This window comes from Coptis chinensis, chromosome 8, assembly GCF_015680905.1.
Source record: "Coptis chinensis isolate HL-2020 chromosome 8, ASM1568090v1, whole genome shotgun sequence".
NCBI lineage: Eukaryota > Viridiplantae > Streptophyta > Magnoliopsida > Ranunculales > Ranunculaceae > Coptis > Coptis chinensis.
The window spans coordinates 43,185,001-43,239,430 of NC_141463.1; the positions used below are offsets into that span (position 1 = coordinate 43,185,001).

At 39.3% G+C, this 54,430-nt stretch overlaps 3 protein-coding genes across 3 annotated transcripts; all 3 read right to left on the reverse strand.

Moving 5' to 3' along the window:
• Positions 1-21,185: 21,185 nt before the first annotated feature.
• On the reverse strand, positions 21,186-23,730 carry LOC147481533 (uncharacterized). Its single transcript, XM_086578967.1, has 4 exons — positions 23,424-23,730; positions 23,033-23,265; positions 22,649-22,903; positions 21,186-22,076 (listed from the first exon to the last, which is right to left on the reverse strand). The coding sequence occupies exons 1-4, from the start codon at positions 23,728-23,730 to the stop codon at positions 21,186-21,188; spliced, it is 1,686 nt and encodes a 561-aa protein (XP_086435093.1).
• Positions 23,731-23,979: 249 nt separating this feature from the next.
• LOC147481534 (uncharacterized) lies at positions 23,980-25,347 on the reverse strand. Its single transcript, XM_086578968.1, has 3 exons — positions 24,801-25,347; positions 24,415-24,713; positions 23,980-24,297 (listed from the first exon to the last, which is right to left on the reverse strand). Exons 1-3 carry the CDS (start codon positions 25,345-25,347, stop codon positions 23,980-23,982), a joined length of 1,164 nt encoding a protein of 387 aa, XP_086435094.1.
• A 27,716-nt stretch (positions 25,348-53,063) lies between these two features.
• On the reverse strand, positions 53,064-54,014 carry LOC147481535 (uncharacterized). The gene has a single exon (XM_086578969.1). The coding sequence runs from the start codon at positions 54,012-54,014 to the stop codon at positions 53,064-53,066; it is 951 nt and encodes a 316-aa protein (XP_086435095.1).
• Positions 54,015-54,430: the final 416 nt, after the last annotated feature.

Below are 54,430 nucleotides of genomic sequence, written 5' to 3' on the forward strand. Positions count from 1 at the left end.
CATAATGGGTGGAACTCTTATAGAGTTGCGTCAGTTTTTTATTTCCTATATTAGTACGTTCTAACCTTGTTTTGCAGATGTTCCTGAATTTCACGCGCTTCAATGGTATTTTTCCTACCCTTTTTATTTAAATGCTTTGAGGACAAAGCATGATTCTTGTTTAGGGGGCATAGAAACACGTGTAATTAAGGCATCTGTTAGGATATAGATATGTATAATATGTACTTGTTTTCTAGTTAAATTTCAAAATTCAAAAATATAAATAAATAAGTTATGCTATATACACTTAGAAATATTGGTATTGTTTTCTTTATCTATGCTCTTAACAATCTAGAAGTCTCACATAGCTTTTGCATCAGAATAATTGTTAGAAACTTAGGTTAATATGTAGGTAATAATCTTTGCATCTATCTATAAATATATTACATGAGTATCTATGATTGTTTGGTAGTAAGTTTATGAAATTTAGGCTAGAGTACTTATTCTACAAATCCTGTGAGAATATAGCCTAAAGCCTTATATGAGTGAAACATTTGAGAAATGACACAAGGGAGAAGTATATTCTGAATAGAGAAATCACACGTCCACTTGCTTGACCACTATACCATGTCCTAAGAGAGAATTTAGGCCCTTTTTGGATCGATATAGCTAGAAATTCCGACCTAAGTATATTTTCCGCTAGTCACCCCACTGGGCTTTTCATTAGCCCTTTCATAAACCACAAATCCTTTACTCTGTTACAAAACAAAACAAAATAAAAAAAAATTCAACCTACCCAATTTAGATAAGTCTGAGAATAGAATAAGGAAGAAAGAAGAAGAGAAAAACCTGTGTAAACAAAAGTTAGTTAATTGCTTAAGAAAATAAAGAAAAGAAGTTTCCATCCAAAGAAAAGAAAAATAAAAATAGAAATAAATAAAAACTCCAAAAAAATAGAATAAAAGGAGTCAAAAGCCAAAGAAAAAAAAAATATGGCTAAGGATGGAAACAAAGTGTAGAAGCAAAAGTAAATAACAAGGTTTTCTCTAGTTACATAATATGAAGACTCTATTATCTCAGACTTGTCCCTTTTGAATATCCATTTCCTTCCTTCTTAAACCATCTCCTAATCCCCGCAACACCTAATAAAGACCTCTAGCTCAATTAGGAATAGGTTAGTGGGATAGTAAGTGGCAGATGTGTTTGATCAACTTCGGCTTCCTTGTGTGTCATTGAGATTGTAAGGTAAAGTATGCCCACGCATTAATCGGAGTAGCAAAACTTGAGTGGAAAAAATCGAGTGATTTTTGTCTTGACTTTTATGTGAGAACCTACTTAAGGACGCTTATTCCAAAGTTTCGAAAACGGACTGTTCGCGCATTTCATAGCATTACTCATTGTATATATGTTTATTCAGTAGATGATTGATTATTATGCATATATTAGCATAGGTTTCGACATGATTATTCTATTATTCATTGCTAGTAAGATGTATAAATAATTGAGACATAAATAAGGAAACAATAGTTTTATTTCTTAGTCGCTCTAGTATAGATGAAGTTTGAGAGTACCTTCACTGAAAACTCTCACGAGGTTATAACTCGGCCCACTAGGGAATTCCTAGTGGTTTAAGGCCTTGTTGCATATGGTCAATGCAATCGCGACTCAAATAAACGGTAGAGTAGATAGAACTCCATTTTGGTCACTTATTCTAATTTCTCATCTTTGCTTGAGGACAAGCAAAATGCTGTTTGGGGTGGTTTGATAAGAGCCCAAAACTGTAGTTTTAACCCCTTAATAATCATACTTTTAGACCAATTATGTGAATAATAAGTAAGAGTTAATACTGATTAACGTGTTTTTATGCATTTCAGGCTTCAAAGTCCATTATATGCAGAAATGTGCCACTTTAGCTAGATAAAGGAGCAATGGTTGGTTGCTAAGGAGTTCTGTGATTAAAGGCCAAGATTCAAGAAGACAAAGCCTTTCTAAAGCCCGGTCAAAGCTGAAAAGTCAAAGTCCACGCAGCGTAAACAAATAAAAAATTCAACAGAACTTCCGAAGACCATATCTTTGGACTCAGACCTCGGAATTGGGCCTACCTTATGTCAAAACGACCGGATCGGAAAGAGCTTTCCAATGGTCCAAGCCTTGACCCAATCAGAGGAGCAGAAGTGGATGAAAAGTCTATTGAAGTGAACTGCAGCTGAAGAGGCCTTTTTGGACTGAAAGAATTGGGTTTTGGGCCTGATTCTCTGGCCCAAAACATGGCTCCAAGCCCATGCACGATTTTTGGATCTGAGAGTATAAAAACCAAAGCTTCACTCTTTGTTAATGGTAGATAGTTAGACCTAGATTAGAAATTAGATTAGTAGCCTCCATTAATTAGTTTTAGATCTTAGTTTTAGAATTTCATTCCCTGTTTTAGATTAAAACTTTAAATCATTGTTCTTTATTGATTAGATAAATAAAATAGTTATTCTTGTCAATTTCGATTTTTGTCATTTACAATTTATTAGATCTAATTTCAATTCTTGTTATCATTCAATTCTTAGTTATTAATTAGATTTCAATTATTGTTTAGTTAAATTTCATAAAGTTAGAATCTTTGTAATATGTTGTATTCAATTTCAATGGGAAATGATGGTTTGATGAATCAAGGCTAAAACCTCCATTAGAGGGGTTGATGAAGCCTTGATGAAAACTTAGTTGTATAGTGTAGAAGCGTTGTAGAGTCTATTCCATTATAGAAGGTCGTGTTTCGTCATGAGAATGGGTGGACGACCTCACATGCTAGTTATAATTGGTAGAAATGCCATGTTAATTAGGGATTAGAACGAGCAATTCTTACCGTAAGAACGTAAGAATTGGATTACAACAGTCTATTCTAGGTGATTAAGTTGGATTCGAGGTAGATTCAATTCCCCTCTAATTCTTTATCTAGATTCAAGAACATTAGTATTTCCATATATTTCGTAGTGACATTCAACATATTGCTTTTCATATTGCATCGTAGTATAATTCCCCCTCGTAAAACTCTCATTAGACTTAAGACCGACTAATTAGATTAGAAAACATTCCATGCTAGAGAACTAAGAGTGGAACGAACTTCTTACTCCACTCTATTTCGATAGAATTGAGAGTAGAATCTTTGATAAATATAGCATCATAAATAGTTTTAGTTTACTTACGTTTTGAGTTCATCGTTCATTTCGTAGGTAGACTATTCAATTTTATTCATTTTTTATGTTTACCAACGGTGGTCTTCAATCCTCGTGTAAGGAGCAGGTCGGAGAAGAGAAGAAATGACGCCTCTGAGCAAGATGCTGCCCGAGTTGCCAAAATTGCGCGGCATGCTCTTGGTGAAAGCTCCAGCGGTTCCGTGGTGGCGGGTTGGTGCTACGATTGCTCGCCGGAGTCGGGTGCGACCGGAGCTGGTCTTGGACTTGGCCCGGGGGGGCGGGTCTAGTCCGTCTCTGCGAATCTGAGAACCTAATCATTTGCGGCGAATGGTCCCCGCAAAGCTAGTGGAAAGTCAGCTATGGTTGCAGATGACTTAGAGTCACAGTTTGTGTATTTATATGACAACGGGGTTCAACGAACTGTGAGGCGAACTGATTGTAGCTTCAGGTCGAGTAAGGTATCGGCTTGTCTGCTAGAATAGATAGCTCTGGACAGAAACCGTAAGGAGCTGGATGACAAAGGGCTGGCTGATAACCTGAAACGGATGGAAATCGCGCAATGTCTGGTATGTGGATTTGTCCCGCTTTGATGTATCTGTTTGCTTATGTACACTACTGTGACTTGGTTATTAACATATGTGTGCCATTGCAGCTTGTGAGTGGGTTTCAGAAGTTGAAGGAGATTGCTCAGTTCGCGGAGGCAGATAGAGAAACTATGGTGAAGCTGTCAGACGAGCTGAAAAACGTTCAAGACGCCGCTAAGATGGAACGTGAGGAGCTTGAGGACCTTAAGAAAGCACACCAAGCTCTGAGACTGGCAAAGATGCTGAAGGATACCGAGGCAGAAGATCTGAGGCTAAAACTATAGGGTGCTGAAGAGAACGTCATCGCAGCGACTGTGGAAATTGGTAGGTTGAACGAGTATGCCTTACATTGCAAGAAGGTTGCTCAAGACGCTACGAAGGCCTATGACGACCTGGATGTTGACTTTGTTGAGCTGGAAGCGGACTATAAAGCTTTGAAAGAAGAGCATGTACATAGGATGTCTCGTACCGCACTGGAATAGGTGTAGGGAGATGTCGGTAGTGTTCTCGCTTCTTCAGTGGTTGTGCCAGAGGCCGTGGTACCGTGAGCTGAAGCTGCTATGTCTAATGTGCATATGAGTTTGGATTTGGATGGAGTGTCCGTTGTGGTTGAAGGGAGGGATGCTGAAATTGACGAGTCACTTGTGGCTGGAGAGCTAGTTGTTGTGCCTGGAGATGGCGAGTTGTAACTTCGTTTTGCTAATCTATATGCTTGTAAGCTGTGATACAATAGAGCTGGTTTCCTAGGGGAACCTGGGTAGTTCGCTTTTCTTGTTTTTATGTGCTACCACTTTGAACGATTTGGTATCCCGTACTGGTTTGGGGTAACCATGTGATGATGAGTATTAGTTAGTCGGGTTGGATTTCTTGAGTAGGCTCTGCAACTCGGCTAAGGAACGAACTGTGGTTGGGGCCTGCCCAAACATGTCGTTTTTTGCTTATATGCTATGCTTGTTGCTTGTTTCCCTGTTATGTGTGTCGTTTGCTTGATTGAATGTATGAACGGTGATACTGCTATAACTATGCATGTCGGATGTATTGCGGTGATAACTGACCTTCAAGTAACCTGTAAGCTTGAATGAGCGTCTTGTCGTTAAATTGTCTTTAGTTTTAGGTGTCGCCCATAATGAGGTTACTAGATCGCTGTGACCGCACATAGAGTAGGGCGATGGTGTTCGTTCATTGTCGAAATGGCAAGATTTCCTCCGTGTGTGACACGTGTAGGAAAATGAGTGGTTCAGTGGAGCCGTAATGATGGCGGGCGGATGGCTTGACGCTTACGCCTCAAGGTAATTATGATGTGCTTAGGAAAAGAGCGTTACATAATAAGTAAAAACCGCTCGTAGAATACCAAAGGTATTTGCTTGTCTTCTTGTCTTAGCTCCTCTTTGCCTTAACGCTGTGCACTATCTTCATCCCTGCTTCTACAGGTACGTTTGTTTCCATTTTTGGATGTATCTTTTTGAGAAGGAGTTGGTGGATAGTTCTTTAACTCATGCGGTATTATCTCTGTTCGTAGGTTTGATTATGGCAAGGTGCCGCAACTATGTGAGAGGAGAAGGGAGTTTGAGAGAGACTTACCTCGGTAATGGAGGAGATGGAGTTCGACCCTCATGCACCGCGGTGATCGGGTAAAGAGGGAAGGCTGTTTTTGTAGGGGCCAAAGGCAACAAGCGACCTAGGGGATCTGGTCGTCCGGCTGGTGGCATTGTATTTAGGTCGCCACAGCGGGTAGGCGACACCGATCGTCATGCTACGGAGCGTAGCGACTTGAGGCAAGGTCACCAAGTCGCTGGTGAGAATTTGTCCCCGCGATTCGGGGATGTGGGGAGCGAATTCTACTACCTGGGGAAGACTGGGAAGAAGCGCACGGTGAAACGCTCTGACTGCAGCTTCCACTCGGCACCTATAGCGACCAGCCTTCTGAAGGGGATCGTGTTGGATTATGACAAGGCGGAGATGAAAGATGAAGCTATGGAGACCCTGTTGGGGACGATGGACATGGCCGCTTGTTTGGTAAGCTCGTTATGCGCTAAGTTGTTGTGTCTGTTTCCAGGGCAATTTTGATCTTTCACTTTGTACTCGCAGTTTCTTGCAAGGTATGATAAACTGAAAGATGCTGTGCAAAACGTTGAGACTGATGTTAACCCGCACGTCGAGCTGGGATGTATGCGAGCTGCGTGGGGAGTTGACAAGAGGAAGCTAGAGGTGATGAAAAATAAGTATCAGAATACTGCTGATGAGAACGCTGCGTTGGTTACGGCTATGACTGATCTAGAGGGGGAGTTAGCTAAGGTGACTACATATGCCAAACAATGTCAAGGGGTAGCGCGCAAAGCGCAGAAGGCGTACACCATGGCCTGTGCCGAATATGCCACACTGGATGAGAAGTATCACCTCCTGAATAAAGCGATTGAGGGCGAGGAGCAGGGGCAAGGTATGCGTGTGATGCTGAGATCTGCTCGGCACACTGCTTCTACTAGTGCAGCCCCGAAAGATAAGCATGTCTTGACTGATGTTTGATGGTGCAATCTATCCTTGTCTATTCCAGCTATGGAAAAAAACGTGAGTGTTTTTTACTTCTCCTCTCTTATATGAGAGTTAACAATAGAGCTGTATCTTCAGGCTTGCCTGAGCAGTTCGTCACTTTGGTACAGAGAATTGGTTTCCACGGAAGTGGCAGTTCGATGTCTTGTTAAATTTATAATAAACACCGATCTGGATTTCTTGGGTAGACCCAGTAGATCGGTGGATCTAGTTGTTCTGGCGTTGGCTGAGTATTGCTACTGATTGGGTTTGGAATGCATGTTTCTACCTAATTGCTTGTAGTTAGCATTCTGCTTATTATTCATGTGGCTTGAAATAACTGAGGAGCTTGAGACTTAGATTAAAGAAACGGTTTGCCTATGATTATCGCTTTCTTTCGTGGTCATTATGTTATAAGAGAAGAAACGTTGGGAGCATTCTAGATGATCTGAGTCTAGAATTAATACTCGAGAGAGTGTTTTGCTCAGGTAGAGCGTGTTGGCTTATAGAAGCGTAATGCTCACGGAGAGCGTTCTCGTATGGTCGACCCTAGAAGTATAGGTTCTCGACGAGCGAGGTTTAGAGAGGCTGTGGAGCTTGTAAGCTCCAGAGAGCTGTCTGCTCATGGAGAGCGTGCTCGTTTGGTCGATCCTAGAAATATAGGACCTCGACTTAACAAGACTTGGAGAGGCTGTGGAGCCTGTAAGCTCCAGAGAGTTATCTGCTCACGGAGAGCGTTCTCGTTTGGTCGATCCTAGAAATATAGGTCCTCGACTTAACAAGACTTGGAGAAGCCGGGAGCCCTGTAAAGCCGCAGAGAGTCGTCTGCTCCACGGAGAGCGTTCTCGTTTGGTCGATCCTAGAAATATAGGTCCTCGACTTAACAAAACTTGGAGAGGCCGTGGAGCCTGTAAAGCTCCGTGAGTCGTCAGCTCCACGGAGAGCGTTCTCGTTTGGTCGATCCTAGAAATATAGGTCCTCGACTTAACAAGACTTGGAGAGGCTGTGGAGCCTGTAAGCTGCAGAAAGCTGTCTACTCATGGAGAGCGTTCTCGTTTGGTCAATCCTAGAAATATAGGTCCTCGACTTAACAAGACTTGGAAAGGCTGTGGAGCATGTAAGCTCCAGAGAGCTGTCTGCTCACGGAGAGCGTGTTAGCTTATGACAGCGTATTGCTCGCTGAGAGCGTTGGACCATGTAAGTGTACTGGTCGTTCTTCTAGTGCGAATTGTATGACTTTTCGATGCAAGTAAATGGAGTAAATTGTAATAGGCAACATAAGAAATTTAACCTTGAGTTTATAATAAATGAAAAGCGGAATATACAACATCAGTGGTTTTACTGATAAATTTTTTTCAGCAGATAAATATTCCAAGGGCGAGGCAACAATTTCCCCTCTTGGGTTTTTATCCAGTATGCTCCATTGCCTACAACGCGTTCCACGATGTATGGGCCTTCCCACGTAGGTGCTAATTTGGAGTCGTCTTGCGTCTTTTTTAGCACTAGATCGCCATGTTGAAAAGATCTAGGATGCACTCGTTTATTGTAGGAGTTCTTCAGAGTTTGTTGATAAGATGCGACTCTGATGGCGGCTAAGTCACGCCGTTCTTCTAACAAATCGACCTCTCGTGCTAGAATGGAGTCATTGTGTCCCGTCTCTACGAGCTCTGATCGAGTCATAGTGACTGTCAGTTCAGTGGGAATTATGGATTCTGTGCCGTAACACAAGGAGAATGGATCGGAGATTCGCCTGTACTGGACCGAGCTGTGGTGCGATGAGCCCACAAAATGTTCTCCAACTGATTTGGCCATTGGCTCTTGTTCTTTTCAATCTTTTTCTTCAAATTTTCTAAGATTGCCTTGTTGCTGGCTTCTGCTTGACCATTACTCTGGGCGTATTGTAGAGTAGAAAACGCATGAACGATCTTCCACTTGGCTAGAAATTCTTTAACTGTTCTGCCTTTGAATTGGGAGCCATTGTCCATCACTAGTGTATGTGGCAAACCAAATCTGGTGATGATGTGAGTCCAGATGAAGTTTCTGACATGTGATTCTTTGACATGCGCTAAAGGAATGGTTTCGACCCACTTAGTGAAATAGTCGGTTCCAGCTAAGACGAAGCGGAAACTGTGCTTTTCTGTGGGATGAATGGTCCCATGATGTCCATGCCCTACATGTGAAATGGCCATGGGCTCTATCTTATCGATCGAAATCAAGCGAAATTTTGGATGATGTTAATGGCCAAATGTTTGGCATTTTATACACTTGAGGACGTATGCTTTGGCGACGATCTGCATACGGGGCCAAAAGTATCCTTGGGAAATAGCTTTGTGGGCTAAAGAGCGACCTCCGGCATGATTTCCACATTCTTCTTCGTGGATTTCTGCAAAAATCAATTGACCCTGTTCTGGAGTAATGCACCGCAAGTGTGGTCTACCAGCAGATTTCCTGAATAACTTGTTATGAAGTAAGCAATAACGACGTGCCTGATATGGGATTTGCCTGGCCTTGGTACGCTCTACAGGGAGCGCGCCATGCTAGATGTAGTCTATGATGGGCTACATCTATGTTTGACTCAACTGATTGCCAGAGAGAGGGAATAGATCGCTTATTGCTAGGGCGTGCTCGACTTGGTACGCAGGTCGGTCGACTACTTCAATGAGTAGTTGTCTTGGGACGCAGTTCGGTTTTTGAGTGGCTAAGTAAGCTAAACTGTCCGCGTGATGGTTCTCGTCACGCAAAAAATGATGTATGGTAGCTTTCTTAAAAGAAGGCAGTAAATGATGAACGACTTGAAGATATTTCAAAAGGTTACCTTCATGGGTAGTGTACTCTTTTGCAACCTGGCGAACGATCAGTTGCGAGTCACTAAAGACTTGGAGTTCCTTTACACCGAGCTGTAGCGCCATACGAAGTCCCATGATCAATGCTTTGTACTCCGCCTCGTTGTTGGAAGTTGCAAAGTCGATTCGAACTGACTTCTCTACCATAGTTCCATCGGGTGACACTAAGACGACCCAGATGCTACTCCCGCCAGGGTTGCTAGAGCCATCTACAAAGAGAGACCAGACTGATTTGATACGTTCCTTTGTGTCTGCGATCTCCATTTCTAGTTCCCAATTTGGGTCATCGACAGGGAAATCTGCTAGAAAATCTGCTACGACTTGACCTTTCTGAGAAGTTCGAGGTACGAACTCCATGTGGTGTTCGCCGAGCTCTTCGACCCATACTGCCATATGAGTTGTCTTGTTTTCTTTGTAAAAGATTTTCTTCAAGGGGAGGTCGGTAAGTACTTTGATCGGATGTGCTTGAAAGTACGGCCTGAATTTTCTTGCCGAATACAACAAAGCAAGTACGGCTCTTTCAATGAAAGAATAATTCTTTTCAGCTGGCGTGAGCGTCTTACTTGTAAAGTAGATCGGTTTTTCTGAGTTGTTCTCCTCTTTGAAGAGAACTGAGCTGATGGCGAAGTCTGATATTGCCAGATAGAGCCCCAGTGTTTCTCCGTCTATTGGTTTGGCTAAGACTGGAGGCGTGGTGAGGTACTCTTTGAGAGTGGCGAATGCTTAGTGACATTAATCGTTCCATGAGAACTGCTCGCCTTTTTTGAGGAGTTGTAGGAACGGTCGGCACTTGTCCGCATACGGATATGAATCGGTTGAGTCACGGTGACCATGCCCCGATACGTATCAGATTCTTTTGTCCGTGGATCGGACATGTCTAAGAACGCTCGGATTTGGTCTGGATTTGCTTCGATCCCTCGCTGTGACACCTGATATCCTAGAAACTTTCCGGAGGACGCTCCAAAGAGGCATTTCTCTGGGTTCAGCTTCATTCGAGTTCGGCGTAACCTGGAGAACGCTTGCTCAAGGTGAGTGAGGTGATCGCCTGCTTTCTTGCTTTTGACGACCATGTCGTCGATGTAAACCACCATGGTATCTCCTAACATGTCCTGGAACATGTCAGTTACCAGACGTTGATACGTCACTCCAGCGTTCTTAGGGCCGAACGGGAGGACGTTGTAGCAATAAATTCCTTGCTCTGTAATGAACGAGGTTTTCTCTTGATCCTCCTCAGCGAGTGGGATTTGGTTGTATCCGCTGTACGCGTCTATGAAGGAGAGAAGTTCATGACCATAGGTTTGGTCGACAAGTCGGTCAATGCGAGGTAGGGGAAAACTATCTTTTGGTGTTTCTTGATTTACATTCGTGAAATCGACGCATAGGTGAACTGTTCCATTCTTTTTGGGGACCGCGATGATGTTGGCGATCCAGTCTGGATAGTCTACCTTTCTAATGAAACCGACTTGCTTGAGTTTGTCGACTTCGTCGTTGATGGCTTTCTGAAATTGCAGGGATAGTCGGCGAGGCCGTTGGCGAACTGGTCTAGCATTGGGATTTACATTTAATCTATGACATGCTACATTAGGATCTATTCCGGGCACATCTACATATGACCAAGAAAAAACATCTTTATTCATGGATAAGAAGTTTACAAGCTGAGTCTTGACTGTGGGGTCAAGATTAGCCCCTACATAGACGAACTTGGGGTCGTCTTCTGTTCCTAAATTCACACGCTCTTTTTCTGCAGCTGGGGGCTGCGTCTGATGGTGATGTGTCTTTTGGCGATTTGATCTCTGGGAATGCTTTATCGCTCTGAGAGACGGTATGATTGACAGCTGAGGTTGGAGCGACCTTTGTGGCGACGACAACAGTGGCTGGGGTGGCCTCTGTGGTCATAACAACAGGGGTAGGCGTGATCTCTGGAACCGGGGCTGGTTGCATGATACTTGATGGTGCGACTTCCGGGGTCGTAAATGGTGGCACGACAACATCTGATGCGACCTCTGGGGCTTTGATCGATGGAACGAAGGATACTGGATTGACGTCTGAGGTCTTGGCTGGTGAAGTAATGACTACTGGAGCGATTCCTGGTGTCTGAACAGGAGAGAAGGTCTTCTTGCTGGAGCCCCCAGCATGCTGCGGTGCAGTTTGAACTTTGACTCCGGCAACTAAGTCGTTCGCCATTGTATAACTGGTAGGCTCGTGCTTTGTGTGGATTAGTACACTGGCGGTCGTGCTTGCTGATAGGATTTGATTACAATGATACGCTTCGAGCTGATTGCTGCGAAGCTCCATCATTCCTCTAGGGCCTGGAAAATGGAGAACTTGATGTAATGTTGACGGTACAGCTTGCATTTGATGGATCCAACGCCATCCTAGTATGGCATTGTAGGACGACTTGATGTTTAAAACGCTGAAGCGTGTATTGAAGCGGACTTTGTCTTCTCTAGACCCTACCGATACTGTGAGTATGATGTCACCAACGGGGTCGGCCCTGGAGCCATTGAACCCGTAAAAGGGGGCAATCGGATCTATGAGGACTGATTTGGGTAAGCTCATCTCTTGAATGGTGTAGTAGAACAAAATGTCGCACGAACTCCCAGGGTCGATCAGGACGCGCTTGACTGTCCAGCCGCTAATCTTGACATGGACGACAAGTGCATCGTTGTGATGGAGGCAGACCTTGTTGAGGTTGGCCTCTATGAAAATGATATCTCTTGTGTTGCGACCTGAGCTTCGCGGGGCATGTGCTGCCTGTGGAGTGAAATGATACACTTCCTGAAGAGCACCGACACGACGTCTTTTCTCTTTGGAGGAGGTTACAGAATCATCTGGGAAAGTAATCATATGAATGGTTCTAGTATTGTCGCTGATCGACGAGTCTTTGTCTTAATTCGCCGTGGCGAAGAACGGTCTTTGGGACGTCCTCTGCTTTGAGGGCGAGCTTGAACCTCTTGGTGGTTATGGCGAAGTGGAGATCGACTGCGTACTCGGCGAGCCATAAGTTTATGGCGCAAGTCTCCGTCATGAATGTTGGTGTACTATTTTATATGACCAGCTTCCACGAGGTCCTGGAGATAGTGCTTAAGCCCCCAGCACGCATTGGTTTCGTGGCATTTTGCTTTGTGGAATGTGCAGTAGGGCTTGTCAGGTCGATCTATTGGTTGCCTCACATCTAGTCGGAAATATGAGGCTCGCTGGACCTTGTCCAGTATGTAACTGGGGGAGCGTGTCAGGACAACGAACTCTTTGCTGTTGTCCTGTCGGTTACCTGCTTTTGGTGCAAGCGACCTGGATCGCTTTTTGGCACGTGGGGTGTGATCAGAGATCGCTGCCACCTCCTGGTCCTCGGCTAAGCCATGGAGCTTCAAACTTTCTTGCAATTTAATATACTTGTCTACCCGAGCCGCATACTGACGATGAGTTTCTGGCGTTCTTTCATCAATGATCCGGAGAGGTCGGTGATACGCACTCGGCGGGGAGTTAGAAAAATGCCGATGTGGAAAAAGACTCTTTCGGGCCGCTTTCCATACATAATAGTTCGCCTTGAACCGTCCCTAAGAATTGGCGAATGGTTTCATCTTCCCGAATGATAGCCGGAACGGTGAGTCAAGATCCGCTTTCTTTAGATGTCATTGTACGTATTGACCGCAAACGGATCGATGTAAAAGGGAAGGTTTTGATAGAATCGGACTCAAGTGAGAAGAACCAATCAAGTCGCTCGCCATCTTTGAGACTGGCTGGAAATAATCAACAGTGAAGGTGATCAAACTCGGGTGAACTGTAGGCGCCAGACTTTGAATGTAGCGAGCCACGTGCTGCCATTGTACATTGGGAAACGTGGCTGGACAAAATCTTGTGGAGAGGGTTTATTGAGGACCTCGGCACTAAACGGAGACGCGCGGTATATCTTGAGCATTTTTTGAACAATCTGGGTCGCATCCTTTCTTACTGCACTCTGGCCGATCCTTTGCGATAATTCATTAATCTGTTGATTAACTTCGTTGATGCCGTTCTCAGCGACATTACCGACTGGTTGTTGTTGGTAAGCATCTACTTGTGCTCGTAAAGCAGCATTTTCTTGCCTGAGCAAGGAGATGCTCTCGTTTGTTAATCCCAGCTGGTTTGCGAGGTTTTGAACTTGAGCTTCGAGGCTTGCCATGCTTCGTGGGCTTGAGAATCGCTGATTTTTGCGTGTTTGAGTTTTTGAGTTGTGTGAAAGTGGTTTCTCAAGTAATCGAGACCACAGACGGCGCCAATGTAAAGGTGGGTTTTGGTTTTCCTTTACATACAATGGAAGAGATGAAGATGGTTTTGGGTTTTGGAGAGACCGAGTTCGCTAATGAGCGAGCTGCCTACGTATCCTCTCTTGATTTTAAGGGGAGAGAGGAATCAGGTCCCACGTAGTTCAAGTAGGTGGTATTTATAGGCCTAAGGGAGTGTTGATCCTTGAGACACGTGTACTCTCTTATACATATGCAGGGTGGAGATTATGAATGTGTGTTAGGTTGGTTTTAGTAGGAATTATGTGCTGATTGGGAGTTGGTGCGGTAGTCCATATTTCCCGGTGATGGGATGTAACGGTAAGATTTTGGTGATGATTACATCTGGTGGTGTTTTTATCTGAGGCGTTCTGTCTCCAGTCATTTATTCGTCTTGAGATATTCTTGAATGAGCTTAAGCATACCACCTACATGAAGGGAGCTACTCACAGATCGGTCTTGGAGGTCGATGTCCTAAGTTCGCTTATGCTTCGTGTGTGTGCAATATTCCTTAATGAGGATATTACTCCCCTACATCCATATATGTTGTTTTTTTTATTAAATTTAGTTTCAAATTCTTAGCATAGTTTGATATGAAAAAGTACATCCCCACCCTCCCTCTATGAAGTACATGAGGAGTATTTATACTCAGTTTACGTAACTGTTACAGAAAATAAAACTACATAATTATTTTTTTTCGATAATAAACTTTTCATTGATCTTTAAACTTTGAAGATGGGTTCTACAGAATCATACTAGCTTGTAGGCCCGTGCATACGCACCGACTCTTTTGACTAACAAATTATTTTAAATAAAGTTTTGATTAAGTTTTAAGAACCCGTTTTTTCAATTGAGAGAGAGATCTTGTTTTAATAGGAGAATAATTCTCGTTTTAATTAGATATGCTAGATTTTCCCTTTTCAATAGGGGAGGAATTCACATTTTAATAGGAGAATGATTCCCACTTTAATTAGAAGTGCTAGAATTTATTTTAATAGGAGAGGAATTCCCGTTATAATAGGATTCCTATTTTTCAAATAGGAGAGAAATTCTCGTTTTAATAGGAGATGATGTGGAATTTTAATAGAGCTCGAAAAATACCCCTTGTGGGAGCTTTAATATTAAGATATAGATATCCAGCTAGCTGGGGGATTAATCCCATCATATCATGTTGAGGTTTAATACCGATATCAATCGATTCCCACTACACATATAACTTGTACTTGAACTAACTACTACTCCAGACAAATTCTAAATATCGACTACAACTAACCTAGCATGCCCAACTCTCTAAACAACTATTAACAACAGATAATAATGCAAAGAAAAGTAAAACATACCACAACATAAGATGTAACGTGGTTCGGCCAATGATGCCTACTTCCACAACCACTAATCCTTTTATAACATGGGAAGGAATATTAACATCACTCCTCTCAAGTCTCTCCACCTTACTAAATCACTCCTCTCCTTACAAGCTTTTCTGGATGCAAGGGTTCTCTGTCAGTCTTGATTGCTCTCAAAATTGGGTTTCAATTTCGTGACTTAGGTTTTCCAAAACCTTGTTTCTGTTTATATAGTAAACCGCAATCTCGCAGTTACTGTAGCAAAATAGAAACTACGAAAATAGACATATATAGCGCCGCCTCGACAAAGGCAATGCAATGCGAACGCCTCTCAAGTGCCTATTTCATTTTCCAAATTACCAAAGGCAGCGGCGCCTTTGGACCCGTGCATCGTGTCGCCCACCTTTTCACGCAAACAAAACTTCTTTCTCCTCTTCTTCCTCATCCTCATGTGAGGGATAACTCCAACAACCTCCCCCTCCCGAACAGCGAGGGTGGATACCTCCATGCAATTTCCAAATCAACAGGAGGAGTGTGCTACCATTCAGGCGATAGCACAACAAACATCAAACTTACTTTTCGGTAAAACTTTGGTCATCATATCCGACCCGTTCTTGTCGGTATGGATCTTCTCAATACACAAATTCTTGTCTTTGAGTACTTCTCTAATCCAATGATAACGCACATGTATGTACTTGGATCTAGAATGAAAACTCGGATTCTTGCTCAAATGGATGGCGCTCTGACTGTCACATAGGACTACAAACTGTTTCTACTTTAGCCTTAGTTTATCGAAGAACCTCTTCATCCATAGCATCTCTTTGCAACACTCAGTGGCTGCAATATACTCGGCTTTTGTAGTGGAGAGGGCAACACACTTTTGCAACTTAGATTGCCAAGAAACTGCTTCCCCTGCAAATAAAGTAAACAGATAACTGGAGGTGGACTTCATCGAGTCAACATCACCTGCCATGTCTGCATCAGTGTAGCCTTCAAGTAAAGGCTTACTTCCACCAAAACACAAACATGATTTTTGAAGTGCCCTTGAGATATCTCAATATCCACTTAACACCTTCCTAATGCTCTTTACCCGAATTTGATAGAAATCGGCTTACAACACCAACGGCAAAAGTAATATCCGGTCTTGTACATACCATTGTATACATCAAGTTGCCCACTGCAGATGCATAAGGAGTATTTTCCATTTGACTCTGCTCAAGCTCACCCTTTGGACACATATCTTTGGTCATGCGGAACTGGCCACCAAGCGGATAACTGACTAGCTTTGTTTGGTCCATGTTGAATCTCTTCAACACCTTCTCAATATAGCTTTCTTGAGAAAGCCATAACTTCCCACTCTTTTTGTCACGAGTGATCTGTATCCCAAGTATCTGCTTTGCTTGACCCAAATCCTTCATCTCAAAGGACTTACTCAACTCTTTCTTCAACTTGGATATCTTGTTGATGTTCGGGCCAACTATCAATATATCATCCACATACAACAAGAGAACTATGAAATCCCCATATGAAAATTTCTAAACAAACACACAATGATCGAAAGCAGACTTCTTGTATCCTTGCTTTGCCATAAAGGAATCAAACTTTATGTACCACTATCTCGGTGCCTGCTTCAACCCATACAAGCTCTTTATCAGCTTGCATACTAGATGCTCCTTGCCTTTGACCTCAAACCCCTCTGGTTGGTCCATGTAGACATCTTTTTCAAGGTCTCCATGAAGAAAAGCTATATTAACATCTAGCTGCTCAACCTCTAGGTTCATACTTGCAGTCAGACCCAATACCACCCTGATAGAAGTCATCTTAACTACAGGAGAGAAAATTTTATCAAAGTCAATACTTTCCTTTGACCGAATCCCTTCACAACAAGGCAAGCTTTATGCCTTGGGTGTGGATTATTCTCCTCATGCTTGACTTTATAGATCCACCTATTCTTGAGAATTTTTCTTCCTTTCGGTTTCTCAACTAACTCATAAGTGTGATTCTTATGCAAAGAATCTATCTCATCATGTATGGCCTTCAACCACTTTCCTTTGTCTATACCTTTAAAAGCCTCTTGATAGTACATATGTTCTTCACCATCAGATAGTAAAATATACGTATATGGTGGATACCTGGTTGAAGCTTGTCTCTCTCTATCTGACCTCCTTACCTCATTTGCTTGTGGCTCAGGAGGATGCATTTCTGCTTGCTCAAGTAGTGGTTTATGCACTTCATCTGCATCTTCTATATCAATAGGTTCTATCCCATCATGAGCAATAGGATCATCATCATGAACTTCAAACCCATGGTTCTCTGTATTCTTAATGCCTTCTACACGTTCCACAGTAGGATCTTCTAGTTATAAATCAACAAGATAATTAGTGAAAGCTTGTAGCTTCTCACCCTCTTCGAAATCTGCTATGGTTTGGTCTTCCAAGAACACAACATCTCAACTTCGGATTACCTTCTTGATAATCGGATTATAGAGTTTGTAGCCAAACTTTTCATCTCTATAACCCAGAAAAATGTACTGCTTGGCTTTGTCATCAAGCTTGGATCTCTCATCTTTGGGAATATGAACAAATGCCCTGCACCCAAATACCTTAAAGTATCCATAATCAACAGCTCTGCATGACCATACTCTCTCTGGATAATCTCTATCTAGAGCCTTTGACGGTGATAGATTGATCATATGCACGGCTGTATGCATTGCTTCTACCTAGTAGCTTCTAGGTAACTTAGAGTGAGACAGCATGCATCTCATCCTCTCTACAATGGTACGATTCATCTTCTTGGCTATACCATTGTGTTGCAGAGTCTTGGGAACGGTTTGCGTATAACGAATCCCCTGACTCTGGCAATACTCTTCAAACGGCCCTATGTACTCACCCCTATTATCTGAGCGAATACACTTTAAAGGCTTCTCTGTCTCTCTTTTCACCATGCTATGGAAAGTCTTGAACACGCTAAGTACTTCATCCTTGGTCTTCATACTATATGCCCATATCTTTCTTGACGCATCATCAATGAGAGTCAAGAAGTACAAAGCTCTCCCGTGGGACTTTACTTTCATAGGACCACATAAGTCAGTGTGAACTAGCTCAAGGACATTGTCCTTTCTGTGAGACAAGAATATTTGGAAAGGCACCCTGTGTTGCTTTCCTACCAAACAATGAGTGCATCTATTTAAATGTGTACCTTTGATGTCTGGCAAGGCCTTTTGCTTGGCAAGAACTTCCATGCCTTTTTCGCTCATATGACACATTCTCTTGTGCAATAATTCGGAGAGAGCTTCTTCTTCTGCCGCATTTACTTTTGCTTTACACAAACTAGCCTATGTCTTATAAAGAGAGCAAGTTTTCTTCCCTTTGGCTGCTACAATAGAACCTCTGCTCAGTTTCCATACCCCGTTACCAAACGAGTTTGGAAAGCCATCATCATCTAACTTCCCAGTGGAAATTAGGCTTAGTCGAATGTCAGGAACATGTCTTACATCCTTGAGTGTCAAGGTGTAGCTGACATTGGTTTCTACATGAACATCACCAATTCCTACAATCTTTGAGATTCCAGTGTTGCCCATTTTCACCTCACCAAAATCACCCGATTTGTAGGTAGTGAAGAAACTCTCGTGGGGTGTGACGTGGTAAGAAGCACCTGTATCTACCACCCACTCTATACCCTGTCTTGAAGTGCTCAAGAATAACTCATCACCATCTGACATAATTCCTACTTCACCTTCTGAAGCTATGACTGTGGAGTCTCTATTGGCGGTGCTTTCTTTCAACTTTAACTTGTCTTCGTGTACAGTACTAGTTTTCTCATCGCTCTTCAATTCTATGCATTCATACTTAAAATGGCCATGGATACCGCAGTGATTACACGACAAGTCTTTCTTAGGAGGTCTGCTCGCGCACCTAAATTTTCTTTTGTCATCACCTCTAGAATGAGATGGTTTTTTGCTTTTGCCTCTCTCTTGCTTTTCTGTAACAAGGATCCTTGAGTGACAGGAGCTATTCTGTTTGTCCTTTCTTGTCTTCTCATAGAGGTCTTCTAAAGTCTTCCACAGGCTGAAAGCTGTGGTCTCTTGGGATACAAGGCGGATTACATTGTTGTCAATCCATTGTCTAATGCACCCAATCACTTTTTCATCAAGCGTCTTCCAATCGGCATCAGATACTGTATCCGGTTTTACTCCTCCATTTTTAATGGGTTGTGCCAGGTCCTTGCAATAGAGTAAGTTTTTCCATCCTGGCTTTCCACATAGTGTAGTTTACTCTATTCAGATTAATCATGCGAGTGTTCATAGAATGGTCCATCTTTACAAGTTATTTTAACTCAAATCTTCTCTTAGGAATTTCGTCAAACACCTTCTGAGCAAAATTTGGATAACACCTAGGTTTAATCTAACCTGGTTTTGATACCACTTGTTGGGGTTTAATATAGATACCAATCAATCCCCACTACATAGATAACTTGTACTTGAACTAACTACTACTCTAGACAAATTTTAAATATCGACTACAACCAACCTAGCATGCCCAACTCTCTAAACAATTATTAACAACAAATAATAATACAAAGAAAAGTAAAACATACCACAACACAAAGATATAACGTGGTTCGGCCAATGATGCCTACTTCCACAAGAGCTAATCCTTTTATAACGTAGGAAGGAAGATTACAATCACTCATCTCAAGTCTCTCCACCTTACTAGATCACTCCTCTCTCCTTACAAGCTTTTCTTGATGCAAGGGTTCTCTCTCAATCTTGATTACTCTCAAAATTGGGTTTCAATTTCGTGACTTAGGTTTTCCAAAATCTTGTTTCCGTTTATATAGAAAATTGCAATCTCGCAGTTACTGTAACAAAATAGAAACTGCGAAAATAGACATGGGCGCGGGTGCGCTCTCGGCAAGCCCAATGTCGAGCGCGCACACCCTCAAGTACCTGTTTCATTTTCTAGTACCAAGGGCGCGGGCGCGCCTTGGTCTTAGACTAATCTGAGCGCGCACGCGCTCAGACCTCTTCACACAAATAGAACTTCTTTCTCTCCTCTTCTTCCTCATCCTCATGTGAAGGATAACGTACTCCAACAATATTGATTAGCCCACTTAGCTATTTGGTGTGACTCGCTATTACATTGTCTTGTAATCCAAAAAAAGCTTTACAAGTACATTGAAATTAGCTATTTCCTCCTGACAAAATGAAATACTTCTTTAGAACTGTTGAAGTAATCTTCAGAGATCCATGCTGGACTGGAGTCTTCTACTAAAGCTTTCATGAGAGCCTGGTTATCTCCCAGCATCACCAAGCTGTTCATCTTTAGTTTCCTCGCAAGAATTGCTGACAAGGTTGCTCCCACACATAGTTTCCTCACAAGAATTGCTGACAAGGTTGCTCCCACACATTCTGCTTGTAGTGCATTATGACACTTGAATTTACTATTTTTTGCACCTTGTATTTGTTATAAAAACATTACTTAGTTTTTATTATGTATGAAACATGTCTTTGGTTGGGTTTGAACCCATGATCTTTTCTCTTTACTACACTTAAGTGTGGGACTTTAGTCCCTGGAGAAAGAACTTGAGGTTAAGTTCTTATGTTTATATGGTTTATATATGTCTTTGCATAGGGTGCTCACACACGCCACAAGGCCACATTGGTCTGGACCCTCCGAAACCCAAGAGAGCTCCAAGAAACCTTAATGCGCAGTGTGTGTGTGTGTGTGTGTGTGGGGGTGGGAATCTGGGGCATCACGTGGGTGGCGGGAATGGGCTGTTTGGGTTAACTAAACATGTTTTCGTTGCTCGTGCTAAGTGAAGATTACACTAAAAATGATTTGTGACTTGCAATCAGGTCATTTTACATCCCTTTAATTTTCAGTATTACATTTTCGAATAATGTATAATTGTGAGAGAGCAAGTGTCAAAAATAAAGATGTTTTGGTGTCTTCCTTAATACTAGAAGACTGAATTTCTCTTTGTATTTTTATAATACACTTTACAATTGAACAATAGAAACTTTCTCCTTCGATGAGTGACTTCTTCACCAAGGATATAACAACAATGCTCAAATTTGAAGGGTTCTTCTACAATCTTTGAATACAAATGACGAGCTCATGACATCGTATCTTTATCATTAGTGCCATCAACAGTTGATTAAAAAAACCTTGAAATTTATTACTTACCACACGTTAAGTTTGGTGGAAACAAGCACCGACTGATCCACCAGTTCGTGGTAGGCCTCAGCTCCCATACAAATAGCATCCATACGTACGCTGCTTATTGAGGTCCGCAATAATTTTTTCACGGAATACATGCTTATTTTGCTCCGTTCCAATTACAACATCTTCTTAAACAAAAATCAAACTCTTGCATAATATTTCATCTTCAATGGGCAAGAAATTTAACTTTTTTTTTTTTGAATCAATTAGAGGTTAGGCAGACCTTGACCTGCACTATTTCAATATATGTAGTATACAACTCCATTAGCATCATCAGCTAATATTTCACTTAGGAGCTTAGGATAAGGTCCTATACTATAGATAATTGTTTGATCACTCATATTACATGACTTGGCAAGGAAGTCAGCTGCTCGATTCGTTTCTCTGAGTATATGACTTGTCTCTACCTTCTGGAACTTTGACATCTGCTTTCTGATGGCTGCACACACATTTCTACAGAACCAAGGACTAGTTTCTGCTCCATTGATGATACTGACAGCCCTCAGTGAATCTGAATTTATCTCAATTTGGTCTATGCCTATCATCTCTGCTGCTCTTAGTCCTTCCAGAATGCCTAGAAGTTCTTGGAATAGAATGGACCTCTTGTTAGAGCTCCCATTATATGTCATCAGAACGTTACCATCCTTGTCTCTGATCAGTCCTCCATATCCTGTGCTTTGTGGTTGCATTGTACCATCAGGGTTGAGCATTGTGGTTAAAGGCTTCTGCCATTGACATTGAGTCACTGTTTGTTGAGTCCATCCAGGTTGCAATCCCAAGCAGTCCAACATTCTTCTTGTTTCGTTTGTTTCAGTAACACTCTTGAGAACTTGTTGTAGGTAGAGTTTCATTTTTTTCATCACATCACCAGCTACCTGATTAGCTTGATGTTTCTTTCCTCTGAATCTGCGGCTATTTCTCTTATTCCAAATGCTGTATATTGTTGCACATGTCATGGCTCTAATGATCTCTGCTCCTGTTGAGTTTGTTCTTGTCTCTCTCATAATGTAGTACCACTCTTGATTTGATTCCATCACCATCGGATTGAGTCCAAGCTTTCTTTTGATTTCATCCCATATTACTTTAGTGTATGCGCAATCAAAGAATAGGTGGTGAGAGTTCTCCCTTTCCTGCATGCACAGGCAACATTGTGAATGGTGAAGAATATTTTTCTTTATAAGCCTATCCTGAGTGGAGAGGTTGCCGCTAAACAGTTGCCATGCTATAAAGGAGTGCTTTGGGACTGTAAGTTTCCCCCAGACAAGTCGATACCACTTAACTTTTTATCTGATTTTCTTGAGTGTCATGTATGCAAATTTTGTAGAGAATTGTCCTGTAGGAGTTTCTGTCCACACTATGAAGTCTTGTTCCAGCATGTCCTGTATCTCTGTACCCAAAATAGCATTCTTGAGCTCTCCATTTGGAAGATCATGTACTCTACTATTCCATTGCCTATCACTGATCAGTTCGGACACTTTTGCTTCATCAGGCAATTGTAGCAACCTCTTAGCTTCCGGATTAAGTTAACGATGAGGCTGCTTTGAACACCGTGGGTTGGTGCCAAAGGCTTGTATTCTCACCATTTACTATCACATACTTAATGAACTTGGATGGCTTTCTTTCCCCGTAGCGAGAGAATTGATCTCCACACCCAAGAACAATCTGAAGGAATTTTCATTGTCCAGAACTCTTTGCCTCTCACCTGGTACTCCCACATCCACTTGACCCACAAAGTTTCATCTTTACTTGCAATCTTATAAATCAGACCACAATATGCTGCAACATTCCACACTTTAGGATCCACTATATTCAGTCCTCCTTCACTCTTACTGTATCTTATAGTACTATGGCTTGCTTTGTGTATCATTTTCTCCATAGAAGGACCAGCCCACAGGAACCTATTAGTAATCTTGGACACCTTGTCCATGACCCCCATAGGCAAGATGAATGTCTTTGCCTAGTAGTTATGAAATGATGTTAGTACTGAGTGTATCAGTTGTAGCCTTCCTGCAAGAGTCAAGAAAACGTTCTTCCAGTTTGAAATTCTTGTTGTAATCATCTCTACTAATGGCAAACAGTCTTGTACACCTAACCTAGATGCTGTTAAAGGTAACCCCAGATACTTGATTGGGGGAGTGACTAGCTTCACACCCAAGATTCTTGCCAAAGTAGTACTTGAAGAGGGGCTTATACTACCAGTGAGAAGGGTAGTTTTACTTATATTGAGCTTGAGTCCTGTGAGCGCAGAGAAAGACTCGAGGGTCTCCTTCACTCCATATATAGAAGTAGCTTCACCTTTGTAAAAAAGCATCACATCATCTGCAAAACATAGATGAACTAGCTATAGCCTCTTACATCTTGAGTGGTACTCAATGGCTTTCCTGTCCACTGCTTGTTTTAGTAGTCCACCTAACATCTCCATGATGAGTACAAAAAGTAGGGAGATAGAGGATCTCCCTGTCTAAGCCCTTTCCTACCTCTAAAGTAACCTTGAGGTATGCCATTAACCAGTATAGAGAAACTTGGCGTAGTGTAGCACATCCTGATCCAGTCCACAAATACCCTTGGAAATCTAAATCTTAGCAGAATAGTTTCCATTGCATCCCAATCCAACGAGTCGTACGCTTTCTGAATGTCTATCTTAATAGTACACCTAGCAGCTCCATGTACCCTATTGTACCCTCTTAGAAGTTTATGAGCAAGCAACAAGTTATCCTGAATCGATCTTCCAGAAACAAAGGCTGACTGGTTCAAATCTGTAAGTTTAGGCATGATTGACTTCATCTTATTACTTAAAACTTTTGAGATACATTTATAGACAACATTGTAGCATGCAATTGGTCTAAACTCATCCACTCTAGCTGGTTTATTCTTTTTTGGAATCATGCACAAAAAAGTAGAATTAACTCTTCCATGAATCACCTTGTTGATGAATACTGATTTAACAGCACTTGTAAATTCCTCCCCTACTATAGACCAAGTTTTCTTAAAAAAGAATACATTAAACCCATCTGGTCCTGGTGATTTACTATCTTACATTAAGAACAAGGCTTCTTGTATCTCTCTCTCAGTGACTTGCTCTACCAGTTTCTCTGCTGCTTCACTATCTATGACATTTCTCACTTCCAGTTCCTCTAACTCTGGCTGTTCTCCTTGTACTTCACTGGTGCCTCCAAGTAATGTTTGATAGTAATCAACTAGTGCTTGGCCTACCTCCTTTTGTCTTTGGTACCTGTTACCCTGTAGGTCCTCTAGAGCCCAGATGAAATTCCTATTTTTCTTTTCTTTGATGGCATTATGGAAATAGGCATTGCATTTATCTCCTTGCAGCATATTGTCACATTCTAGTATCTGCTTATAGTCTTCATGTTCCATTTCTAGTAGTAAACATAGCCTTGTTCGTGCATCCCTCTCTTTGTTACACAGAAGGTTATTAAGAGGCACACCTTGTAACTATTTTTGGATTACCTGTAAATCCACTCTTGCAGTGTCTACCCTCTTTTGTAAGTCAGACAGATGATGTCTTGCCCAACTCCTCAGCTTAGCCTTTACAATCTTCAGCTTTTGTGTAAGGACATAGAGCCTATCCCCATATATCTCCGAGTCCCAACATAGTTGCACTGTTGCCATGAAATCTGGGTGTAATGCCCAGTAGTTGCTAAACCTAAAAGGATAGAAACCTTTTTCCTTTTCATACAAACTCAATACCATTGGAGTATGATCTGAGACACCTAGAGTATGAAACTCCACTACAGAATTTGGAAACTCTGTAAGCCATTGATAATTGACCAGTGTTCTATCTATTTTTTACCACTTCCTACTTACATCAGCATAATTAGTCCAAGTGAAAAAACTTCCAGTAGACTTGAGGTCATCAAGGTTAGCTAGTGAAATAAAACGTGCAAAAGGAGCTATTTCCCTAGGGTGTACAGGTTCACCACCAATCCTTTCATGTGAATACAAAACATTATTAAAATCCTCAATAAGCATCCATGGAGAGTTAATGGAGGTACTCATAAGTTGCAGGTCTTCCCATAGTTTCAATCTCTCCTTTTTGCTATTACTAGCATGCACAATAGTAAATATAAAATTTACACTATTATGCAAAAGAGTAACCCTACAGTGTATATATTGTGCTCCTTCTTGTAGGTTATGTACGGTAACCTTTCTGTCATCCCATAGAAGCCATATTCTGCCACTCACATCACTTGTATAGTTCTGAATGCATTGCCATGAAGGCCAACACACTCTCCTTATTGCCTCACTATTACATTGTCTTACTTTTTTCTCCAGCAATCCTTGCAAACACACTTTACTTTTATCACTAAACTTCCTTATTTCCTTAGCTTTAGAAGCTTGATTCATCCCCCTCACATTCCAGACACTCAGACTTACCTCCATGTATTTGGGGATTTTTTCTTTCTACCCTTGGACCTGTTCTTGTCCTTACCTCTCTTCTCTGTAGTTGGTGATGTCACTTCATCTGTAGCCCTTCTCTGAGCTCTAGTCTTGGATTTTGTTGATCGTTGTTGCGCTAAGCTCTCAGAAGCTAGTAACTCCAGCTTCTACTCCACCTACAACCCTCGGTTGTAAAGTGTTTGTCCGTAACATCTCATCTATTTCATGATCAGAAAATAATTCATCTTCCTTTTCTGAAATGTCATCTTCTAGCTCATCATTACTATCACCTAGAGCTGCAAATTGATTCCTCTCCTCAAGGCATTTTCTGGTCATGCTCTCACTTACCCTTTCATTGTTGCCCCATACTCTATCCTCCATTGCATTTGCGTTGCTACTATTCCGATTCCTAGGATTGCTTGGAGCAGCACTCTGCTCTCCTTGTTGTTGTTCAATTATTTCTTCTTGCCTAGGTGATAGGAACCGAGTGTGGACTCCTTGAGCTTGTATCCTAGTTACTCCTTGCACACGCCTCTGACTTCCTGTGGTTAAGGTTTGAACCATCTGACTATCACTTGTTGCTCTCATTGGAGTAACATCAGGTTCCATAGCATGGTTCCTTGTCGGTAATGTTGTTTCACTCCTTGTGGCTCTCTCTGTAGCTTCTGCTACTACTGGTCCTGCTCCACTTCCTTCGCCACTGCTTCTACTGTTTCTGCTCCATTTCCTTCTACTGTTATATTTTGTTCAGCTGCATATACTTCTTTAATGACCACCTACATATACTTCTTGGAATTGGCTATTTTCTTGGCTTTGGTTTTGGGTTTGCCTTTGGTTACTTCTACCTCTTGCTATTTCCCCTACCAGGTAGATTGAAAACATTTAGTTAAAACAGTTAAAAAAGGAGAGAAAAGAATAATTTGGAATGAAGAATGGAGTGATTTTTTTTTTAATAAATTAGCAAAGGCCACGGATGTAAATATATCCATTTATCAGGGAAATTGTCCCAAAGTTGTTCGGTCCAAACCATTTCTATATAATGCTCACAAAAATGTATTGCTGAGTGCGTGATAGAAACAATTTAAACAGCGCGTTGCAGGCTACTTGCAGACCAAATTCTCCAATTTGTTTCCAAATGTCACATTAGAAATTGATTTTCGGGTAGTGTATAACAGAGATGTTATGACAAAGATCGGTCTACGTTCTTGGCTTTCATCATTTGTCAATTTTTTCTTTTTTCTTTTTGGTTTTGTGGTTTAGTGGACATTTGGCAAAATTACTTAATGTTACTATTTGACTTGGAAAATTCAATAACCAATGAAATATGTTTATCTGTTAAGGGCAAAGAAGTTGCTAAATTTGAGCAAAAATTTTGCTTGCTCATGTGGCAATTAGTTATTGCTTTTAGATCTCCATTATTCACGTCTATTACCACATCCTATAATCACTTACCATTAAAGATACTAGTATAAGTGCATGTGCTACACACGTTTGTCATGTACAGCTGTAATTATTGGCTGTGCTCTTCAGAATAGTTGGTTGTATTTACTAACGACATTCAAATTGTCAATAAATAGCCAAATTAAACAAAGGTTTATATAATGAAAGAATAATCGAAAATGCTAAGAGGACAGCATCCCAATTAAGAGTTTCCACGTTTGAAAGAATAATCGAAAATGCTAAGAAGACAGCAGCCCAATTAGGAGTTGCCATGTTGCTTTGATGAAACTGAGAACTCCCATGTTGGATTTATGAAAAAAATGGAAGCAAAACTTGAAAAAGGTCAAAAAAAAATCCAAAGGGAAAAATCACGGGTTAACTTATGGGTTTTACATTCTCCTTCTCTTCATTTATGTGTAAAGAAATCGGATTCTGTAAAGGATATAGTAGAAAATAACAGATTAAAAACTGTTTGACGATTAAAATTTGAAAATAAAATAATCATTTTATTTTAAAGCAATTGAAAGAAAAAAAACAATCAAAATAACATCTCCATAACAACCCCTAATTAGATTGCGTTATTGGCTTGTATAAAGTCTTCCTCAGTATTATGGTTTCTGATTTTAATCCAGATCCAAATACCCGAACAAGGCCATCAAAATCTATAACCCATCCAAATACCCAAAACCAGTGAAATTAAAAGGGCCAATCCTTTGGTTATATTGTTTTTGATATGAAAAATAAAAAAACCACCTGCCAGAAAAGAGAGGGTAGATTGGGAGGACAAAATCATGTATGAGAATCCATGAAAGCATTAAAAAAATCATCATCTTTCAGCCATTTTTCTGTTTCATGTTTTCTATTTCATGTTTTTATTTCAATAAATACTTAATTTTGGTAACTGGTTGAAGGAGTTCCCAGTTTCAGCAAAGCAACGTGGCCATAGATGATTGGGCTGTTAATTAGCCAGGTAAAAGACAGTAGCTGTCCCCGTAGCATCGCTCAAGAATAATCAATTGCAGTTTTAGTTTTGCCTCATTTCACAGTTGTTTAAAAGGTTTCTTCAATACCTGCTATAGAAAATAATGAACCATGTATAACAATTGCAAAGAAAGATAGTGACCATGTTACTGCCACAATGTCAGAAGCCAACACTACATAAAATTTTGTGCTAATTGAGCATTCCTGGCTAGAGTTTGTGAGAAACGTGAGGTATATGTTTTGATTATTGGTGGGGTGTGGTGTAGAATTAGAATGTGGCTTAAGTAAGAAGTCGAGAACAAATTAATATGGTTTAACTAAGAAGTGGAGAACAGATCATGGTTGGTATATGTTAAACATTATATTGCCAAATTTACATAAAATGCGTTATTATCATTGAAATAGGAAACAAACCATACACATGATAGGACACACTTTAGACACTAAAGCAGGTAAACACACTATAGAAACAGTACATATTTTGTTTTTTCTAACTGTAGTCACCGATGTTCTATTTGCTTGACGAAGCTCTGGTTAAAGGAGATATTTTCGTCACAGTTAAAAAGTTATTTTTGTGTTGCCTGTTGAACTCATCTATTTTTATATGAAAGATAGCTTTATATCTGATCAAAACTTGAAAGAGCTCTAGTAGTATTTCGGTACCATTGTTCTGTACGTGGTTATTGTTAGTACAAATTTGCTGTAATTGAAAATATGTTGAAATTTGAAGAAACAATTATAAAACAATTATGAAATATTTCATGTTTAGTGTGTATAGTTATATTACTTTTTTTTTTGTATCAGTAGCTCTATGTGTGGGGCATTCGTAAACGTCATCAGTCTTAGTAACTGATTTCAGGCAACAGACACACATCCAATATAGAACCATCCATCATCATAAAGTATAGTAGATATGGTTGCTTCACATTTGAATTGCGTCACCTGAATAGAATATCGTTAGAGATGTGGAAAACTGTAATAGAGAGAAAATATACATTTATTACCTATAATGGAACATCATTTAGTGAGTCGAGAATATCGGATATCGTACTCATTTCCTGCGACGATGTGGCTTTAGTAGATTGTGATAGTAATTGAGAAGGATCTACTTCCAACGGTTGAGATTGTTTTTGAATTGGACTATATAACAAAAGACAATTCTAATTAAAATATTCAGTGGTAAACATTTGTCTAATTTAAATATAATGTTTTTTTTACCAATGGTACCTATTTTTAATATTCACAATTTTTGGAAGATCTAAGTTGAGATACAATTTTGTTGCTGATGTAGAGGAATAAACATATTCACCTGTCACATATCAAATATTATATATTATTTAGGTTATACAAAATAGATTATGTTATTGAAAGTATATACAAAAACAATTAATAATTTTATCATATATGAAAATACCATTATCATATTTAAGAGTTGTAGAAGCGATAGTGAGAATCGATTTATTGGAAATTTTCCAAATTTTGTGGTGATCGAGTTGTTTGGCTGCACTTCCCCACAGTGTAACTTTTATCAGATAGCCCCTATACGTAGACACTTTGTTAGTGTATTAATTTAAATGAATTAAGTTTAAATTTTTTGTTAGTATTATTATTAGTAAACTTACTCTTCATTCAGGAGTTCAATTTCTTTGATGACGGTATCACGGCCGTTACTTTTCGTAATCGGTCTTGCTTGGTTCCATGTGTATATTCGTCCAACTATATCTGCAAAACACACAAAAGAAAACAAAAGTTGTTAGATTATATTTTTATGTATAAAAAAGTTTCTAAACATGTTTTAAATGTATTATATATTTAACTACCTATAAGATGCATGTCTGTCAATGAGTATGTTTGGTAGCTCAAAGAAATTGACGAATGAGAAAGCATGTTCTGGAAATGGAATGTTTTCTGCATTTTGAGGTTTAATTTTTGTGGTCCATTTGAAGTAAATAATCCACTCGATCTCTAGCTATTAGATTACGTGAATTAATTGCTTGATACAGAGTGAAGCCTTCAATATAGTAAATTCTATTTTCCTCTAGTTGATGTCTGAATTTTGCTTCAACGGTTAATGGAATTTTTGCGTGTATTCTATAGCCCTGGGAGTGGTAAGAAAATAGCAAATGAATTAGAATTAGATATTGCCATTAATAATAAATAAGTTATTTTAATGAGTCTAATATAAATACATAAACATAAAAATTATACGTACATGTATGTTCATCAAATAGTAGCATGTCCAAACTTTTGAATTGATCCGTCGTTTAGTCTATTGCTTCCCAAATTCTAGCAATGCGTACAACAATTTTCCAATTTCCAGTACCAGCTATTTCACTAATGCAGTGATGGTGAGGAAGAGACATTATGCTAGATATGAGCAATAGTTAAAATCGGGAAAATCTGCTTTTGTATATATATATATATATATTATGAAATTGAAAAATAGTATTACATAAAAAACACGATTACTATATGAAAATATGTATAAACTCTGGATACAAACCTGGTATAACAGACACAGTCTCATGAGATTGATCACTTGATAACTGAAGATGTTCATCTAAATTCATAAGTGGTAACATAGCGATACCTATAAATGAGGAAGATGTATCTATTAAACAAAAAACATAAAATCATAAATACAAATATTATACATGCATATATATATAAACATAAAAATGAAGATGTTAATAAAAAGTTAAGCATTATATACCTTGTGAAGCCTGATTAAATATTGACGTATCAACATGATCATAACTTACTTTAAATTTTGAATTAATATCTAAAATAATGTCAAATTCCGTATTAAGAAACAAAGTAAAAAAAAAAAGACAAATAAATTAAATAACTTATATTATTATTAAATTTAGTAAAATTAATGAAAATTATACTGAAAGTATTGAATGACACAAATAGAGAATATAGATATGTATACCTTCCTGAGTAGGATGCAATATTGATGAATAAAGAATCATATCATCAATAAATTCACTGTCACCTTCATCCACACTGTTAAGCTCTTCATTAGAAGCATCTATGTTAAGATGTGGATCAACATCTAAATCCGTGTGAGATTCCAAATTCAGTTCTGAAGTGGACGTTCCTTAGAAGAAATGATATAGAAAGTGCGTCAACAAAGATACGACATCAAATTTGATTATAAATTAAATAAAAATAATACATGCACATCCAAGAGAAACTTGTATAACGTTGTTGTCAATATTTAGTAACGGACCAGTGGAAGTTGCAGTTAAATTTGATACTTCCGATTGCAGATGTTGTTGCATAATTGGAAGAAATTGGTCTACACTTGTCGTATCCTTTGCCATACGCATTCTTTGTTGATTCTCTCTACTTCTTAGACGTTCACGCTCCCTTTCTTGAGAACGTTGTTCCTCTGACATACACTGACGATGATTTCTTTTCCAAATACGGTCACGTGCTCATTGAGCGTCTCTTTGTTCAGCAGTCATATCTCGAACATGATGAGTAGAGTGATATCGATGTTGTTCTGACACCTTGGAAGTTGTAGGCTGATTATTGAACACTTCTGATTACAAAGGAAAAAATAGGTAAAAACGCACATATGAACACACTATTCAGAACAATAAATAGTAAATTTAGAAAACAATAAATATAGAATAATCGACTGTGATATGAACTCAGCGAAGTAGTTGCTTTGTCCAGGCCAAAGCACAAAGTTATGCATGTTTTTTTATTTGTTCGAGTGAGTAAGGTTAGACATCATCTTGCTAAGATGACCAACGTTAAATATCCTCTTATCAATGTTTTAATTTTTAAAATATGTTTGAAGCTTATTCATTGAGGCTAGCATCTATGCATGTTCTGTTTAGTTTAAGAGTCATATAGTTTTGAGAAGATCAGAAGATCTCAACGACTTTTTTAATTTTCGTTTTGAAAATTATGCCGTGACTCAGAACTGAACATTTGTTGATATCTTGAGGTTAGGTTTAACCCATATAGAGTGATTTGAAGTTCAAGTGTATGGAAAAACAAAAATGAGCAAACCACTTGAATTCCGGTTTTTTTAATTCAAAACCCAATTTTAGAAAATACATGTTGTAAGCAATAGACAAACCCCAATTTCAGAAACTAACAAAGTTAATGCTCGTTTAAAAACAATTAATCAAGATTTGAAGTTTGACCTTGTCTAAAGAAGACCTAGACAGAGGAAGGGAGCAAGAAAACTCCATGTAGCTAAACCATGAGCTTCAATTTCGATAGCCAGAGAGTGGGAGATCAGCTTAAGATATCACGTAATCTTTATCTGTTCCTGGATTGATAGTACAAACTATTAATTATGAGAGGAGGGAATTTCCAAAAGCCAAACAATTGCTGAAAGGGTCTGGGGTTGCCTGTAGGGATATAGAGGGATAAGAATGGAGGGATATGGAGGGATAAGAATGTACAGGGTAATTAAAATTGGAAGGATAAAGATGGAAGGAAAACCGGTGTGGAGGCTCTAGGCTCCAAGCGATTAGTTCGATTGGATGAAAAGCCCGGGCGCATAAACCGAGAGGCTTAGAAGGCTAAAATGGATAGGCTGTTAAAATCTGCTTAGGTAATTGAGCGGTTGGAAGGCTAGCTCATGCACTTCTCTATGTGGTGGCTGCTAAAAAGCGTGGGCTTAATATCTTGGGCAAGCCGCTTTAAAGGTGTTTAGATACCACCTACCTGTCCTTCTCATATATTTTGAGTATGGCCGAAAAAATAGAGTTCCAAAACATTAAAATTTTAATAACTTAAATATAACAAACACCCACGTTGCCACTACCCACCTTTCATTACACACAAATATGCGAACCGTGCTAGGCATCGGTATTTTTTCAAGTCTTTAAACCTATCGTTCTAACATCTCTCGGATAGTACGATTTTTTCAATTTTAGTTCTAATCTAAAAAATAATATAAAAACATTAGGAGGGGTTGAATATAATTTTAGTGTCGTGAAGGAGGTTTTCTAAATTATTTTAAATAATATGAAGCTAATTCTAATTTCAATAAAGTGAGGGACTTTTTTGTAAATTGTTTAAAAATGAGGGAGCTGATTAGAATAATTAAGGGAGGTGGTTCTAAAATCTTAAAATAGAGAGATTAAAAATACAATGTTCGGTTGAGAAGTGTAACTCCTAAAGACCCAGCTATCATATAGTGTAGAGATGCTTGTTTTTACTTTAAAAGATCGTATCCAAACTAACTACAATTTTTTCAACCTTAAAATTTGACGTGGACAACTTTTGCAAAGAGCTACTTCAAGTCAATATTATTTATTGAAACACCCAGTTAGTTCATGTGGTTGTAGATTTTTTTTTGCTCTCAGCGTTATTTCCTCCAAGTGCTCCAAGCCCAATCATGTGGTTGTGGTTGTGGTTGTGGAACATTATCTTCTTATCATTGATACCAATAAAAAAATAATAGGGATAGTTCTGGAATTAAGTACGTGCACTAGTATGTGGCACACGCTCACGCACGCGTTCTATATATCTAAAGGACTTGAGAAAGAAAATAAATGGTGGGGGAAGTGAGGCCGTTATTGTTGACTAAATTTAATATATAATATTTTATAATTACATTTTTATCCTCAAAAATTTAGATATTTAATCATATGTGAACTAATGTGCTCGTTGGAGTTTAACTTTTTTAATGGGGGAAAACAATCTTGAGAAAAAAGTGACCAAGAGATTTAGAGATACATAAAAAATAGTTTTTCACTATTGCAGGACTGTAGATGAGGGTCACAATTATTAAAGTAGTAGATATTTCAACCAGAATAGATATTTGAGTCTAACGATTTAAACAATAGGGGGGTTTAATCTAAACTAGTACATATATACTTTGGGGGATTTAGTCTAATTAACCCTTGATTTGGAAAGAAAACAAAAAACAAAAATAACAAAACAAACACAAAACACAAAAAACACTACCGTATCAAGAAACAGAGAGTAATCTGACTCTCAAGGACAAAACGGATGAAAAAATCACTCTCAAATCCACCTTTTTTTCATAACAAGTCAAAAGGACGGGGTAGATGAAATATCCAATCTACCCTTAAAGCTTAAAAAACCAACTTTTGCTCTTCAAAACCCCCGTAACGGAGCGCACAACCCAAAACACTGAAAACTCCAAATCTAAACCCAATAAAAAACCCAACAAATCAACAAAACAAACAGAGAAATCAACCAATGTCAAATTGATCATTAAAAACAACTTTTATCGACGAGATCTTGTTTTGCTAAAGTTTCCAACTTGTGATCTTCAATTTGGAATCTAGATGTTGAACCGACCCTATGAAATTCTTCCTTTCATACTCCCAAATACTTATCTTAAATGAGAAATCAAGAAGGGGCCCCACTATTTGAGAGTCACTTATTACGTTTTCTTCTTTTTGTATGGTTTTTGCTTGCCCATTGTTTCTGTTTCATATTTCCAGTGATGGGTTTTTTGTTTGGGTTTGTGTATTGATGTGGATTTTGAAATTGCATTTAGTTTGTTTGTGTATGAGTGTGTGTTTGAGTTGCATTTTGATCCGTGGTTGGTGTAATCATAAATCTAGAGTTTAGTTCGGTTTTGATTCCTAAGAACTCAAAATGATTGTTAACTGGTGATATGATGTGAAGCTAAAGTGGGCAATGTAAGAAGAATTCACTTCTTTGTCAATAATTCACTACTTACTGGTAAATGGAAGTTCATAAAATTTGATGGTACGGATTACACAAAGACAAAATAAACATTCATTTTGAGTTTCTGAAAATCTCAATCCCAATAAGCGGTGCTTTCATATTGTCAACCAATTCTAGTTCCGAGGAACAATGTCTATTAAATTACTAGAGTAGCACGAATTTTTGGTTTCCAAATTTTTGTAACCAAACATTTAAAACACGTACAAATTAAACACCTTATAATTGCTGTATAGAAATATTTGACTGTACCATTTTTTTGGGTCACTAAATAATTCTTAATTTATTCTCATATCGTAATTTGTCGTATCCCGAATTGCAAAAAACATGAGGAATGATCAGTGTGAACACCTATTGGACTATGAACAATCATTAATTGTTCATACCCTATTTGACTATGAACAATGATTGTTCATACAACAACAACATGAGGAATGACCAGTGAGAATACCTATTGGACTATGAACAATCATTGTTCATACCCGACCCAATTATACTATGAACAATGATTGTTCATACCTCAGAACACTTATTGGACTATGTACAATCATTGTTCACACTAAACAATCATGATTCAACTATGAATAATCATTGTTCACACTGAACAATCATTGTTAGTTCATACCCCTCTTCAACTATGAACAATGATTGTCCATATACCTCAACAACATGAGGAATGATCAGTGAGAACACATATTAGACTATGAACTAACAATCATTGTTTAAACCCCTATTGGACTATGAACAATGATTGTTCATACCTCAACAACGTGAGGAATGATCAGTGAGAGTACCTATTGGACTATGAACAATCAATGTTCATACCCCTATTAGACTATGAACAATGATTGTTCATACCTCAAAAACATGAGGAATGATCAGTGAGAACACCTATTAGACTATGAACAATCATTGTTCATACCCCTATTAGATGAGTGACATACTATAATATTCTCACCTAAGACTACTTTTCAGGGAGTGTGATGATTTCTAATTTTGAAAACTTTTTTGTTTGCATATAACTATTTTATATTATTTTTTTGCATAATTATTATATATACATATGCATATATTTTTTGAATCAAAATCTACAAAAGGACATGAAAGATTATAAAATCAAATGTAATTGATTCCTAGAGACTTCTATGAACTTAGATGTTAGTTGTGTTAACCTTTTGGTGGGACTAGATGCCTCTATATCAAATAAACTTTCACTTACAAAGTCATTTGTTTCATGTCTCGTGCACTACATGCAGTAAAATTAGAGTATACCTGTGAAATGAAATATTTTATAGGGAAACAAATTTGACAGTTACAAAGTTCAATGGATTTGAACCATGTAATAAGTAGTTCTAGTTTTGATAAAACTCAAGTGCAGAAACACACACAATATTGATATAATTATTAAGTAAACAATGTATTACGTATTAATATACAAGCCATACAGGAAAGTTGATCTCCTTCTTGAAGTCCCTAAGCCCGAAAGTAGTGTGCACATGTAATGCATTGCTACGATCCTCTGCGTACTGCTTGAAGCCGAATCTCAAATATGCACTTGTCTTTCTATTCAAGTTTGATACCCATAAAGATGTCCAGGCCATCCATCCAATGATAAACCAATGTTGATCAAGATGTGCTTGAGTGAATTTATCACGATTCTACACAAATATTAAATTATCAAAGATTGAAAAGGCATGAGCTAACATCACATAATTCTACACCACATAGCACCAATGAGGCTATGAGACCATTTATTTACTAAATTTTGGTTTTGACATAGTACAATTGTATAGAACCATTACACGTAAAAACTCTATATGAGAAACAAAACAAAAACACAACTTCCACCCGACCCATATTATGAACAATAACCCACCAAAGTGTTGGGGGTTAATACCGATACCAATCGATCCCCATACACGAGCGCGTATTTGAACTCACTTCAACTCTAGACAAATTCTAAATATCAACTACAACCAACCTAACATGCCCAACTCTCTAAAACAACAACTAACAATAGATAATAATGTAAAAAAGTAAAAAAGCATACCACAACACAAAAGATATACCATGGTTCGCCAATGGTGCCTACTTCCACAAGAGTTAATCTTTTTATAAAGTGGGAAATAAGATTACAATCACCCCTTTCAGTTTCTCACCTTACTAGATCACTCCTCTCTCTTTACAGGCTTGTCTCTCTGTAAAGTTTATCTCTTAATCTTGATTGCTTTCAAGATTGGGTTTTCTCTCCCTTGTGCTGCCTTGGTTCGTGTTGGTTCTATCTTCTCTGTATTAGGTTTTGCCAAAAACCAAAATCTTATATTGCAAACTTGTGGTTTTGCAAAAATAGAAATTGTGACAAAATTCGGCATGGGCGCCGGCGCGCCTTGGGCAAGGCCAAAGTCGAACGCGCGCGCCCTAAAAACACAGGAAGTTGTTCACAAAGATGGGCACGGCTTTGAGCAAGACTAAAGAAGACCAAAATGCAAACTGAACTTCATTTTCTCCTCATGTGAGGGATAACTTCAATAATCTCCCCCTCCCGCGCTCAGCCTTCTTCATGCAAACTGAACTTCATTTTCTCCTCATGTGAGGGATAACTTCAATAATCTCCCCCTCCCGAACAGTGAGGAAGGATACCTCCATGCAATTTCCAAATTAACAGGAGGAGTATGCTACCATTCCGGCGGTAGCACAACAAACATCAAACTTACCTTTCGGTAAGACTTTCTTCATCATATCCGACCCGTTCTTGTCGGTATGGATCATCTCAATACACAAATGCTTGTCTTCGAGTACTTCTCTAATCCAATGATAACGCACATGTATGTGCTTGGATCTAGAATGAAAACTCATATTCTTGCTTCAATGGATGGTGCTCTGACTATCACATAGAACTACAAACTGTTTCTACTTTAGCTCTAGTTCATCGAAGAACCTCTTCATCCATAACATCTCTTTCGCAACACTCAGTGGCTGCAATACACTCAGCTTCTGTGGTGGAGAGGGCAACACACTTTTACAACTTAGATTGCCAAGAAACTGCTCCCCCTGTAAAAGTAACCAGATAACCGGAGTTAGACTTCATCGAGTCAACATCACCTGCCATGTCTGCATCAGTGTAGCCTTCAAGTAAGGGCTTACTTCTACCAAAACACAAACACAATTTGGAAGTGCCCTTGAGATATCTCAATATCCTCTTAACACCTTCCCAATGCTTCTTATCTGGATTTGACAGAAATCGGCTTACAACACCAATGACGAAAGGAATATCCGGTCTTGTACACACCATTGCATACATTAAGCTGCCCACTGCGGATGCATAAAGAATCTTTTGTATCTAACTCTGCTCATGCTTAGCCTTTGGACGCATCTCTTTGGTCATGCAGAACTGGTCACAAAACAGACTACTGATTGGCTTCGCTTGATCCATGTTGAATTTTTTCAACACCTTCTCAATGTAGCTTTCTTGAGAAAACCACAACTTCCTACTCTTTCTATCAAGAGTGATCCGCATCCCAAGTAACTACTTTGCTTGACCCAAATCCTTCATCTCAAAGGACTTACTCAAATCTTTCTTCAGCTTAGATATCATGTTGATGTTTGGGCTAACTATCAACATATCATCCACATATAACAAGAGCACTATGAAATCCCCGTCTGAAAATCTCTAAACAAACACATAATGATCGGAAGCAGACTTCTTGTATCCTTGCTTCGCCATAAAGGAATCAAACTTTATGTACCACTGTCTCGGTGCCTGCTTCAACACATACAAGCCCTTTATCAGCATGCATACTAGGTGCTCCTTGCCTTTGACCTCAAACCCCTCTGGCTAGTCCATATAGACATCTTCTTCAAGGTCTCCATGAAGAAAAGTTGTCTTAACATCTAGCTGCTCAACCTCCAGGTTCATACTTGCGGTCATTCCCAATACCACCCTGATAGAAGTCATCTTCACTACAGGAGAGAAAATCTCATCAAAGTAGATACCTTTCCTTTGACCAAATCCCTTCACAACAAGGCGAGATTTGTGCATTGGGTGTGGATTATTCTCCTCATGCTTGACTTTGTAGATCCACTTATTCTTGAGAATTTTTCTTCTTTTCGGTTTCTCAACTAACTTATAAGTGTGATTCTTATGCAAAGAATCCATCTCATCATGCATGGTTTTCAATCACTTCTCTTTGTCTGTACCTTCAAGAGCATCTTCATAGTACGTAGGTTCTCCACCATCAGATAGTAAAACATACATATGTGGTGGATACCTAATTGAAGCTTGTCTCTCTTTGTCTGACTTCCTTACCCCATTTGCTTGTGGCTCAGGACGATGCACTTCTGCTTGCTTAGGTGGTGGTTCATGCACTTCATCTGCATCTTCTATATTAATAGGTTCTATCCCATCATGAGCAATAGGATCATCATCATGAGCTTCAAACCCATGGTTCTCTGCATTCTAAATGCCTTCTACACGTTCCACAGTAGGAACTTCTGGATTTGAATCAACAAGATCATTGGTGAAAGCTTGTAGCTTCTCACCCTCCTTGAAATCTGCTATGGTTTGGTCTTCCAAGAACACAACATCTCGACTTCGGATTACCTTCTTGTTAATCGGATCATATAGTTTGTAGCCAAACTTCTCATCACCATAACCCAAAAAAATGCACTCTTTGGCTTTATCATCAAGCTTGGATCTCTCATCCTTCGGAATATGCACAAATGCCCTGTACCCAAATACCCTCAAGTATCCATAATCAATATCTCTTCTTGACCATACTATCTTTGGATAATCACTATTTAGAGGCTTTGACGGTGATAGGTTGATCACATGTACAGCTGTGCGCATTGCTTCTACCCAGTAGATCCTAGGTAGCTTAGAGTGAGACAACATGCATCTCATCCTCTCTACAATAGTACGATTCATCCTCTCGGTTATACCATTTTGTTGCGGAGTTTTGGGAACGGTTTGCTCATGATGAATCCCATGACTCTGGCAATACTCTTCAAATGGCCCAATGTACTCACTCCCACTATCTGAGTGAATACACTTCAAAAGCTTCCTTGTCTCTCTTTCCATCATGCTATGGAATTTCTCAAACACGCCAAGTACTTCATCCTTGGTCTTCAGACTATATGCCCATACCTTTCTAGATGCATCATCAATGAAGGTCACGGTATAAAAAGCTCTCCGTGGGACCTTATTTTTTATAGGACCACATAAATGCGGTGCACTAGTTCAAGGACAATCGTCTTTTCTCGTGAGACGGAATCTTTGGAAAGACACCCCGTGTTGTTTTCCTACCAAACCGTGAGTACATCTATTTAAATGTGTACCTTTGATGTCCGGCAAGGCCTTTTGCTTGGCAAGAACTTCCATGCCTTTTTCTCTCATATGGCACAATCTTTTGTGCCATAGTTTGAGGAAAGCTTCTTCTTTCTCGCGATTTTATTCGCTTTTACACAAACTACCTTGTGTTTTGTAAATAGAGCAAGTTTTCTTCCCTTTGGCTGCTACAATGGAACCTCTGCTCAATTTCTATACCTCGTTGCCAAACGAGTTTACAAAGCCATCATCATCTAACTTTCCAACAGAAATTAGGCTTAGCCGAATGTCAGGGACTTGTCTTACATCCTTGAGTGTCAAGGTGTATCTGACATTGGTTTCTATGTGAACATCCCCAATGCCTGCAATCTTCAAGACTCCACTGTTACCCATATTTACTTCACCATATTCACCACAGCTGTAGGTAGTGAAGAATCCCCTGTGCGGTGTGACGTGATAGGATGCTCCTGTATCTATCACCTACTCTGTATCCTGGCATGAGGTACGAAGACAACACTCACCACAATCTGACATAATTCCCACTAGACCATCATCGACTAGTGTGGTAATATCTCTGCCTGAGTTTCCATTCCTTTTATCATGTCTTCATGTACACAGTTATTCTTCTCATCCCTCTTCAGTGTTCTACACTCATATATGAAGTGATCCTTGGTGGCACAGTAGTAACATTGCCTCTCTGCCTTAGGAGTTCTAGCTTCACCCCTAGATTTGCTTATGTCATCACCTCTCGAATGAGATGGTTTTCTACTTCTACCTCTCCCCCGTTTCTCTTTGACAAGGATCTTTGTGTGAGAGGAGATGCTTCTTGAACTCCTTGTAGTCTCCTCATTTAACAAAGACGCGGTAGCCATCTCCATGGAAATGATTCCATCCTTTGCTTATCCGTGTAGAGAAACTGCTAACGTCTCCCAACTTTCGGGTAGAGAGCCTAATAGAAACAAAGCCTCAACTTCGTCTCCCATATTAATCTTCATCAAATGCAACTGATTGATGGTATTCTGTACTTCATTAAGATGTTCAGACATTGAAGAACCTTCTTGGTACTTCGTGTTGGCAAACTTCTTAACGAGCAGCACTTTGTTTCCGCTCGACTTCCTCTCATAGAGGTCTTTGAGTTTCTTCCACAAGCCAAAAGATGTAGTCTCTTAGGATACATGGTGAAAGCACTGTCATCAATCCACTGTCGAATGTACCTAATTGCTTTTCTGTCAAGCTTGCTCCACTCAGCCGCAACAACTGATTCCAGTTTTTCTCCTCCATTCTCAATAGGTTGTGCCAAGTCCTTGCAGTAAAGCAAGTCTTCCATCTTGACTTTCCAAATGGTGTAGTTCTTCCTATTTAGACTCATCATGTGAGTGTTCACGGAATGGTCCATCTCTATAAGTTATTTAAACTCAAATCTTCTCTCAGAAATTTTGTCAAATACCTTCCGACCAAGATTTGGATAACACCCTAGGTTAATCTAACCTGGCTCTGATACCACTTGTTGGGGTTAATACCGATACCAATCGATCCCCACTACACAGATAACTTGTATTTGAACTCACTTCAACTCCAAACAAATTCTAAATATCAACTACAACCAACCTAACATGCACAACTCTCTAAACAACTATTAACAACAGATAATAATGTAAAGAAGTAAAACGCATACCACAATACAAAGATATACCGTGGTTCGGCCAATGGTGCCTACTTCCACAAGAGTTAATCATTTTATAAAGTGGGAAGGAAGATTACAATCACTCCTTTCAGTCTCTCACCTTACTAGATCACTCCTCTCTCTTTACAGGCTTGTCTAGTTTATCTCTCAATCTTGATTGCTTTCAAGATTGGGTTTTCTCTCTCTTGTGTTGCCTTGGTTCATGTTGGTTCTGTTTTCTCTATATTAGGTTTTGCCAAAAACCCAAATCTTATATTGCAAACTCGCGGTTTCACAAAAATAGAAATTCTAACTAAATTAGGCATGGGCGCGGGTGCGCCTTGGGCAAGGCCAAAGTCGAGTGCGCGCGCCCTAAAAACACTAGAAGTTGTTCACGGCATAGGTGTGTGTGCGCCTTGAGCAAGACCAAACTGAGCGTGCACGCGCTCAGCCTTCTTCACGCAAATTGAACTTCCTTTTCTCCTCATGTGAGGGATAACTCCAACACAAAGATCAACATGATTCAAGAACCACCACTACCTAAAAGTACAAAATCAATTACCACCAATTTTCCCCCTAAACTTAACACCAAATACTTTTTCCACTTTTCCTAAAACATTTTGATTAAGAACAACTTTCCCCACTTTCATATTCTTGAACAACTTGAGGCTTCTCATTAATCTGTTTTGCCAACTTAACCTAACTCATTTTCTTACCCAACTTTGCTTTCTATATCGCTTGTCTGACTTCTGTAGAAACTCAGTCTAGTGATGCGGTTTAGCCGCTTCTTCTAATTTCCTCGAGGTCACAGCTAGTTGTGGTTTTATTGTACGTTTGAACCACCATCAAATTTCTTCACTGTTGAAATTGAACCTCCGGTTTGTAAAGCTTGGTTTATGGCTTTTGGGTCACGGAGATCTTGGGACTTGAGATTGCGTTTGTGGAGAACCACTAGTGAAAAATGAAGGAAATGGAGAGAGGGTGTGAAAGTAAAGGTTATTGGGGTTTGATGAATTTGGATGGAAAGAAGATTATTGGGGTTACTGGGTTATAAAACAACGAAAGGTAAAAGTGGGATTTAAATAAAAGAAAGAAGATCGGGCCAACTTATTTTATCTTTAAAAGTAATTAAAATTTAAAAATTGGGTTTGTGAGTGATTATAAAAAAACCATATCCTATACTGCAGAGTTGTTTTGAAATGAAATTGGGCCTTGGGCCTAATTTCTTGTATGAGAAAATTAGCTATCCAAATTTGTTCACCAGCAATTATGCTGGTAGATTCCACCAACACTATCACTGCTCCACGTGTTAAGTCAACAGCTGGTTATTAAAGCACTCTCATTATTCTCTAATTAATAATTAAAATTATTTAATTAGAAAAGTTTACTCAAAAGGAAATGTCCATTCCATCTTCTTCCCCACAATTGAGCGGGCTGTCTCTATTAGACATCGACAACCGCTGAAGAGAAATTGTGGACTAATTGACTAAAGCAGATTTAACACGGACTAAACATTCTTCTCACCCTCTTTCATAAATTCTACAAGGGTATCCAGTGCCCGATGCTTCGTTTCCAAATCAAAATGAATGAAACATCTTGACATCAAAGTTTTTGTGCTTTTATCATGTTTATTGTTAGTTGATTCAATTACAAGTTCTTGAAAGCTAGCTGATTTGTGAGCTGGTGTTTGAGCGGTTATAGTTGTCAATAGAGCCTTGTTATGACTTATGACAGTGTTCAGTAACAACAAAATAGAATTCTCCATTAGCCTTGAATGTGACATAGGGTCTAGTTGTTAGCACGACCCTGACATGTCGAGATCATCTAAACCTTGAAGTTGTCTGAACCGGCCAGGTTGCCATGTAAGCTTGTGAACATAAGGGTTCACAAGTTAGTGTAGAGCTCTAGTGGTCAGTGGAGGCACTAAGGAATATGACAGATGAAGCCACTGCACCTTTAAGAATAACATTCACATCTTGAGAACTTGAGAAGTCGATCATGAAGGTTATGAACAGGTTAACAACTTGGCCACTGTTGATATTTCCTTTTTGGTAAATATTAATTATTAAATACTTTTAATAAAAATACCAGATGTTGACTTAACACGTGGAGGCAGTGAGAGTGCTGGTGGAATCTACCAGCATAATTGATAGTGAACAAATTCAGACTCAGAACTAGGGGTGTCAACGGTCCAGTTCTGGTCCGGTTCTTAGTGTTGTAAAAACCAAAAACCATTTAATTTTACAATTTCGGTTCTGGTTATGGTTCTTTGTGGTTCTTAAAATTGTAGAACCATACCCATAACCATCGGTTTCTAGCTGGTATTCTCGGTTCTGGTTCTTCATTTCGGTTTTTAAGATATTCACTATTTACACACATGTTTTTATTGATTTTATTAAAAATTGTGTACTAAAAACACAAAAATATCGCACGAACGAGTCGCTTTTTTAAATATTGATATAAATAATTATGTCATTCAATAATAAGCTAAATAAAACAATATATTTAAGGTTGTAAGCTTTATTTTTATATTATTTATAACATTAAATACTACGAAAACTACATATTACACTAATAAATAAAATTTAGTAATATATAAAGGGTTAGTTAGACTTACCCCCCATTACTAGTTGCAATTAGTGTTACCCCGTTTCAAAAAATATTAGTGATACCCCATTTGAGTGATCCAACGATCAGATTTCTTCATCTGAAAAAAAAAAATTTATCTCGTAACCATTGGATCTTGCAATTGGGGGGGGGTAACACTAATTGCAACTAGTAATGGGGTAAGTCTAACTAACCCATATATAAATGAACGTTTTGAATATTTTTTTATTTTGATATTTTTTATATTAAAAGTAAGATAATGTTCGGTTCTGGTTCTGGTCGGTTTTTTTTATTTAAAAAACCATTCAATTCTGGTTCTATATGGTCCGGTTTTTTTAGTACCCATTTTTAAACGGTTCCTAAAAATCGGAACCATGTTTTTTTCTACTGTTCCGGTTAAATGGGTACCATCCACACCCTTACTTAGAACCATAGTACAAAATGCCACAAAATATCGCGAAATGTGCCGGTTTTTCATAGAACCAATATCGAAATATTAGCGATTCATTCCTGGTAAGGGTAACTCATCTTACTAGATTAATACAGGAAAAAATCGCGATATTTTGGATAAATTCAATTTGCCAATATACCATGTTTTTTCAATTGAAACTTACTTGAGCAATATGGGGTTATCTCTACCACTTCTTCTACTCAACAAATTTCAAAGAACAAATAGGTAGTGCCAAAGCTTTCCCCAAATGGTGATGTCAATTCAACTAATCGATCTACTATGTCTTTGAACTTTGAAGATGAATTGAAAGTAAAGCCAAAATTTGTAGAGGTAAAATCAACTCTATGTAGCTCTAGTAAAACATAGATCTGAAAATTTTGTAGAGTAAGAGTAGAACAAGATGAAGATAGAAGACTTTGTGCTTACCCATTAGGATGGTGGAAAGTCACGAATTCACGAAGAGCAAGTTCAATGGGGGGCTATATGGACTGCTAAAGGCAAATATAGCACCCCAACCACAAAAATGTCATTCCAATGAGGTTGCTAAAAGGGTCTTAAATTTGGAAGGAGTCAAAAACCCAGCCAAAGTTAAGACCTTCGCTAGCAGCTGCTATAATAAGTTCGGGAGACGGACAACATAGTTTCTGCCGTCCGTGTGTTAAATTTCGACGGATGGCAGAAACTGTGCCGTCCGTCCAAAAAAATTTCAAAAAATAATGGACAGATGGCAAAAAATATGTCGTCCGTATCATTTAGTACTTCAAAATAGACAACGCGATTGGATTGTTTTTTTTTTTTTTTATTTTGGGGAGCCAAATTTTGGCTGGGCAAGCTAAAAAACCTATGTGGCACTTTTAGCAGCCCAATTCAGCAGCTCTCCATTGGACTTGCTCTAAAAACTGGACTCAAAATTAGGAGCCCACTACATTTTTGGGCATGTGACCAGCTGTTTTATTCTCTAAAGGCTAGTCATTATGAGTTTATGACTTGAGCTTATATCTAATTGACATTTTCCAAGATATATCAATATTTATGTCAAATTGCCATTATTTCAATAATTCCAAATCTCATCTTACCAACCCTTTAGACATTATACATACAAAAAATATAAAAAATTAGCCCATCCGATATATTGCTCTGGCACGATACTTTGTACTATGCTTAGAACTATCAGACAACACAAACGGCTAAAGATACTACACAGTCGTGCACATCTTTCTGAGACTAGTCCCAGAAACATTGTCTTGTCCTATCATCCTTGCTCTCCACCTTCCTTTTGACCACCTATCTGCTGCTACTAGGGTACTAGGTACTCACTCCCTTCTTCATTACGCTCTTTGTGTGTGTCTAAGATTTTGTGTATTTTCTTGTGATAGGTACTGAAATACTAATAAAAATCTAACATGTTAGAAAAGAGAGTAGGGAATGAAACGAAAAATGTATATAGACGGAACAAAAGAAAGAATGAAGTACTGAACCACTTAATCCAGGTTACTATAAAACACTAAACCCTTAATCTTCTTTTTGTTCTACATCTTATTAGTACCATTAGTTGTTGGGTGTGAGTCCCTCACCATGAGCCATAAACAGGTATTGTTTGTGTGAAGAAGTCAGAGCGAGCGTGCGCTCAGATTGGCCTTTCCCAAGGCGCGCACGCACCCTTGCCGTGACAAAGAAGATAGTTTTTTTTTTTCAGGCTCTCACGAAACATGTCTACTGGAAGTTGGGAAAAACTGGAAATATAATTGGCCTTGCCAAGAGCGTGCCCGAGCTCATGCCTATTAATACCAGGTTTTGATATTTTGCCAGAATATCGAGAACGTGTTTTTACACTGATATTTCACCCCAATATAAATAAAAGGGTTTTCGGGTTTTGGAAACCAAGTCTTGAATAGAAACCAAATTTTGTGAGAAACCAAAATTGAGAGGAAACCCTTACAAAGTGAAAAAGCTTGTAAGGAGATAAGAGTGATCTAGTAAGTTTGAGAGAAACTTGAGAGGAGTGATTGTAATCTTCCTTCCCACACTTATAAAAAGATTAGCTCTTGTGGAAGTAAGCATCATTAGCCGAACCACGTTACATCTTGTGTTATGGTATGCTTGACTTTCTTTGCTTTATTATTACTGTTTGTGATAGTTGTTGATTGTTTAGGAAGTTGAGTTGGTTGTTGGTTGTAGTGAAAGATTAGATTTTTTATTAGAGTAGTAGATTGTCCAAGTGCAAGCTATCTTAGTGGGGATCGGTTTGTATAGTTTCCTCCAACAAGTGGTATCAAAGCCGTGGTTAGATTAATTACAAAGGATTGTTATCCAAATCTTGCTCGGAAGGTGTTTGATAAAATTTCTGAGAGGAGGTTTGAGTTGAAATAGCCTGTTAAGATGGACCATTCTATAAACACTCATATGACTAGTCTGAATAGAGGTAACTATACTATTTGGAAAGCCAATATGGAAGACTTGCTTTATTGCAAGGACTTGGCACAACCCATTGAGAATAGAGGAGTAAAACTAGATACAATAGTCGCGGCTGAGTGGAGCAAGCTTGACATAAAAGCAATTGGGTACATTCGAAAATAGATTGACGATAGTGTCTTCTACCATGTATCCCAAGAGGCTACCATTTTTGGCTTGTGGAAGAAACTCAAAGACCTTTATATAAGAGGAAGTCGGCCGGAAACAAGGTACTACTCATTAAGAAGTTTGCTAACACGAGGTACAAAGAAAGTTCTTTAATGTCTAAACATCTTAATAAAGTACAAAATACCATCAATCGGTTTCACTTGATGAAGATTTATATGGGTGACGAAGTTGAGGCTTTCTTACTATTAAACTCTCTACCCGACAATTGGGAGACTTGAGCAGTTTCTCTTTGCGAAGCCGCTAAGGATGGAATCATTTCCATGGAGATGGCTATTGGGGCATTGTTGAATGAGGAGACAAGAAGGGGCTCACGAAGCAGCTCCTCTCACTCAGATATCCTTGTCACAAAGAAGTGGGGGAGAGGTAAGAGAAGAAAACCATCTCATTTAAAGGTGATGACAGAAGCAAATCTAGGGGTGAACCTAGAACTCCTAAGGCAGAGACACAATGTTACTATTGTGCCACCAAGGGTCACTTCAGGTATGAGTGTAGAACACTGAAGAGGGATAAGAAGAATAACTATGTATATGAAGACATGGTAAAGAGGAATGGAAGCATAGGCTGAGATACTACCGCATTAGCTAGTAGACGAAATTATGTCAGATTATGGTGAGTGTTTTGTGAGTACCTCAAGAAAGGATACAGAGTGGGTGGTAGATACTGGAGCGTCATATCACGTCACACCGCACATGAGTTTTTTCCCTACCTACAACAGCGGTGCATTTGGTGAGGTAAAAATGGCTAACAGTGAAGTCTCTAAGATTGTAGGCATTGGGGATGTTCATGTAGAAACTAATGTCAGCTACACCTTAACACTCAAGGATGTAAGACATGTCTCTGACATTCGGCTAAGCCTAATTTACACTGGGAAGTTAGATGATAATGGCTTTCAAAACTCATTTGATAATGGGGTATGGAAACTGAGTAGAGGTTCCATTGTAGTAACCAAAGAGAAGAAAACTTGCTCACTTTACAAGACACAAGCTAGTTTGTGTAAGAGATTGTGTCATATGGGAGAAAAAGGCATGGAAGTTCTTGCCAAGCAAAAGGCCTTGCCAAACATCAAAGGTACACATTTAAATAGATGTACTCATTGTTTGGTTGGAAAATAACACAGGGTGTCTTCCCAAAGATTCCCTTCTCACCGAAAGGAGAATGTCCTTGAGCTAGTACACACAGATTTATGTGGTCCTATGAAAGTAAAGTCCTATGGGGGAGCTTTATACTTCTTGAATTTCATTAATGATGCGTCAAGAAAGATATGGCATATAGTCTGAAGACCAAGAATGAAGTTCTTGGTGTGTTCAAGAATTTTCATAGCATGGTGGAAAGAGAGACAGAGAAGCCTTTGAAGTGCATTCGCTCAGATAATGGGGGAGAGTATATTGGACCGTTTAAAGAGTATTATAAGAGTCATAAGATTCGTCATGAGCAGACCGTTCCGAAGACACCGTAGCACATACAATGGTATTGCCAAGAGAATGAACCGTACCATTGTAGAGGATGAGATGCATGTTGTCTGACTCTAAGTTACCTAGAAGTTACTGGGTATAAGCAATGCACACAGCCGTACATGTGATCAACCTATCACCTTCGAAGCCTCTGAATAATGATTATCCAGAGAGAGTATGGTCAGGGAGAGATGTTGATTATGGATACTAGAGGGTATTTGGGTGCAAGACATTTGTTCATATTCCCAAGGATGAGAGATCCAAACATGATGACAAAGCCAAGCAGTGCATTTTTCTGGGTTATGTGGATGAGAAATTTGGCTATAAACTTTATGATCCGATTAACAATAAGGTAATCCGAAGTCGAGATGTTGTGTTTTTGGAAGACCAAACAATAGTAGACTTTGAGAATGGTGAGAAGATAGAAGCTTTCAATAATGATCTTGTTTATTTAAAACCAGAAGTTCCTATTGTGCAACGTGTAGAAGGCATTGAGAATGTAGAGAACCATTGGCTTAAAGCTCATGATGATGATCCTATTACTAATGATGGGATAGAAATTATTGATATAGAAGATGCAAATGAAGTGCATGAACCACCACCTGAGCAAGCAGAAGTACATCCTTTTGAGCCACAAGAAGATGGGGTAAGGAGATCCGAGAGAGAAAGACAAGCTTCAACAAGGTGTCCACCACATATGTATATTTTACTATCTGATAGTGGAGAACCTATGTACTATCAAGAGGATCTTGAAGGTACAGACAAGAAAAAGTGGTTGAAGGCCATGCAAGATGAGATGGGTTCTTTGTATAAGAATCACACTTATGACTTAGTTGAGAAACTGAAAGGAAGAAAAGTTCTCAAGAATAAGTGGATCTTCGAAGTCAAGTATGAGGAGAATAATCCACATCAAAGGCACAAAGCTCGTCTTGTTGTGAAGGAATTCGGTCAAAGGAAAGGTATTGACTTTGATAAAATTTTCTCTCCTGTAGTTAAGATGACTTATATCAAGTTGGCATTAGGTCTGACCGACAAGGAAGAACCTAGAGGTTGAGCAACTAGATGTCAAGATAACTTTTCTTCATGGAGATCTTGAAGAAGATGTCTACATGGACTAGCCAGCTAAAAAAGGCAAGGAGCACTTGGTATGCAAGCTAAAAAAGAGTTTGTATGGGTTGAAGCAGGCACCGAGACAATGGTACATAAAGTTTGAGTCTTTATGGTGAACTATGGATACAAGAAGTATGCTTCTGATCATTGTGCGTTTGTTCAAAAATTTCCAGATGAGAATTTCATAGTGCTCTTGTTGTATGTGGATGATATGTTGATAATTGGCCAGAACATCAACAAGATATCCAAGATGAAGAAAGACCTGAGTAAGTCCTTTGAAATGAAGTATTTAGGTCAAGCAAAACAGATACTTAGGATGTGGATCACTCGTGACAGAAAGAGTGGGAAGTTGTGGCTTTCTCAAGAAAGGTACATTGAGAAGGTGTTGAAGAGATTTAACATGGATCAAACGAAGCCAGTCAGTTGTCCGCTTGGTGGCCAATTCTACATGACCAAAGATATGTGTCCAAAGAGTGAGCATGAGTAGAGTCAAATGGAAAAGATTCCTTATGCATCCGCAGTGGGCAGCTTGATATATGCAATGGTGTGTACAAGATTGGATATTGCCTTTTTCATTAGTGTTGTGAGTCGTTTTCTGTCAAATCCGGGTAAAGAGCATTGGGAAGGTGTTAAGTGGATATTGAGATATCTCAAGGGCACTTCCAAAGCGTGTTTGTGTTTTGGTGGGAGTAAGACCTTACTTGAAGGCTAAACAGATGTAGACATGGTAGGTGATGTTGACTTTATGAAGTTCACCTCCGGTTATCTGTTTACTTTTTCAAGGGGAGCAATTTCTTGGCAATCTAAGTTGCAAAAATATGTTGCCCTCTCCACTACAGAAGCCGAGTATATTGCATCCACTGAGTGTTGGAAAGAGATGCTATGGATGAAGAGGTTCTTCGATGAACTAGGGATAAAGCAGAAACAACTTGTAGTTCTATGTGACAGTCAGAGCGCCATCCATTTGAGCAAGAATCTGAGTTTTCATTATAGATCCAAACACATACATGTGGGTTATCATTGGATTAGAAAAGTTCTTGAAGACAAGCAATTGTGCATTGAGAAGATCCATACCGACAAGAACGGGTCGGATATGATGACCAAAGTTTATAAGTTTGATGTTTGTTGTGCTACCGTCGGAATAGTAGTACACTCCTCTTGTTGATTCAGGAATGTTTGGAGTACCCCCCTCATGGCTCGGGAGGGGGAGATTGTTGGGTGTGAGTCCCTTACCAGGAGACATAAACAAGTACTATTCATGTGAAGAAGTCAGAGTGCACGCGCGCTCAAATTGGTTTTTCCCAAGGCGCGCCCGCTCCCTTGCCTTGAAAAAGAAGATGATTTTTTTTCAGGCTCTCACGAAATATGTCTACTGGAAGTTGGGAAAAACTGGAAATATAAAAGGGTGCGCACGCGCTCGAATTGGCCTTGCCAAGAGCGCGCCCGCGCTCATGCCTCTTAATACCAGAATATCGAGAACATGTTTTTACACTGATATTTCAACCCAATATAAAATAGAAAAGTTTTCGGATTTTGGAAAACTAAGTCTTGAATAGAAACCTAATTTTGTGAGCAACCAAAATTGAGAGGAAACCCTTGCAAAGAGAAAAAGCTTGTAAGTAGAGAAGAGTGATCTAATAAGTTTGGAAAGACTTGAAAAGAGTGATTATAATCTTTCTTCCCACACTTATAAAAAAATTAGCTCTTGTGGAAGTAGGCATCATTGGCCGAACCATGGTGCATCTTGTGTGGTATGCTTTACTTTCTTTGCTTTATTATTAATGTTTGTAATAGTTGTTTTGCTTAGGAAGTTTAGTTGGTTGTTGGTTGTAGTGAAATATTAGATTTTTTATTGAAGTAGTAGATTGTGCAAGTGCAAACTATCTTATCTTACTGGGGATATATCGTTTTCCCCAACATATTAGTGAGATGAGCATTGCTAGGGCATGACTGGTCTGAATTACCCATAGACATATTAGCCAAAATAGCTAAAGATTGTATTCAAACCCATCTTCAAACTATCCAATTTCGCGCTGTTTGCAACTCATGGAGATCTTCAGTTCCTCTTCCAACTCCCTTTCTAACAAGTCCTGTCGTGCTTCCTCTTCCACAACTCCTTAATTCCTTAACTGGTTTTGGCAAACTTTTGGAGAACACCGTCTATACTATTCGACCCCAACAACCCCAATCTGAATCATCTTCCAAACTATTGTTAGTTCGAGTTGATGTCCATGCCAAATTCAGAAATGTAATTGATGTCATTGACCCACTCTCAAACATCGTGATCAAACCTATACCCAGACAATTTCCAAGGGGTTGAACTTACTAGACTACAAAATCGGTGGCTTCTATAAAGAATATTATCTTCTTGCCATTGGTACCAATGAAAACTGTAATATACGAAAGGTTACGTTGTCTTCAAGTGAAACCATGAATAATCTTGTACTAGTGGGATTCTATTCTTGGAATAAGTTGGTTTGTTTTCGATCTGGTGATGAGAGGTGGACAGTACTCGATGATAAAGAGAGATGTAGATTTAAAGACGTGATACTTTACAAAGACCAATTTTATGCAGCTGATAACACTAGGAGAGTTTGCACTTTTGATCCTCATACTTTGGATATGACTGTAATATTCAATTTTGTTGTTGAGGAGAGCTGGGAGCAACGTTTACTTGAGTCCAATGGGGATTTATATCTGATCGACTGTCAGCTCTTTCGAGTTCAGAGCCGAGTTTTTAGATTGGATGAAAAGGAAAAACAGTGAATTCAGGTAAAAAACTTGGGAGATTCAGTGTTCTTGTTTGGTGACAATCCTGGATTGAAAGGAAACTGCTTATTACTTCCTATGTTTAAGCCCAGAGAAAAACATATAAAAGTGTTCAACATAGAGGATGCTACTTTTGGATCATCGTTACAGTTATTTTGGCATCACAACTGCAGTATTAGAATAACTACAGAGAGCATTAGAGGTACTTGATAGTCTGCTATAACTTGGAAGTTTATTTTCATTTCTTTTAATGATCCATGCAAATATATAACTATGAACCCTTACATCAGTATTCTTGAGGAATAAATATTGTTTGCATCACTTTATTGGAGCATCTCTTTACGTGTTTTTATTAAAGGGGGCTCCCCCACGGCCCCCTTTTCCCCACTCATTGCATAAGACTTCTGTTTAGGCTAATTGTCCGATGACATTGGCTTATGGTAAGTGAAGATTACACTAAAAATGATTAGTGACTTGTAATCAGGTCATTCTACATCTCATTTCGTTATTACATTTTCGAATAGTGTATAATTTTTTTTTTTGAAATAACTAGGGGTTTTTTGGACTCCCCAATCTTTATATATGGGACTATGAAACTCGCAGATACATTTTCCCTACCTTATCCGCCAAGATCAAATCATTAAGTTTGAGATCCAGCGGTGGTATAAAATACACACACTCATTACAAAAGTTCCTACTTAGCTTAGATAGATAATCTGCGACTCGGTTACCCTCGCGAAAAACATGCTTAAAAGTGAGCATCTCGAACTTCAAAATCTCAAACATATATGAGCAGGCTATGTTCCGGCGGTGCCATGGCACCTCTTCCTCCTTCGCCAAAATCCGCGATCGCTCTCGGAGAATCCGGACCGCACTTGAATTCCCGCTAATCCTCATATGTGCCGCACCTTCTAGCCCTTTCGAACTCCCAATAACTCTTGGTACAAAACCCGACATTCTCGTTGAGCTGCCATTATACGCCATTAGAGCATCTCCATTCCAATCCTTTACCGCTCCACCATAGCTGGCCCTTTCCTTTTGTACCGATCCATCTGAATTCAGCACTACTAACCCATCAGGTGGTTTACTCCATTTTACCCATACCTCATCTCTTTGCTTTAGAGTAACTCCTATTCCCAGTTTCGCTAGCAGCACTTTTGCAGCCTTCTCCTCTTTTACCTGCTCCAGTGTTTTACCCATATAGATCTTCATGCTGCTCAAGACTTTCTGGCTCACAACATCAGCTGACCGAAATCTGTCTTTCTTCAGCCTCCAGTTTCGCTCATTCCAAATGGTTTGGACTGCCGCACAGGTAAAGGCTCTTATCACTTTAGAAGCTAAGGTATTTGCTCTGCAAAGCCTCATCAAGTAATACCATTCAATATGCGATGCTCGCACCATCTCTGGCAGTCCCATGGCTATCTTGAAATTCTGCCAGACCAGCTTCGAGAACGGACAATCAAAGAAGAGGTGTGCTGAACTTTCTTCGTGACACCCACACAAGCAGCACTTTGATTGCGCTATCACCCTCTTGGCCATCAACCTATTCTGAGTTAGGAGTGTACCCGAAAACAGCTGCCAAGTGGTAAAGGAGTGCTTCGATCAATATTTCCCCACACAATCTTAAACCATTTTACCTTACTTCTCACTTTTTTTTCAAGATGAGTAGGCCGAGGATGTAGAGAAATTTCTGTCTCTTGCTTGGGGTCCATGTCACCGATCCTCATCGATGTAGGAGTTTATCTCGGTTCCTAGAATCCACTCCTTTACCTCACCCTCCCATATCAACGTCTGACTAGACCATCTCCCTCTCTTAAAACTGTAGAAACCTTCGTGATCCTCCTCGGGATGATGTTGCCTAACAAGCTTCTAGCTTGGTTATTCATGTATAGAGGCCCCCGAGCACCATGGATCATGCCGTAAACTAGTACCTTTGCCATTTGCTATACAATGTT

What these genes read in the sequence shown, in the direction of transcription:
- LOC147481535 (XM_086578969.1), bottom strand. Translation starts at nt 54,014, where the DNA reads ATGGCCAAGAGGGTGATAGCGCAATCAAAGTGCTGCTTGTGTGGGTGT.
- LOC147481533 (XM_086578967.1), bottom strand. Translation starts at nt 23,730, where the DNA reads ATGAAGTCAATCATGCCTAAACTTACAGATTTGAACCAGTCAGCCTTT. An exon ending in ACCTCAAGGTTACTTTAGAG is followed by an intron (nt 23,266 to 23,423) that starts GTAGGAAAGGGC and finishes TATGTTTTGCAG; the next exon opens with ATGATGTGATGCTTTTTTAC. An exon ending in TAACAGCATCTAGGTTAGGT is followed by an intron (nt 22,904 to 23,032) that starts GTACAAGACTGT and finishes CATAACTACTAG; the next exon opens with GCAAAGACATTCATCTTGCC.
- LOC147481534 (XM_086578968.1), bottom strand. Translation starts at nt 25,347, where the DNA reads ATGGAGGTAAGTCTGAGTGTCTGGAATGTGAGGGGGATGAATCAAGCT. An exon ending in TGACCTCAAGTCTACTGGAA is followed by an intron (nt 24,714 to 24,800) that starts GTTTTTTCACTT and finishes AATGGCTTACAG; the next exon opens with AGTTTCCAAATTCTGTAGTG. An exon ending in CTGCAAGAGTGGATTTACAG is followed by an intron (nt 24,298 to 24,414) that starts GTAATCCAAAAA and finishes GACTATAAGCAG; the next exon opens with ATACTAGAATGTGACAATAT.